Source organism: Ixodes scapularis, unplaced genomic scaffold (genome assembly GCF_016920785.2).
Source record: "Ixodes scapularis isolate PalLabHiFi unplaced genomic scaffold, ASM1692078v2 PGA_scaffold0__279_contigs__length_252992795, whole genome shotgun sequence".
In the NCBI taxonomy this organism is placed as follows: Eukaryota; Metazoa; Arthropoda; class Arachnida; order Ixodida; family Ixodidae; genus Ixodes; species Ixodes scapularis.
The window spans coordinates 142472580-142544668 of record NW_024609835.1 but is presented as its reverse complement, the minus strand read 5'-3'; positions in this window follow the sequence as shown (position 1 = coordinate 142544668).

The window sequence follows — 72089 nt, the reverse complement described above, 5'->3', positions numbered from 1 at the left end:
CTTTGTAAATTTTAAAACAAACCGCACCAAGGAAAAATTATGATGGCGGTTTGGAACCATCAGGCGCAACACCGGTACACACCGCACAAAAACCCATTGACTGCCTGATCCAAACTAAAGCATTCGTAGACTCTTTGGAGAGTTTGCGCATTACTTCTTTTGACTTTATTTTGTTAAACAGTAATCAACCGGTCAAAAGGCGTCTGAAAGGCCCTGTGAAGGTAATCGGAAAGGTCACAATAATTTATATTTCCTCAATTGTTTCCTCACCTAGTCCGAGCAAGGGATTATAAAATTAAAATAATATTCCACACGTCACTTTTTTGTGAATTTGGATCACCGGGCACACTTAGAAAATAACTGACGTTCATATGTTGGTAAACAACAGCTTGAAATAAAAAATATATATATTTTTGGTATCGTATTTTGTATTATTACACGCAGTGATCGGTGTGACGGAAACTCAGAACTACTTATTTGAGACAACATCATTTTGCTTCAACTCAGATTATTGTGATATATGTATTACAGCTTTCCCCCTTCAGCCTCCAGGTTGAATCAAAATAAACCCCAGCTTTGTAGCCTGTTTTGTTTGTCTCATCGCCCTCTTTATTCTTCGCAACAAGCTCTTTTTGGTCCTCAGCTTATTTTCTTCCATTCTCGGCGGTGAGTAGCTGTTTCCCAACAACAGCGGCACGCCAGAGGGCTTTCTAGTGCTGTTTCTTGTTCTCCGTCTGAAGAGCTAAGGCTCAAAGTCTGTTTTAAGTCGAAACCGAAGCCCTTATATTTTGTATAAAGTTAGTGAGCTTGCATCATGCATTATTAGCAAGCCGGATCCGTAGCCTTTGAATTCACTCAAGATTACCAAGTACACAAATACAAAAAACTAACCTATTTGCGTATGTATTAGCTTATCCGTAAGTCATTTTGCCACGGTACGAGCAGTTTTTCCCGGGACTTTCTACTTTCGCCTAGAGATAGATTAACAAATATCGGAACTTTTATGTGCCCTTCCACTAAACTAGCCTCGCTAGTATGCTGGCATCGGCGCGTAACCGCTTCGACATCAGGACTTCATACACAGTTTTGTGTATGAAGTCCTGGAGATATATATTTATATATATAATGGAGAGGTACCGGGTTCGATACCCGGACCAGGCGGATTTTTCCGGTCGCGCACCAGTCACCTAGCTGTGTTTGGGGATTTCTGTTTGTCATTTGTCCCTCCTGTTCTCCTTCTCCAGGTTTCCAGAATTATTTTCCTCAAACTATCGAGTCCAGACAATCATTTCGCGACTCTTAGAAAAAGATTAGGAGAAACTATTAGACATTAAATAAACTTGAAGTTGCACAATTATGGCGGAAAATGTATTTTTCTTGATATCATACAAAACTATTTATCAGCTTCTGTCTAATGTATCATTTTTGATGGAAATATATTTGATGTTGGATATATATATACCCCAGCGGTCAATGTATTCTATTGTGAACATACCACATACAGCCGAGATCGTACTCCATGTAGATGACACAAATGCATTTTTTCCGTAAGAAACAAAGATGAGTCTGAGGTATTGGTGAACGAATGGATGATATTGCCAAGTGCATGGTTAGTATGTAATGACTTAGAATTAAACATTGAAAAACAAAGCATATCATATCTAGGGTCAAAAATGAAAATAATTATCCGGCGGAACTAAGTTCACAATTTAAAAACGATGAAATTTGTCATTAAAAACCTAGACGTTTTTAGGTGTGTACTTTCAATAAACTTTGAATTGGTCTCCGTGAGATTGACCAAATACGATCCGCTAACTCTACATTAATAAAATTTATTATTAGACTAAGAAATATTTTCCTTATTTGGTTAAAGCGAAAGCTCTATTATTCGCTTGTGTACTCTAGTTTACATTAATACAGTTTAATACGTGAATCTTGCTCAAAGACCTATAAGTACAAGCTCCAAGTTCGAAAACGAGGAATAAGAACAATCGCCAATTTTTCGTGTGACGTACACTATCACCCATCCTAAATTCAGCATTATTTTCTGAAAATAGACCAATCACTCACGGAAAAAGTGGCGACATATATGTTCATCGAAATCCCCCAAATCAGGTCCTCAATACATACATCAAAACTATATTACCACAACAGCATACACATTGCGCCACGTGCAGTACAACCAATCAAGAGCACGAGAACACTACGGTACACAAAGAATGTCTCAAAATTTCACAGCTATTTAACACCCACCCACAATTAATGTGAATGAGTCATACCTCAGAAACAATTCACCCATTTATTACCATTGCAAAAACATATTTCTTTGCTTAGCATAAAATATTGAAATACATGTGTCATGTTACAACCGTATTTATATAGTTAAATATTTTAATATAAAAAAATATTTTATATATGTTAAAAATATAACGACGTTTTGCTTTTTTTCTTGTCTTGTGCTTCTAAACTGTACACAGGGATGGGGCCTAATTAGGTGATATGAGCCTTCTTTTTCTCGACCACTTAGACGTTTATCTGAATAAAACAATCGTTTTTATTTTGCACTTTACCATTGGCGAGTGCATTGATTTCAGATCAGCCGCTTTTGTAGAAAACGTTTATCATTGGATATGTGTCACCTCGATACAAAAAAAAACAACATAAAAGCAGGCACAATCATTGAAACCAATTATATTTATTTTAAATGTAAGAGAGCGTGTAAACATCGGCCTTTTTTGTCATGTAACTTGAGTGTTTAGAATGTTGTGAGGCAGTTGCATCTGTCAATTAAAAACACAGCGGGATGTTGGGTGCAACACTTAGACTTTTTTATAGATTTTTTTTTTTAAATACATGTTAAATTAAAAGTGTCGCATGGTGAGAATTCGCAGCATATTTAAAGAGAAACAGGTCTTCTAAGCCATGTTCCCTCCCCCTTAACAGTCCCTTCTCGTTCAACGCAGGCACAGTTAGCAGTGCATCTCGAGGTTTATGGAGCGCAGCAAAGCGTTACTGGTGTGTGACTCATCGCTCAAGTGTTGCCCCAAAAAAGAAAATAGTCTTGTCTGCTTCCTTCCTTGCAGTCCGCAACGGGTTCAAAAAGGGGAACTCGCATAATATGTGCTTCGCAGGGACTCGAAAAAATGGAAGCATTTGTAGCAGTCATTCCTTCCCTGCCGTCTCCCGTCTCCACCCAGTTCCTCACGCCAAGCCGTCGGCACTTCCCTTCATTCAATTTTCGAGATTTCTCCGCTCACAGCGTTCTATATTTACACGCCTGCGCGTTTCCCCGGGAAACGATCTGCCCGAAGGGACGATGAACCCTATGGATGTCCCGACAGCAAAGCGAATATCGTGATTGCGCTCCCGATTTTTTAACCCCAAGTCCCAACCGTTGCAAAAAAAAAAAAAATAATAATAAATAAAAATGCAGTTCGTGTGATTTAACTTTTTTTTTCTTTTTTCCTAGTTTTCTTCTTTTTTTTTTCTTTTTTTTTTGACGATCCCACACAAAAAAAAAAAAGAAGTCGCGGCACATAAAATGAGCGTAACACCGGGACCGAGTGCTAATGAGAAATCGGGGCAGTCGGGGCGTAGTTTCTTGTTTCACTTCCCTCTGCCTGCACAAAATGTCATAGCTCACAACATTCCAAGTTCAATTTTGCTTATGCATACGTAAAGGCAGTTAAGGGTCGTAATTTTAATAAAACACTGAAATTATAATGAAAATAAAAGTATCCTTATTATCATAGATCATGCGGCTCAAGTTTGTGTATTGCGTCAATTACTCGGGGGGGGGGGGGGGGGGGGGGGGCTTTCTTTAAATCAATATCTTTGGTCAATTTGTTTACCAACTCTAAAGATATTTTCCATAGTATTTATCTATTGCTATAACTGTTAAAACTTTTTTTGTAAAATACGTCCTGTCGCAAAAGTTAATTTTTTTTTTACAATGTTGTTTGTTGGGCGAGTTGGTGCTGAAACATTGAGAATATGGTAGCGCTTTTTGACACAGACGAGAGGAGAGAACAAGACAACACAATGCGCTAACATCAACTGTTTATTATGCAACAAAAACATCGGTATAAATACTCTGGGCCATCCCGTCCCTCATCCAACGCCCTGCCCTGCCGCTGTTCGCAAGAGCTGGGTCTTTTTGTCCGCCAGATCAATCGAAGCTACCCTGACGAACCGATCTCCGTAACTTTTTATTAGATCTACCTCAATGATTTCCCGTGCCGTTTTATCATTGGGTCTACTGATGATCGTGCATCACTTGAACTCAGGTTTGCCTCCCCACTCGTGGCAAGAGACGGGATCTTTAGGCAAATGACTATTTCGTTCTTTTGGTCCCTATCGTGCCTTTTCTATATATGAGCACGAATCATGAGTTAAGAAGCGTTTTAAGAGTGGTTTTAAAGTTTCTATAAATGCCTATTTCGGCGTTTGAGCCTAAATTTTTGTTTCCCGCCCATAAATGCCCATTTTTTACTTTTTTTTGCTTCGCTACCTCAAAATGACTTGTTCTGTTTAGTTTCAATTTCAAGCGGACTGTTTTTCATCTTGCCGCGATGCATGGCAACACGCTGCTCCTATCTCTGTGCCGAGACCCACCACAAACATGTTTTTTTTTTCTTCACGCCTGTAAGCCAAGGCGCAAACGGCGCCTTCCTTCTAGTACAAGACACTTCCCGCCCTTCCACACGCATCGTCCTTCTTTGCTTTCGCCCCCTCTCGCTTCGCCCGTGAAGAAGCGGGTTTGTTGTCTTAACATGTCTGGACAGTGTGGAGCCCGGGAACTGCCTGGAGGCTTGAAGTCTGGATCTGAATCCTGCTGTACTTCTTTTCAGCCTAAATGTGCCTTAGTGGATGCTGGGAGCGTCCCAGCCAGTCCAGCACTGGGAGAGTCTCAGTGTGTCACCCCGATCAACTGGAGTAGTACTGGATTGGCTGGGATGGTTCGTCCTATTCGCTAAGGTTCATTGGAAGATCGGGAAACGGAGCGTAATGCCCACCGAAAAGCTTTTTTTTTTTTTTCAGGGGAGCGAGCGCATGCGTCTGTGTGCGTCTGTGTATGCGCGTGTGCGTTTGCGTGCGTGCCAACCTACATGTGAGGTGAAGGAAATAGGAAGCGCGTGGTTTGCTCCTTTCGCGTGCGCGTCGGTCTCTAACGTTATTGTGTCCGGTGGTCTGTGGTTTGCTGCTCTTCGCTTTCGCTGTCTGAACCTTCTCAACAATGCCAGAAAGGAAGGTCCCAAAGAGCGTGCTGATGGGCAATGGACCCAAATTAATTATTCGAAGAAAAAAGTGAAAGCCGTTTACAACTTCCTGTAACGCCGAATTGGAGCGCAGCTCTTGAGGAGGAGGAGTGGAGCGTATATTCCTCCTCCTCCCTCGTGATCATGCCTGCTAGTCCTCCTCCCCACCTGCTCCCCCTCCCTCTCTTTTACCCCTCCCCCTGAGGTCACGTGACCCCCCCGGACCATACTAGACAATGAGGGGAGGAGGGGGAGGAGGAGGAGGGCAGAGGTCCGGGGGGTCACGTGACCTCGAGGGGACGGGATCACATGACCTTGGGCGGGCCGTCACGTGACTTCGGCGGGGGGAGGGGAGTCACCCCCCGGGGTCACGTGACCTTGGCGGGGGAGGAGGGGGGAGGAGGAGGAGCGGAGGGGGAGGAGGGGGAGGGGCGACGCCGACGCCGACGCCGCACAGGCTGGAAACGGGTCATGTGACCCCCTCCCCTCGAGGTCACGTGACCCGCCCGGACCATACTACACAATGAGGGGAGGAGGAGAAGGAGGGGGAGGAGGAGGGAGAGGAGGAGGAGGGGAGGAGGAGAAGGAGGGGCGCGGTTACGCCGACGGCGACGCCGACGCCGCTCAGGCTGGAAACGGGCCCCTAAGAGCTGCGCTCTAAAATAACTCGTCTATGCTTATTCCATAAAATGTATTACGCAAACTTTGCACTACGTGAAAGCCTCATTGCAGTTCCTTTTTATATTTCATCACTACATGATCACCAGCATAAAGTTAGAATTCCTAACTCTAATACCAATGCTCTTTATCATTCGTTTATGCCATGCACATCCCTCAACTGGAGCCATCTTCCACCCACAATTGGTTCAATTAGTGAGAATGTTTTTTTTTTTTTATGAAGGTGTTAGATGGTTTGGTGACCTGATTTTTTTCTTTGTGTCAATGTATTTCCCATTTTTGCATTCACTGCTAACATTTTTTTTTTCCCACTCACATTTGTAATGCTGATCTCTTGAGGATAAAATTAATTAAACCGAATTAAGCGGTGGTGCGTCATTGGAAGCGTGCGTGAACTCTTTCCTTCTTACATAAGAGTGAAAGTTGACGTAACGAGCGAACGAACAGATCGGAAAAGCACGGCGGGAACTGCGTCGCGGCCTCCGCGAAACCAGTCCAGTCCAGTACTATCCAAAGTAAAGATGGCCGCCCTTGACAAATTTTAGCAACATACGGAGGGGACTATAGTACTCGACTAATCTAGTACAAGAGCTCCTGATTATATTCAGCCATGCAAGGTATGTCAAATTTGTTGAAAAAATTTACGAAACGCGCTTCGTAAGAATATTTTATGTTCTATTTTGATGTTGAGCCCTCAGCAAGGTTGAAGCCTTTGAGTTGCTTTACTGATGGCATACAGTCTCATTTTCGAAGATAAGACTTAGGGATGCAGGTGTCACGAGAACAACGTTGGCGCGTTTTAGCGTTACTAGGAGAAGTTATATGCTTTGTACCTGCAACGCTAAACCGCGAAAATGTTTTGTATATGATACTTTCGTCGTAATTTACTCGTCAAACTTGTGACTCAGCAATACTGCCGAGTGCTAAGTTTTGACGCGCAAGCTAGCACCCCACTGACGCGCTTTCTATTAGAATGAGGGATATTATGGTAGCTGCATTAGCTTTGAGGGAAGTAGAGGAAAAATCGGCGATCACGTGATCCATCTGATCACCTCGTCCCCTGTCTACGCTTATGCAACCTCATTTATTATTTCCATTGTAATGGCATCCGTCGTCTATATTTTGACACCATATTTCTTCGCTAAACTTTAAGTGTTTCTTCCCCCAAGCCATTTCGCGTACCAAGGGCAGCTATCTAGAGCTAACGTTTCGACTAACATCATCCCCCGCGATCATCTCTTGTTTTCCTTTTTTAGCACGGAGCTGTTAAAGGCTAGTATCCCCAAGATCGTGTCCCTCGCAGAGAAAGGAAGACACCGAATTCTGAACACCTACCGCCATTTATGAGTGACGGCGGCAAGCCACGTATCTGGTTGCCGCCGTCGCTCATAGATGGCGGCAGCCTTTCCACTCTGGCTTGCCCACTGGCGGCCGGCCATTACTTTCCATTGTACAGCTCCGCTGGTCTTTCTTCTTCACCAGAGTAGAAAGACTGAAAGGTTTTTTCATCTCCACAGTCAATATTCGGGCAGCTTTCTTTTTTTTCATTTTAATTTGATTAGGTATGGCTGTACCTCAATGTAAAAGATACAAACGTTAGATATGAGTAAAAAACAAAAACAAAGTGATAAACATATATATCGCATTTTTGATTGATTGTAGCTTGACAAAAAAAACTGATTTTAAAACTATACAACAAATGTACATCGAATACCGTAAGAAAGAACTTGTGATCCTAAAGGTTAACACTGACATTAAAAGCGGTATTGAGTTTAATTTATTTTTAAAAAATACAAGAAATGTCCTGGCATTCGTGCATTCAAATGTTCGCTGAGACATTTGAACGGGCACCTAATCAACAAAAACAAGTATTTGAACCTTAGTAGTCGAGCCGAAACTTTCAAACAAATTAACTTCTGTTCATAGAACATATTTTGAGCCGTCATTTTAAAGCTCCGCGTATTCTTAAATATCACCAATCTCAAGATATTGAAGAACTGACTCGTTTCACTTGGTTAAAAAACTACCCGTAAACTCGAGACAGCACTTGGTGTATTCATATACCATATTGGTATCGTTTTAGTTAGCTTTCTGCGTTTCAACTATATGATTTCGATACTTCCAAAAAGTTCTAAATATTTATTGAGGTATGTGCATTGTCCTGATAGCCCGGTAAATCGGGGAGGGGGGGGGGGGGGCATGCAACTCATAATGCCTTGCAGTGAATTGGTTGCAGCTTGCAAGGAACTTTCAATGAGGCTGTACTCTAGGACGCACGGAGACAGTAGCTTTTTTTTACGAGTAGTGTGCAGTGCAAAGCAAGTCACGTTCGTGACCATGCTTATGCCACACGGTCCCTCTGCGCGAGTATTCACTTAAAGAAGGCGCTTCTTAAATCAGTCCGGTCAAACCATAACGCGCCTCCCAAAACTTACGAGATAAAGTATACACTGCACAAGAAAAAAGCGATGCTACATACAACTTTTACTCTTTCACGAATTTAGCATCTAAGACATAAACTAAAACCTGGAACTTATTTCCATAATTAGTAAAATGCAACTTCATTTTAATATCTCGAGCAGAATTTCGAGAACATGTTTTTACGTTCGAGCCGATCACTATATTAAAGTTGTCCTACCGTTTTACCCCAATTCGGTGTTACTCTTCTTTTTCCTCTCTGAAATGCCTATAGCCCTCGAGACGATTAGCTAAATAAAAAAAAACGCTATGTTCTTCGCAATTAAGTTTCTTTTCATAGACAACAGCTATATTGGCAAGCCTGCCTTTTTTATTTATGATTTATTTAAGCTGTCTCAGCGAGGCTCCGCGTATGATATATCGCTGTTATGTACATACCGACAATCTCAAGTTGCGTCCATGACACGTTCGGTTCTTTGCACGTGACATGTCATATGGTTCATATATACGTTCTCGAGAAAAGCGACCATCTTTTTTACTTTTAAAAAGAGTCCAATCGATCTCAGCAAAGAGGAACCGGCAACGCACACTGACCAGCATATGAACAGAAGTGGACAAGAGTCGTTGTTGCTCCTCCTCGTACAACGGTCTTGTCCAGCGACTGCCGATGCCGGAATAATAGTTCGGGCTACCCGGCGTTCTTTTGTCGACAAAGAAAACCTGAGTGTCAGTAGCACACTTTCAATATATCTCTTTTCTTTCCCCTTCTTTCTCTCTCTTTCTTTCTTTCTCTTTCACGCTCGCTTTCTGACGTCAACGTCACCCCGTTCTTGATGGATAATCCAAGGCAGGCACCCGGGACACTCGGGAGACGTCGGCTTTCCCACGGCTCCCTTTGTGACGGAGAGCCATTTTGTAATGCCAAAGGTCGCGTCAGTGCAGATGAAAACAAAGGACGAAACAAGAGCGCAGAACCCGTCTTAGAGAGACGTCAAGGAATATTATTCTATCAAAGGTTATTTTATAAAATTTTGAATTGTGCGCATATTCTTTCCTTTCTTTTGTGCGTTACTATAATGCATATTTTTTACTGGTAAAAACGTGGTAGATTTTGGATTTCAGTATAAAGTGCTTTTTATTACTTTTGCCAACGGCGATATTTGTAACGCGAGAAACAAACCCTATCATCTCCACACAGCCACACTCGTATTCCATTATTGTAAATCAGCGTGTATGTGTGGCGGTAATTTACTTGTGTGATATGAAATATATTTTTACTGATCTTGGCACGTCTTCGCCTTTCTTTAATAACCTGCTATATGTCATCCAAGCGCCGAATTATTTTTTTTTCGGGTTTTACTTTCATTTGCGACTGTCCCCCAAAAAAAAACATTACGGCACAAGTTAAGGTAGAGAGAATGCTGCAGCTGCAATTATACCCTGGTACTTATATCAAAAAGACTGCCTTGAATATGAGGTCGCTATTGTTGCTCTAATCATGCAGGTCCAAAGTATAATGTTTCTAATTTGTCTCCAGCTGTTGCGGAATGGCCCGTGGGAATTATGGCACGCAATCTACCACTATTAGTCCGTCCGTCTCTCCAACAACAAGCCATCTCCTGAAAATCCCACAAGGCCTCTCGTCAATCCCACCTTGCATCGCGCGGCACGGGAAATTGTGTGGTATGTGTCGAAGTACACTCGAGATTGCTCGTATGCTTCGTAGTACATCATGGAAGTGGCTTAATTTTTTCTCTTTCACTACTGCAGGTTTAGAACACAAAATAAAACAGACCTAACACACCACAAAGCCGATACGTACTCTGTCTTGTTATTGTGCTGCTGTATTGTGTTCTGAAGTCGCAAAATATTAAACTAGTTTGACACGCTGCTTCTACGAGTGTGTACTGCTTCACGCGCCGTAGATCAAATTGCCGTTGCGCGTCAAAAAGGCGATGGGAAGCGCTGCATATTTTAGGAATGGATTATTAAAAAAAACTTCGTAGTCGCCATCAAAGAGAGACGACGATGCCTATTGTTTCTTGAAGTAGAGTTACTTAAAGCCTGTATACATTCGTGCTTTGCTTTGTTTGTATCTCAAATAGTTACGCAACGTGGCTTGCTTATATTTTGTTTAAAATCACCTGACTTATTCGTGCATTCGATCTTTTATGTGCATAAATCCTCAGAAGTATCTGCAAAAAAAAAAGAAAATTGTAAGTTGGGGAAAGAGTGAACAGTCTAAAAACGTTTTCCTACCGTTGTCCTTTTCTTTTTTTCTTTTTTTACTTCAAAGTTTTTTTGTTTTTTTGTTGTTGTTGTTTTTTTTTTGTTTTTTTTTTGCACCACAGACACAGGTGTTATGTTATAATTACTGTAACACCCTTAAAGTTCGCGAGCCCTTAATTTGCGTGAATTTCATAAAATTTAGGGGCACGCGAAAAATTTCGATAATTAAGAGTTTCAATGCAGGCGTCTGGAATTCGCGAAATTTAGTAGCCGAAGTTATGCCCTCTATGACCGATTCGCGAAAAATAGGGGCCGCGATAAAGAAGGGTCTTACAGTATAAAGCAGCTCAATATAATTTATCCGCACGACGGAAACTTTATAATTATAACTTATTAAAATCCTCTTACAAGACAGGGCCACAAAGTCCGAGGACACCTAAGCACTTTTTATGAGTTGTGAATACGAAAGCATGAATGCGGTTCTTCCGCTCTCTTAGTTCGTCTGCGGCGTAGTGGCGTGGGCGGCCACGTTTCAATACTGCCGAAGTAGCGGCCGACGGTCGAGCGCTCTCTCGTGAGCCGCGCCGAGCTCGAATGTACAACCTCCTCCGAGTTCGCCCAGAATTGGTTTTGTTTACTGTTAACCAGACCTTGGGTCGCATCGCCGCACATCGCCCCGCCTGCGCTGCGCTGCGCCACCATGGAGAGGGCATCTGTGGTGGCGGTTTTTGGAACCACGCCGCACCAGAGCCAATGGGAGCATCGTTCCTTGATGACGCGGGCCAGCCAATTAGAGCATAATTCATTGCTTCGCTCCTTTTGGAACGGTGAATTTATTTGCCGTTTTGCTTGGTTTTTTAGTGGCTTCAAAGGTGGGATGCCTCAGATCGCGGCTTCACTTCGCTCCTTTGGGACAGGGGAATTTAGGAGACGTTTGGCGCGGCTGATGACGTCGGCTCGCTCCATGGGACAGTTAAGGCTTTCGCATTAAAAAAAGGCGCATATACGACAAGGCCTTGCATTCTATATTTGTCTTAAAAGCGCCCGATAGCGGCTAGAAATCGCTGTATCTGTCACCCTAAACACGTGCACTCGCAACGCGTGCTCTGGATGAACAGGCCTCGGGAATTTTATATTGTAGGAGGATTATATCTGTCGCAATACGTACGGCACCGTGAGGGGAGGGGATTTTGGGAACCTTGGTACATACCACGCGCTTTATCGTTGCGCCTCCGCGACCGCGCCCGAGTAGCGCCAGCAACCGCCAACTGCCGTCGCAGCCATCCGCCGTCCCGCCTATCCGCCGGAACGTCGTACGTCGTTGGCGGCGACGTGGCAGCGTAAACGCATCGCGACGGGTGTCACTTCTTTTAATACGTTGCTCGTCGTAACTTACCTTCCTGTCGGGCAGTGTCACCTAACCAACTTACGTTCCACCGCAAACGTGGTAGGGTTCGGCTAGCTTCGACAGAGCGTTGGTGCAGCAGACGACAGAGTCGGTACAAAGGAGAAGGATGAGATAGGGGCAGCCTCGCAAAATAGCCAACGCGATACCCTCCGTCCCATTTCCGTACGCTCCTTGCTCGTCTGACTCGGCTCTCTGCCGCTTGAACGTTGTTGCCATGGTAACCTGCGCCTGCTCGCGTATACCACGTGGTAGCGGGAGGAAGGACGATGGGTGGGCCGTACCGAGGACTCCCATTATTGGTCGCGCGGCGCGCGCAGGCTTTTGTGATTTTTGCAAAGGGTCTATGCAAACGCAACACATTTATTGACACAAAAGCACCATGAGCACAATGGCCTGTGAAGGAACAGCAAGGACTCATCTGCCTCCCACCCGCAAACAATGATTGGTCACACACTCATGTGTTACCCGCAAATAAGATTAATCACACATTCATGTGTGGCAAATCTTACCGAAGCCCGCCATTCAAGAGAGCAGGTCGCTTTTGCATTAGCGCCTACAACAAGCGCGACTTGTAGCGAAGACAAAGGGAGCATTTTTATTCCTAAGGAAATGGGGTTTATCTCATAAAAGCGATTAATACAAACCAAATAAACAAATTTTGAAAGCGGTACCGTTGTTGGTATTATCATCTGCAACGGATTCAGAAGGCGATTATAATATGTACTTGCGGATCGGTTCTCGAGCATAACATATTATATTTTGGGTCATTGTTTGATTGGCAGCAAAGCCACTTCTTTTAAGTTATGAGCGTTTGAGAAGAATGTGCGCACACTTGATTTTGTTTTGTATTGCGCTGGAATGATTTTATGTTTTAGTGTGTAATTTTATGATTGTCATACAGGTTATTTACGGAAATTAATTGACACTAAAGTAAATGAAACTATGTACCTCTTTTTGGTCACTATGTGACTATTTCCTCAGCAATCAAAGATGCTTTGTTTTAATTAGGTGAATTAAGTTTATTTGATTTAAATAAGATTTATTTTATTTAGGTTATATTAATTTGTTTGGTGTGAAATTTACTCAATTTATATCAAATTAATTTCATTTAACCCATTGCAGCCAGAAAATAGAGATTCTTCATCAGTAGATATATTTTAAACATGGCAGATTGATTGATCAATTCGTCGGATCACTGAAAATAATGCGAAAGAGTTACACTAGCCCATTGTGCAATTTAATTAGCTTTTTTTTAGTGATGTAAACCCAGCCATACCAAAACAAAAAGGCTTGATTTTTAGCTACATAATAAGATTTATTTGCTTTGTATTTGGCGTTCTGATGCTTGCAATAGGACACTACGCAAATGACAAACAAAGTGTACGGTAGAAAGAAAGCTTGGCGCTCCAGTTTACGCAGGAGAGCAATGCAGGTTACTTGTGATTAGCCTTATGTAAATCTTGCGCTCTTAATTAATTTTTAATGTAAATACAAAACAAAATGCGCATAGAGAGCATCAAATATTGTATTTTTATTTACACAAATACCTGCAGCAGGCATTATGCAGGGGGGTACATAGAAACACGTAATCAAACAACTCTTCAAAAGAACAGGCAACAATTAGTAAGTACAGTCTTTCACCCTAGAATGCCTCCCTGCAGTTCATCATAAATGACATCATTATCAATAACAGAAATCAGTTCTTCAGGAATCGCATTCCACCACCGGGTTGTTTGAAGAAACAAATTAAAAAGAAAAACAGTCAGTACGATAACGATACTCTTCCGCTGTCTTATGATGATCATGTCTTGAGTAAACAAGATGCGGTTCCAGAATTTACGAACCTTTTCAATACCTGTCTTCCGTGATATATATTAAGAAAAATATTTAGCCGCAAAAACCTTCTCCGAAATTTAAGAAGGTCCCAGCCCAGTCGGTTCTACATTTCTCTGCAACTTGAGTATGGGCTATAATCAGGTGTTGACATAGTGAACAAAGCAGCTCACAGAAAGACGAGGACAGAGAGAAGTAACATGCACAACACCAAAGCGCTTGTGTGTTTGGTATGTTCCTTCATTCTGTCCTTCTCTTTCTGTGCACTGTTCTGTTCACTATGTCACCATACCAACTCGCCCAACTTACAACACTTCTGTAATCACCTGGTACAACCTTTAATGCCTGATTTTTAATTCGCTCCAACCTCTTTGCAAGGTACGATAGAGGCGGATCCTAGATAACACAGCCATATTTTAAGATGGGTCTGATAAACGGAAAAAAATGTTTGTCTTACACTGCGTGGTGTATTCTTAAAGTTCCTCCGAATAGAGTATACCACCTTACTTGCCTTCTCTGCAGTTTTATCTATGTGGTCATATTATTTTAAATTATTCAAAAAATAAACTCCCAAATATTATGTTGATCTACCCGTTCAAGTTTTTTTTTTTTTTTGTTCTTAATTTACATGTAGACGGGCTGACAATAGATAGAGTAAAACACATGAATTTGCACTTTTTTATATTCAATCCCACTTACCAACGATCAAACCAGCCCACTAACATTCCTGAATCTCTTTGCATCAGACAGACGTCTGCATAATTTTCAACAATCCTGTACAGTACGCGGTTATCCGCAAATAATTTTATATCTAACTGTATACTTTCACAGATATCGATAATAAATATAAGAAATAACAGTAGCCCTAGTACGCACACTTCCCTGAGCCATCCCCAAGCTTACAAGTAAAGGTTAGGATTTCTGACCATTTGGTACAACTCTGTTCTCAGCAACCCAATTTGTAATAGCTTCATTCATTCCTATTAACATAAGCATGCAGTAATAAATGATGAGGCACAGGGTCAAAGGCATACAAATGTCTAGAAATATGCAATCTACACTCTCTCTTTTTTTTTCGATGGCGTTTGAAAAGAAATGGGTAAACACACGAATAACCTCGACGGAAACCATGTTAGGAGGGAGAAAACTATGTATTGAGCTGTAGACCGACACGCTGTTTACAAACAAGCCGGCGTTTGCCCACACAAGATGTGGGCACTGCGTGTGCGCAGAAACCAGATTCGCGTGAAGTGAAGCGTCTGCGCATGCACAGTGCCGACGACAGCGCCACCGCAGCTGCGTGACGTTAGGGCCGCGTGTTGGTCTACATAATATATGTCCAAAACGCTTCCATGCGACATATGTCAGACACATCAGGCGGTAATTTTCACCAAGGTTTCTTGACTCTAACATAAAATTGGAATTACATTTGCTTTTTTTTCAGTCACTGGGGATTGACCCAGTTATTAGTGATTCAGTAAAAATTCTGTGTAGGTATATTGCAATTTCCTCTCTGCAGTTGTAAAAAATTACCTGCGAAAGGTCGTCTGGTCCATGCGCTTTTAAAGTGTTTAGTTTTCTTAGCAGCGCCTTAATCCCGTCATCTTCTATTATCACTTCTGGCATAATAGTTTCTGCTATTCTATGAGACACAGAAGAAATACTGCCAAAATTGTGTGGCAAAAAAAACTGATTTAAGCTACATATTAAAACATTCCGCTCTTTCAATATCACTGTTCACTAAATTGCCATCCTTCAATAAGCCGAGAAATTCAGTATCCCCTTTTGCGTTCGCTTTAACAAAATTCCAAAATTCAGTAGGATGATTTTTTAATTTGTTTTTAAAACACTCATGAAATTTAGGTTACGTTCTTGAATATTATTTTTTTAGATTTGTTGTTACGGTAACTATTATTTTTTATTTGTTTTCCGGGTTTGCCGCGTAGGGGGCAGAGATAAAATGGAGGTGACTGACAGGGCCTCTGCCCCCTAAAGTTCAGCAGCTCAAAGTAGATACATAATAACAGATTCAATAAAACATTATACAGTTAAAATAAAACGAGAAAACCAAGTCAAAGAAACAAGAGAAAATAGACAATAGATTCATTTGCATTAAAAAACAGCCTAAACATCAGTTAGTGTTGGTCGTGAAAAACCGAAAACAATAACAACACACAGTAACAACAAACAAAAAAACAAGAATGCAATATTATATACCAACGACAAATCAGCATCAGCAAAAAGCTCACATGAAGGAATACAATGAGAACATATATCTTTGAAATTAGCTATACCTAGTGATTATTATGTTTTTTTTCACGTCAGCCAGGTTAGCAATCCTTAGAACATTTGCTTGATCATCCTTTCTCGCAAGAATTTTCCCACCCGAGGACCACACAAACTTCCAGCCAACTGTTTTTTTCTTGGCTACAGCGGCACCCAAACGTTCTTTGTTTGAACTCGTCAGATGTTCGTTGACGTAAATAGGGCTACTGTTCCAACCATAGTCAAGACTTTAAGTGGTCATTCTCTGCTTTTTGGCTTTCCGGAGAATTTTAACTCGTTTCGTGCGTTGCACGAAATGAACAATTATGTTCTTTTCAGAGGGCTTGAAGGTGGGGACGCCGTGACAATACGTCAATATCCGTGTCAAGGATCGGCTCGTTCAGGAGACTCCCAATTCTTTTAACAACGTCGGATGCGCAACCTTCCTTTGGCACTTCTTTTATTTCAAGATTGTTACATCTTTGATATTGCTCAAGTTCTTCCATTTTTTCGTTTAGCCTTTAGTTCTCGACCGTTAGTTCTTCGTTTTTTTTGTTAGTTTCTGAACATCTTTTCGGAGTACTTTCATCTCATTCTTGAGATGTAAGTTCAAGTGCTTGTTCCAAAATATCAGACATATATTTGAATAATAATAATAATAATAATAATGTTTATATTTCGTCAAAACACAAATGACGGAGGAAGAACGAGGAAAAAAGCTGCATCATGCAGCTTGACGGTCCCTCGGGCCCCCTCCTTACATATGGCAGCAGTGGCACAAGAAGTAATTGAAGAAGAAAGCCAAGAGAAAAGCTAACAATTTCAGAGATGAGAACAGGACAATATTACAAAAAAAGATGCGACTATATACGAGGCTAACAAAACAAAAGTACATAAGTACATGCAAGCACAGCATTATTCAATTTAGCAAAAATTATGGTTTTCGCAGTTTTATAAGCCCTTCGTTTAAGTTTTATTTGCTTTCGAATTGTAGCAGTTATCCACGGTTAATTATTATTTCCCTTAAGAAACCTCGGTTTAAAAAAAGCAAATGAGCATGAGAGGCCGGAGTTAAATTATAATTATGAAACTGGCATGACTCAAATCGCTGTTTAATTAGTGATTTAAACTACGATATAAATCATCTCAATGTTTTGTTTCGAACATGGTCCCAACTGGTCCTATAAATATGTTTTTCTCTTCGATTTATTTTTAGTCTTATCAGACCTGTATTTTCTTCGGAAAGGAACTGCACGCAACGCCTCCCTAATTGGCAGGTGGGCATCCTATCATCCATCTTCTTTCGTGAGCGGCCCATTACTAATACGCCGCATAAGCAGAGGCCGCCTCGCCATCAGACAGATTATGAAGTGATGCTAAGGAAACACCAGCACAGAGCCGCGGAATATATGATGGAGAAAAGTGTAAGCAAACAAATGATGCGTACGTCTCGTATTGCGATTTCCCCAGGGTCGAAATGTTTGCTGCGCACTTTCTGCCTTTTTTTTTTTCTTGCTTTATGCAATGTCAAGGGAATTATTCCCTATTCTTCCTTCCACAACAACCTATTGACTCAGTCTGTAACTTTATTTTTCTCGACTTGCCTGCTTTCATTCTTTCCTAACACTCTATCTCTGTCAGTCGCAGAAAAAACAGTGGTATTGCTAGGCTGCCTTGAAAAGCGATAGAAAGGGGAAAAGGGGGGGGGGGGGGGGGGGGAGAACGTTACAGAACTACGTAGCTATTCGGAAAAAATATATAATTTTTTAAGACTTCGGTACTGTCGAAAACTATCGCAAAAAATATACATATATGAGAGGTGCTGGGACCAAGCATGAACCAAACGAAGAATTTTAAGTTTGTTCATTGGGAATCCAGAGAAAGTAAATCTTATGAGGGTTATCCGCCGCCGTTTTTGTCGATTTTCATTAGTGCTTATTTTTCTCTTTTGTTGCCTTAAATGTTCCGACATTTTTTGAAGGCACAACTGTCACAATCATGTTTAACCTTGTAAAAATATATGCGGGGTGTCCGTTTTTATTTTAATAAATTCAAAAAAGGCGTGACCACTATGTTGATATGTCTTCACGTTTTGTTTATCAGGTTAGGCAAACATTAATGGGACGGTATTCGTCAGAATAAGATTGCTAATTAACAAACCTGTCTTAACACTTTAATTTATTAAAATTGGTAATGTCGAAAGTGCAGTCTAAGAGGTGGATTTAATTGGCTAAGACAAATGAAAGGATTTGAAAATGGTTGATCAGTTTGCGGATTTGTCACCTGATTCCGAAGCTGAATGCAGAAGAAGCGTTGAAGGCACCTTACACAATGTTGCGTACGGAAGTGACATCCGCGTGTGTCGTGCACCTCGCCATACTCTTGACAGGCTGCCACCGGCGTATCCACCAAGAACACGCTTCCCAGTTAACAACGAAGTACCCTGTTCCAATAGTGCTTTACTTTTATACGTACGCATCATTCTGGGCAGGACTTGCGGCGATTTTTCTCCATCAGTCTTTAGAGTCAGGCGACAAAATACCGAAAACTTATCGATAAAAATCTCAATGCCTTCTTTTTTCTCTTCCTAAGCCCGTTAATTGGTTTTAAGTATAATAACAATTATCTTCAGAACTTTAAAAAGTCATACATAAGAAACACTGAGTGAAGTCGGTGTCTATAAAATAGTCTCAACCATTTCATAAAAATAATTATGTTTGGATTACAAAAGAATGTCTTGTAACTTTACTAATCTCTACTATTAGATTAAACTATTGAAACTTAAGAAAAAAACGTACCTAATAACAAAAGATTCAAGCACCCCCCCCCCCCCTTTTTACGCTCGCCCCGGACTATCTTGCTCATATTAATAGAGGTCATTGCTCTGTGTCAGTTTATGCTAGCGGTATATACGTAATAGGTGGTCGTATAACATGCGCCTTGAGAATTGTCTAAAGCCTTGACGGAACCTGGAAAGTATACAATTAACTAAGGTCCACCTTAAAATCATTGAAGAACCATATGTTTGAAGGGGTTTTGGAGACTGAGACATAAAGTAATCCTTTTACATCCTTATATAAATAAATTAATTAAATAATATATTCCCTAAACAAAATGTATTATATGTGTTTGCATGGCATTATTATTATTCAACATTTGATGGACGTTCTACAAATAGTTCATACTCTGCTGCAAGCATTTGATGCCGTGAGTAATTTCTAAAGCAATTTTAGATATTTTTTTATCTCCAAAGACATCTGGAGATTTTATTAGTTTTAAAGTGTCTAATATGACGTAAGCTCTTAAGCCATGCGGTTACCTTTATGATAGGGAATGAAGCATCAAAACCACAGTTTTATTGTCTTTTATTATGTGTGTGTTTTTTTTTTTGTTTTTTTTTTCGGTTTGCACCCGGAGCAAATGCACCCACTATATACAAGAACGAATAACGTCGAGATATTGAACTAGAAAATAAAATGCTCATCGAGTAGTTGGCTGTCTTATATTCAGTTAGGTGAAACTCATGTGATGTTATCAAGGGCAACACAACTACATCTTTGAAAGATTACGTTGTGTTGTCCTTGTCTTACATGTTTATTCTTTCTTCAATCCTTACCCGCAACAACACGCTCTTCTGCAATCAATACCAGTGTTATCTAATTAATAATAAATATACTGCTGTTACAAAAAGGAGGTAAAGTTATTCACTATAACACAAACGTGGTAGCACATGTGGATGCCTAAAATAGATAAAAGCCTGGTCATTAATTTTTGTTTAGAAATGTGCGCTTTCAATGCAGCTTTTTAGTAAAATTATTTTCCTGCTTCTCCAAGCATAAGACGACCCCTTGTTTGTTTCAGGTGAGACAAAAAATTGAAGGGCCGTACAAAATCACGGGCCGTCCTTCCTGTCTTGACCTCGGGTGCCGTAAATGCACTAGTTTAACATAACCCAATCAGAGATCGGACAGGAGCCGCTCTATTGTGCGGCAAAGAAAAAATTTAGAATTGGAGGCCGTTTCCGGACGAATACTTGATTATTTATATTAGCAGATTCTCCTGGCATAAATATTTGTATTGTAACATAATAAAAATCATTCAAACTTTTTTTTTAATCAGATGACAATATATTCCGTAACCTTGACACCTTATTCCAAACATTTGTGTTGAATTCGTATAGGCTGATCTTGCAGCGACGAGGAATATAATTTCTAGGGTGTGAACCATTTCTTTCGCTATACTAAATTGAAATTTTGTACTGCAATAGTTTGACGTGTTTTTTATGTATCTGTTTTCGCAGGTGTTTTCTTAACCACAATATAAAACGGGCATAACGTTTATTCGGGCCAATGACTGGGTATTTATAGTCCTGCCGAGAGTTTATGAGATGCTATCTGCAGAAACAGAACACACATTATTTACTCATAATAAAATATTATAATAAACGTGAACATTCAAGACTAAAACCCAAAAGACGCGTTGATTTCAATACAATTTTAACGTCATGGTTACTTCCCTAATCTATGAAATCATAGGAACTCCCGTGCATAATGACGCCATAGTGTACAGCGTACCTGGTCACCTAGTTTCGTGTTTGTTTGTTTTTAGAACTAATAGTCACTTACGCATTGATACAAGTTTTCGGTCGTGTTTTGACACTGAGTTTATTGTTCCGTGCGAGCGATTATTTTTAAGGTGTCAGTGATTATGTTTCGGGAATTTAAAACAAAATCATACCTTGCGTCTCAGCTGCACCACGTGTCTGCAAATCATAGAAGTGTAAAAATAAGTTGACAAGAAGCTTAGTTCGATTTTTAGGTGTGCTTTTTTACGTTTTTCTTTTTGGTGCTTGTTCTTTTCTCTTTTTCCTTTTTTTATTTTTATTTGTTATTTACACTCACCAAGCTAGTGCTTCCCCAGGAAAGAGTATTACACTTTCTTTGCGAAGCACTAGCTTGGGAGGTATAAATCAAATTTTAAGCATTATAGGGCTTCAATAAATATCAACAAAAACTGTAACGATCCTTGTAGAAGTTTATTGAAGCTAAACTTTGCTAAGGGAATTTAATCAAAATGGTCAACAAAGATGTTAAATGAATCGAAGACGTGGCGCTTGAGGCTTCAAGGAGTGGAAGAGGGCTTCTGGTTTCTTTTATTTATATATATATATATATATATATATATATATATATATTATATATATATATGTAAAGTTGAAAATCCCAAGTCAGAGAAACAAAAACACGGAAGGTTTATTTCAACGTTTCGGCAAGAGTCTTGCCTTCGTCAGGAATGGCGACACAGTTCCTGTGTGACGCGTTTTATCCAAACGTGGAAATAAACCTTCCGTGTTTTTGTTTCTCTGACTTGGGATTTTCAACTTTGTGTACACGCCTTCGGCCAACCCTACGCGACCATGCTATATATATATATATATATATATATATATATATATATATATATATATATATATATATATATATATATATATATATATATATATATATACTTTATTTATATTTGAATATATAGAGCGAGAGCATTAGACAAACTTCTGATGTAAACTAGATTTGCCTCTATTTTAAGTACAGGGCGACCATTTTCAAAATAAATATTTTTATGTCCCAACGACATTTGCATTTCAGATATCTCCGAGGGGGATACATGAGCGATACAGCAAAAGTCATCAGGAATATATGAGGTCGGGAAATGCATCAGCAACCCGTCAGTGCATTTATCTCATAAACATTTTAAATTTCTGTTGCAGGCCTGAGGTTTCCTGTATAAAACATGGGTGCTTCAAGTATATGCCCGGCTGAAAGTAAGAGCTCCGTGTCGTCTCTGTTTCTTGTCTTTGTTTTTATTTTATTTTGTATTGTGCTTGTTTTTGTTTGTTTGAGCTCTTTTTCAAGATAGAGCAAATTTTTACTACAGACGCCGCTGAGTGTGACGACAGTGACTCAAACAAAAATGTGTGTGAGCCTAAAGTGATCTCGGTGAACACAAAAGCGTAAAAAATGTGGATTGAGACTTACAGAATTGATATTGACGCGTAAGAAGTCATCTATTTTGATTCTGCTCATAAAATTGTCTGACATACATGACAGTAGACTTCGTTTTCACTCTACTGCTTGTGCGTCCTTCCTACGTAAACGCAAATTTCATGTTTATTGCGATGTCTGTCGGTGTGGTTTGGTAGGAAAAAATAAGCATCTGTATTGTACGCATTATTTGAACTGCCTATATTTATGTCTGTAAAATATATGCATATAACTTTTTGTATTTAGAAGTCAACTTCACCCATGAAAAAAGCAACAAAATATGCGCATTTTGGAATGGCATTTGACATTCCCCGACATCAATCGTTCCGTCCCATTATCACAATTAAGTACCCAATCCTAACTGTTTTGTTTTTTTGCTATTTGTACTCAAAATAGATATGAAAAGTTGTCTATGACTCCTCAACTGAAGGAAACAACGTGGCTCAACGTTGAGCGCACTAGAGAGTTTTTCAGCCATTTTACACTAGCACTTCTGAAGAAAGACGCAACTCTACTTGTCTGTGCCATTTTGCAGTTATCAAAGTCTATCAAAACTAAAACGCATTAAACAAGCCGTTCATTAAAAAAGTCAATTACTAGTATATTACTTTTTTCATGTGTGAATATAAATCACTCAACTTCTAAAGAAACAATCTATCTAATAGGGTTATACCCAGAGAGAAAGAACAGTCATGAGAACAATACAAAATTATAATTCGTGTTTTTTGTACAACTGGCGTGCAATACGCTTTTCTTTTCGACTGTATGTGTTTCATGAGAATGTTAATTTCAGAGGCAATTGCGTAAGTTTAGATACGCCCTCATACACTGCAGCACCAAAAGACTACCTTTCAAGCCTACATAACGCATGAAGGGGAAACACTGCCAGGACAAAAGAATAAACAGACTGTAGTTCTAGGCCTGCATATATCATCCGCCGTCCGTGATACTTTATTGTTGGGTAATTAACGCCTCATTGCATCCTAAGGACGACAGAACATCGCTTACAGCAAGGATTAATCTAACCGTAAATGCGAAGACTGGAGTTAGTCTCTTTGTAGAGCCAACTGCCCCCGAAAAGTCGTTTGTTTCCCGGGACTATTCGCGGTGGTGTTAGACGACATTTCAGTCAAGTAGAAGCCGACAGCGCATTGTGGTAAAGTCAATACTCTGGGCAAGTTACGATAATGCTGATGGAAAGATTCATTATTCTCTTTTTTGCTTGCACCATCTTTGTCACGCATCAGCGCTATACATTCTTGTCTAGGAAGGTACTAATGGTCGTTCGCTTTAAGTACAGGATATATATATATATATATATAGGAACAGAACCTTGGATAAAAAACGGCACTCAGGAAAAATATGTTTACAAAATATTTCCAGATCACTTTTTTGGCTACCTTGGACGACCATCTCCTATAACGGCAAATATTTTGTAAATATATATATATATATATATTGTGACGAAGAGAAGCGGCACGAGTCTTCAGGGACGCGTTGTCCTGGGGGTAGAGGAGGAAAAAGGGGAGGCTGAGCGAGCGGCAATATATACCGGATGGTCATCTTGAATTCTATTTCCAATACCCGTGTAAATATTAAACCCCCATCGCTGCATCCGACTTCTGCCACAATCGGTAGAGGATGCGTGCTTCCCGGACTCGGACCTCACTCGCAAGTATAATTCGCATCCCTGGAACTGCGCAATCGGCGGCTACCATCAGCAATGACAGGCGAAGGAACCTCGGATGCTTCAAGATCGGCTACCTCCAACCAAGGGCCTACGACTATTCTGTGTGCCGGAGCCCTTCGCCAACATGACCCGAAGCTCCTCAGCGAGATCGGCGACGATGACGTTGATGATTGGTGGGAGTCCGTGGAAAGGGTAAGCCTACATACCAAATGGGATGATGTGCTGAAACTCAATGACGCTATTTTTTATTTGAATGACGTCGCTAAATTATGGTACACCAATCACGAGTCAGAGCTGACGACCTGGACTCTGTTTAAATCAAAAATTCAGGAAGTATTAGGGAAGCCAGCCCAGCGAAAGCTGATAGCGAAAATAACCCTGGCATCACGGGTTCTACAAAACGATGAAAGCTTCGTCAGCTACATTGAAGATGTGCTGAAATTGTACAAGCGCACTGACACACAGTTGCCGGAAGACGAAAAACTGAAAAACATAATGAAGAGAATTGCTGAAGACGCATTTCAAATTCTTGTCGTCAGAGCCCCCGCGACTGTCATTGAAGCCATCGATGTTTGCCAAAACTTTCCTGAGCTGCGCACCCAGCGTTTGCCACTCAGCCGCAAGCCGCAGCCTTCCGTGGAGCTGGCTAGCTTGAACAACGCAACGGAAAGCCATTCTGATAAATGGGGTTACCTTTGATGCCTCATTCAGGAAATCGTCCGCGACGAAGTGACTCGCCAACCAGGAAAGCTCGCCGCTTCCCCAGAGGCCTACGTCTCACCTTCCACCAGAGCGCTTATTCAAGAGCAAGTCACAGCCGCTATCCCTTGCCCTGCGATACCGCCCACCATGTCAATGCCGCTCGCGCCTACGTACGCCTAAATGGTAGTGCGTCCGCCCCCCATACCTGTCGTTCAACCCCAGCAACCATCCCCCCCTCGCTGGCAAGGACGTAGATCAGACATATGGAGGACTCCGGAAAATCGAGCAATTTGCTTTTCATGTGGTCTGGTTGGACATGTCGCTCGGTTTTGGCGACGTCGGTACACTGAAAGTTATGGTCCCCCACCACAAGCTCACTATCGACCAGGCTTCGCTGGTAGTCGTCAAAGTGATGCTTTCCAAGATTACTCTGACTACCAACGGCAGCAACGACCAAGCAGATCGTCTCCCAGGCGACGCTCGCTGTCTCTTCTCCGCCGAAGTACGACATCTCCCGCTCCGGAGGGAAACTGCTAGCAGCAGTTCCAGAGGCGAGCACTGATAATCCCCCTGCATCCTTAAAGGCCCGTTCACACTCTTGCGACCGAGTACGACCGAGAGAGACCAGACCGCTTTTTAATCCTCTTGCGATGTCTTAGGACCAGCTCCGCTGCAACGTATCCGGTCCTAAGAAGTCGCAAAAGGCTTAAAAACCGGTCTGGTCTCTCCCGGTCGTACTCGGTCACAAGAGTGTGAACGGGCCTTAAGTCATCGCCCTTTTACACGAAATATGATTGGCATTGTAATAGCACGTGCAAGTTGACAGCGGCGCTGCTGCATCAGTCATCCGGGTTGATCTTTGCGATCGCTTGAGGAAAGTCACGACCCTTTTTGTTGGACGTCCGTTTAGAACTGTTGGTGCGCAAAACATTGTTCCTACCGCTGTCTGCACAGCAGGCATTGTGATTCAAGAACTATGTAACTGTGTCGAATCTGTGGTGCTTCCTTCCTGCTCTCACGACGTGATTTTTGGCTGGGACGTTTTGGAAGCAACAAGTGCCCTTATTGACTGTGAACGTGCAGAAGTGGACTTCGCTGAAATTCGGCTTCCTGAAGAAAATGACGCTGTCGACAAAATCAAAATATTTCTAATTCCTCCATTTTCTTCTGCCGATTCAGTCATATAAACTCGAAGTGCTAGTCCTAATGGCATCTCCATCTCCAGTTTTTTTGTGTTTTTTTCGCAAGACAGGTATCCTTGTTTCTTTTTCCTTGCTCAACCTTGAAAACGGCCACGGATTTATTATGGCTCTCAATATGTCTTATCTCCCAATAATGCTTCCTGCCGGTGAAATAGTTCCTCCCGGCCGAGATTTGCCGCATTTTATGGTTTAGTTCACCGTGAGTAATGTAAGTAAATTCATATTTAATATTTATATAACTATAATTTTCTTTCAAATTTGAGCTTTAAGTGAGAAAGATGCTCGACACGCGCCCCTGCAGATCGCTCCCTCTTGAGGACGCTATTCGCTTCTGTGGAAAATGAAAGGCACGGCTCTGTTAACTGAAGTACGAGTCCAAATAATTATTCCTATGTTCTTGTGCAATATCTCAAGGACATAGGAATATAACCATGCCCGCAAAATAATTTTTATAAATATATAACAAAATTAATTAATCCTTTATAGGTTTACTCTAGTAAGAGTAAACCTATAAATCTGTTATACGCTTTCTTTAGTAAGCTTCAACGTTACTAAAACACTCAGTTGGGAAACTCGCCGTCGAAACCTGGGCCGCTGGCGTCCACCGAGACCGAGCTAAATGCGACAACAGCGCCACTCTTTATCGTTTGTCTGTACTGTAATCACCTTGAGCTTTTTGAAAGCCTGTTTTTGCGTAAAAACAAATAAAAAAAGACTCTTTTTGTATTAAATTTATTGGAGTTTAGTTCCAAATGATGGGCGCGTGATGTTTTTTTCATCTTTAGTTCGCAAGGTTTTGCGGAACAGTTAATATTGTTTTTACACAACCATGCCTCAGCGGGCCTTTCAGGTAGCGCGTCCCGACCTAGGTGCATTTTAACTTCGGTAGTTCGACGCGGAGCGTCCGCCGGGGAGACGGGGGTTCACCCCTGTCAAAGCCAAAAATAGAAGTCACGTGCAGTTTCTCGAGTGGCCGCTGCGGGAGAAATGGTGGCGTTGTGTTCGTTATTAGCTCGATGCTCGGAGACAGATTGGGGCCATATTTTTAGGGCTGTCTCTATGGGAGTTTCCCAACTGAGTGGTTTAGTAACGTTGGTAAGCTTCTACAAAAAAAAAACAAAAAAACACCGCAATAAATATGACAGCTTGGAGGTATCAGGGAGAATTCCCTGAAAATAAAAAAAACTATTCATCTCATAAAGTCAAAAAGACACCAAAATACTCGTTTTTGATGTTCGGGAGGTTAAATCTTTAAAAGGGATAACCTCTGTCTGGTTTCTTGATATAAGATAGAAGTAAGCTCGCATTCGAGGCTATCGTCTCTTTTAAAATGATATCCCAATATAAAAAGCAGGAATGTTACGCTGGCAACAAGAGCATAGATACGTATTTCAGAGTTCTGTCGATTCACTTTTTTTCTAATTTTTACATTTACCTTTATGTCTACTGCAATGAAAAAACGGACAAATATTCAGGAGTCACAGTAGTGATCAAAAGAGCGTTGACAGAACTAACACTGGTTGACACTAGCGCTGTCTTTGTGAAATTTTATTTATATTGTTGCCCATTTCACAATACAGAAAACAGCCCTCAGCCTAGATTAGCAATCCCAGACATAAAATAAGTCAGATAGTTTAAATCTAATTTACGCAATTTTGAGCTACGCAAGCCGATTTTAGATTGTATACTTTCAACTGCCAACCTTACTTGATATCATATTTTCCTTTTGGTATTATATTTATTCAAGTACTTAACGCGGAGCTGCGTTCTTTTAACTTAAAGGGGTCATGAAACGCTTCTCCAACTTTTTCCAGTTCAGCTTTCCTCCTCAACTCATAAATCGCGCATTCCACCAAACAGTTAAAGAAGACGAAAAGGGGGAGCCCCCTCTTGCTCGCACCCTCGTTTGTGTAATCCGGACACATCCATTCTCCCCCTAGAAGATTAGCCCGTCGCTCAAAATTCAGACAAAAGTTGCTTTCCCCACCCCGTTCATTCCGAAGCTGACAGTGCTGTTGAAGCTATGTGCTCGTTGGGCCAGCCACATTTGCCACGTGAGCGTGGCAAATGTGACTGCAGAGAATGAAGTCAGGCGATGAAAGGGAGGCGGCTGATTGGTCCGGCAAGCGCGTAGCTTCCACCACAATGTCAGCGTAGGGGTGAAGGGAATAAGTGAGGTCCGGTTGCGTGTGACGTCAGTTTGGACCCGACGACGCGCTTTTGGGACCGCGGATGTATCACGGTGAAAAGGCAGAGAGGTTGCGAAGGGGAGGAGGTACGAAATAGTCCGCTCTGTATTCAAATTTTCGCACTGAAAGTCACGCTTTTGACTTTCTACTTTTTTTCTTTTGGTTCACTGAACGATGTGCTATTAGTAAAATCCCAATCTAAAATGATTTATCCCAACCCAAAAATCGTTTCATGGGCCCTTTAACTCCCTGCAGTATCGCTTCACCTCATTTTAGCACTGAATCTTTTGGAATATTTTTTTTTTTTTTTTTGTTTTAACAGAAACAACATCAAAAACGTTTGAAGGCTTTGAATAAAATAACTATCTGGAGAGTTGATGCATCCTCGCAGATTAGTCGTGAAACAACAAAACGCAAAATTAATATTTTTTTTAACTGTATCAAGGGTGCTATAAAATCAGTATTATTGGAAATGTTCCGTTAGCTTGAAAGTCGTGATTGTGATACTTTTTAGGATCAATACTCATAATTTGAAATACTATCCGCCTCCTTTCCAATAACTTTGTCGATCCAGTCGCATGATGTTGTCCCTCGTTATTATGTTAGTTCCTTCTTGTGCTGCAATCTAGTAATATCTCCTGCAATAAAGGGACATTGGAGACACGTGGAACTCTGAGGCTCACTTCGGACAGAAGGCTGGGAGAGTTAATCAAGCCGTGCAGGGTCTTAAACAAAAACAACAAATCTGCCTTCACCCGACGCTGCTGCAGGATCAATAAGTTGACAAGTTGCGAGTTACACACACCGTTCAGACAAGGATCACCTTTCTCAAGGTAACGATATTTAAAGATAGAAGTAAATTTGTTTTGGACTCGCTCGACAGATAAACTGTTAGTTTTGGAAATGCTGTTCCAAACAACCGAGGCGTACTCTAGCTGGGATCTAACTAAGGAACAATACAGCCTAAAAAAAGCGGACGGGCTTTTGAATTCCTTCGTTATGCGAGACACGGCACCTAACGTGCGCAAGGCCGATTGAACCAATCTGATAACGTGAGTGTCAAATCTCAGGGTTGAATCAAAGACAACTCCTAGGTCCCTCAGTTCACTTACACGTGACAGCAGTTCGCCATGATAACTATATAGAAAGAATATATCATGGGTCTTGCGAGAATATGTCATTACTTTTGTTTTAGAATGATTCAAACGGAGGTCATTGTCTAAACACCAACGACCGAAGGAATATGCGTTATTCTGAAGCGCGATGCAATCCTCTAAGGTCGATATTTTTTTGTGAAGTTTTATATCATCAGCGTACTGCAGAAATGAAGAATTTAATATAACTCGAGCGACATCATTTACAAAAATATTAAAAAGGAGGGGGCCCGAGACAGATCCCTGAGGCACTCCAGAGCTTGCCTTGCACAAGGACGAGGTAGTATGGTTGACGCGGACTATTTGCCTATCAGACAAATAGCTTTTTAACAAATTGTATACCGAACCACATACTCCGTAAGAGGGAAGCTTGTATAGGAGGATGTTGTGGTTGACTACGTCGAATGCCTTACTCAGGTCGAAATAAAAAACGTCAAGCTGACCTCTATTACAAACTACTTCAGAGGCAGCAGACGTAAAAGATACGAGATTGGTGGATGTCGATCTGCCGGACATGAAACCATGCTGATTAGGAATGACTATACTACGAAACTTGAAGGAGAGGAATTGATAGATTACCATTTCACAGAGTTTGGAAAAAGACGAGAGAAGAGAAATCGGTCTGTAATTAAGAACATCACCACTATTTTCAGATTTCAGGACCGGAACAACCACTGTCAGTTTCCAGTCGTCAGGGAATATCCCTGACGTCAAGGAGTTATTGAAAATTGTGCACAGTATAGGCGTAAGTAATTCATGATAACCCTTAACAATTGCAGCGGGTATCCCGTCATGACCTGCAGACAATGTGGGGTTCATTTTCTTAATACATAGCCTAACACATTCCTCATCGACAACCACAGAACCTAATGAATCACCAAGTACGCCCGAGTGAGGCAAAAGAGTTGAGGAGCAGTTATTATTATTAATGTAAACTGACGCAAAGTGATCCGCAAACAATTCAGACATGCCCTTCGCACTGTCGCTATGCTGATTCAAGGTGATTTCGGACTCAATACTCTTCCCCAAGTGCGATTTAGCGTACCTTCAAAATTTCTTGGGATTTTTAACAAGATCTGATTCTACCGAGTCAGAATGCGCCTGGCGATCACGGTTTAAAATTTTCTTACATCGCTTTCTGCCAATTTTAAATTCAACTTCCCACTTTGGAAGACCACTTTTCTTAAACCTCCTGTACAAAAAAATCTTTCCGTTTTAAAAGCGTTCTGAGTTCACGAGAGAACCAGATAGGGAAGCGAGATTTTTTAGACGTTTTAAGAGGGATATATATGTCCATAGCGTCCTGAACAACAGTTGTGAGGAGATATACTTGGTCGTTGATATCAGACGACTCCAAGATAGAAGCCCAGTCAACGCCCGAAAGATGGTGATACGTTCCAGTGTAGTCCCCCGCTGAATACTTATACGATGTGTGTGGGGAAGGAGCATTAGAGGGACTGAGGATCGGAGGATCAAAAACAGAAAGAACTACATCAAGAGCAGGGTGATAGCTATCCTCAGGAACCATAGAAAGTTCACTTCGAGCCACATATATACCGTCCGTGTTTGAAAAGCATAAATCTAAAGCATTACCTTGGTCGTTTAGAATGTTATTGTGCTATCTAAGATCTAAAAAGGAAGTGAAGTTGAGGAGATAGTTGCACTTTTGTTTACAATAAAAGTTGCCAGTAAGGACATTGAACTGTGTCCAGTTAATACCTGGAGCGTTAAAATCCCCCAAGATTAAGATATTGCTCCCCTGTGAGTCATTAATTGTACTTTCAATGTCAGCGAGACACCTTTGGAAATCATTTGGTGTCGTCTGAGGAGGAAGGTAGAACAGACCTATTAAAATACGTTCTGTCCTAGAACACTCAATTTCCACCCACAAAGACTCGGGAAATCTCTCCAGATCCTCACGTCTTCGTGAACTATATTGTTTGTTAACCGCGACCAATACACCGCCTCCTACTCGGCCCCGGGAAGAGAAATCACGATCGTGACGGTAGACATCAAAACAAGGCGGAAAGTGGTCGGAGGAACTAACACTAGGACATAACCAAGTTTCCGTTAAGCAAACAATTGAGTAATTAGAGAGAGTTATGTTGGGAAAGAAACATTCAGCTCTCGTCCGCAGGCCACGGACATTCTGGTAAAACAAATCGACGTTACTCATCTTTGTATTTAGTGTTGGGCCTGTGGGCTCCTTCAGACGAGTGAAGGAGTTCTTGACGAAGAGCGCCTCTGAAAGGTTTAAAAAGACAATCCTTCGGCCACAAAGCAGGGTCACAGAGTTTCTCAAAATCTTCGGCAGCTACAGAGACGTGAAAAGAGGCGTAGGTATTGTAGCGAGTCTTCAGTCGGTGGCACTTCAAGTTTTCCACATCGAGTGAACACAAATGCCCAACGATGTCAGCAGTGGTGGTGACCGGATCCAGCTTGGTCACAAACAATGCCCTCCGGCGGGAAGATGAAGGGGCAACGCTCAGCTTGCACGCCACGGACGCTCCGGCTTGCGCGGGGACTCGAGTCTTCGGGCTGATCGGATTGGGCTTAACAGGCTGTGGATCATCTTCCGGCGCCACGCTCACCAGCGCAGAGACCGGTGTCTGCGGGCTCATGGGGTTCAGCTTACCAGGCAGCGCATCATCTTTCGTCGTCCTGTTCGCTGGTGCACCTGCAGACTTTACAGAGAGAGCCGAGGAGGGAAAAAAGCGCAGGGCCGCAGCAAATGTTTTTCCTCCACTGGGCCCTGCCTGAACTTCAGCTTCAACTCTTGCACGCTTATTAAGCACGTCGCGTAAGCTGCGAACTTCCGCCCGCAGGCAGGCGATGGAGCCTGCTTGGAGTTCCGCCTGCTGTCTCTGCTCACGACAGAGACGCGCGTTGTCCTCACCGAGGGAAGCAACCTCCTCGGTGAGGAAAGAAATTCCTTCCAGCGCGTCGAGGAGAAGGGACGGAAGGGAGTGAAGGCTGGCGTCCCCGCGTGCGTCGAGGCCATCGGGAGAGGAGGCAGGCAGCGTCACCGGACGAGTGGGGGAGGCCGATGGCGGAGGAGGAGGAGAGCGGGCGAACTGGTCGTCGGGATCACCGGAGACCACGCCGCTGACGTTAGGCCTAGCTCCACCGTTGATCTTGGCACAGCTTTGGCAGAAAAATGAGCTCACCTCACGCTGAAGAAATGTGCTGTTCGGTCTCCGGAAGCATACGCACTTCAAATGTGCGCGAAGTTGGCACTCAGTGCAGCGAAGAAATTTTTGTCGTCCGTAAAAGCAGCGAGAGCAAATCAGACATGCATCCTTACTGGGCGGCATCTCCGCCCAGTAAGGATGCAATAATAATAATAATAATAATAATAATAATAAATAAATCAATAAATCAATCAATGTTTATTAGAGTGTCCAGGAACAACCTCGCGGTTTTGGTGCTGGCACACTTATAACTACAAATTAACAAAAACACAAGAAACACAATTTTATACAAGACCCAACAAATGCAGAAGGGTAACAAAGATAGGAATTCTGCTGGTGAGAATTATCTGTTCGAAGGAAAGTTAAAGCGGGCAAAGTTAATGCGAAGCAGCGAGACATCTGCAACGCACACATATTGGAAAAAGAATAAATTTCACACAGTCGGATATTCAGCACTTTTCAGTCCTGCTCAAGCATGAACACCTTAACAATACATTGATTGAAAGCCGAGTAGCACGAGTCAAATATATCAAGTACTTCCGAGTGACGATTATAACAATCAGCCAACCCGAGGATTGGGACTAGTTGATTGAAAGCTCGAGAGGTATAAAAAGATGACTGAGGACGTGTGCGTACGCGTGGAACTCTAAGACTTACTTGAGACAAGAGGTATGGTGAATCAATTAGGCCGTGCGTGACCTTAAACAGAAACAACAAATCAGCTTTCTCCAGACGCCGGTGCAGGCTAAGAAATTTAAAAAGTTTTAGCGCATCTTCATAATTCTTACCAGGTACATCCCCTTTAAGATAGCGATGCTTTATGCGGATAATAAGAATAATAAAAATAATGATAATAATAATAATAATAATACCTTTATTCAGACCTTGCGTCTAGGCTGAGGAAGCAAAAGGCGACCTAACGCCGCCTGACGAGGCTCCCCCAACCGTACGCATCACTCAGCTTCTTCATTTAAATTGTTGGCCAGCAGCGGATAGAACAGAGATCAGAATAAGCGTGACTTCCGTTTAAAATCCTCGGACGGCACTTAAATGCGCGCCTGTGGTGCCGTCGCTCGACGCTTCAACGCCTTCCAAGAGTGCCGTCGGACGGCAAAAAAAAAAATACGTCGTGTTAAAATAATTTGCGTTGACTAACGAGAACATTAGTGCCCCTACGTATATGCAAAATAATTGGGGGATGTTGTGCAAAACTTGTCAGCACTGTAGCTGGTCCTCCAACTTTTTGACTGCCTACACAGATGAAGACTGGAGCTGCCGCACATGTAAATTCGCCTGCTTTACTTGTCCTAGTCAATCGCAAGGTTCCTCACGTGGCACAAAGTGCAGTCCTCAAACCCTCAGCTTGTGCGAAACTTTTCTATTGAGATTGTGCCGGCGTATCCGTCGGAGCCATTCATGACGCCGGCGAACCAGCCGAATGCTCGAGCGTCGCGTTGTCCTGGTTCCTAATTATTGCCGGAATTGAAAAAAAACAAAAACAATACTGCTGGCCGTGGCTCTTTTTTCGCCGACGTCTACGGCTGAACAAATTAATTACGGCGCAACCAACCAACTGACCAAACTACAGCGTGAACACAGGTCGAAATCACACAAAACCGAGCATGGCGGCGATGAATTCTTCCAGCATAGATTCCGACGGGTTCCGGCCAGGTTTCCGATCCCGAAGTAGTGTTGCATCATGGTCTCGTGCAAGAACCAGGGCACATTAATTTGCATATTTGAAAGCGGTCGAGGATGCGTATAGAGTAATTAAAACCTTTTGAAGGGCCACTTTGAAACATTACTGCATCACGTTGATTTACTACACAATAAGATTTTTTCTTTAAGTATCACAAGTAAATTTTGCATGTTCTCATTTACAACGCTCATCATTATATTGACAAGGGTCGGGCAAAAGACTAACGGCTAAATATATTATTGCACCGCCGTATGTCAGTCATTGGGCTGATAAGAAGCAAACCTGCTTTAAGACGATTTTTGTAGTATAAAATTCTTAAAATTAATCCATGTTTGCGAGTAACACACAGGGCCTAAATTTTAATACAATTAAAAATGTGCTAAGAAGAACAGTGTCCCTCAAATCTTCTGAAGGGTACTTAAAGTAGCGGACTCAGTTTCTGGGAGGAAAATAAGGGCTCGTTTTTACAGAGCTGAGAGTCGTTTCGAATTAACGGCTTTAATTAATTCCATATGACGCCCGATCAATGTCAAGAGCGACGAGCGTAGGGTGGCTGCTCTTTCTTTTTCTTTTTTTCTGTCTCCACCGATGGCAGACACCTTGGGCATTTAACGTTTTATAGTTTACTGCTCCAACACCCCCAATAGCGCAAGTTTGATTAAATTAACTTGTTCAACGGGACCGCTAAATCTATCTTGTACAAAAACTCCTGGCCCCATTGATATCGTCATATGCACAGATATGACTTGTATCTTGTAATGCTATTAGCGTTCTTTATTTTTTGTAAGGGGATTAAGACAATCCCTAGTTCTATTTCTTTTTTTTTTTAACATATACAAGGCATAAAAGGTTCTTGGTGCTGTGCGCCATGTCTATTTATGTATATCACTAACTATAGATTTATTAAAAAGAGGTCGAAAAAATGAAGGATGTTTACAATTCTCTGTATTGCTGAATTAGAGTGCAGCTCTTGAGGAGGAGGAGAAGAGGGTACGGAGGAAAGTGTAGGCCCCTCCTTCCCCTCCTTCCCCTCCCCTCCTCCTCTCCAGCTCCCCTCCCATTTAGCGGTAAATTTTCGCTGAATGTCCCGCTAAATTTTGCAGAAATATTTACCCGCTAAATTAAGCGGAGAACTTTCCTCGCTAAATTTAGCGAAATATTTTCCCCGCTAAGTTTAGAGGGGAAATTTTCCCATAATGCAACCCGCAGTCAAGCACGGTTGCATTATTCCCATAATGCAACTCGCGCGGCTACGCCGACGCCGACGTCGGCGTCGCTGAAGCCGTAAACGGGAGCCTTTGAGCTGCGCTCGAAGAAACAGTTATTTATGAACCATCTGACAGGAAAAGTGTCGTACCTAGACAACCGTGGCCAAACATCAAAATGACATGGGCATGTCATATGGTTACGTCACAGGTATTGTATTATGTGATATGGCTCGCATAAGTGCATATCATTTTCTTTTTTTCTTTTTTTTTTTTTTTTTTCACTAAATGGGAAAAGTTCTGCTGATATTCTAGTCTCAAATTTTTGAGTGCTGAATTGTTGCGTTTTCGAGTTAGCGCAAGTATACATATTTTAATAGAAAAAATAACTGTCCAACAAGTACTATGGTTATGTTCTATTATATTTTATTTTTTGTGTATATGTTAAAACACAGTGTCCGGATGAAAGACGCGCAAACATTCACCCAGACCGTATGCAGAATGTCACAATACGCCTTCCACACTAACACGCGTTCAGAGAGACAAAAAACGCTGGAGCGTGGCGTTTTATTCGTTCCTAGACTCGTTTAAGGGCCCATTCCGCACGACTTAATAATCAGCAGACAGATTATATAAGTGACAAAACGTACGCAGATCGTCTCTCTCCCACGCACATTCACATGGACGACACGACGAGCAGACGACAGCGTGGATAAACCGAACCTGTTCGCGCCCCTAGAGTGCTCCGAAAGGCCATCATCGCACTGTGACACCCTTGTCCAAGAGCGTGAGCCACGTTTACCGCGACGGTCGTGGCGGTACCCAGAAAAGAATCGTTGTATGCAGCTGTCATGTACCGAGCCATAGAGAACATAGGCACAATCTTAGCGCGAAGCGTCACTAGATTTACTAACTTAATGCATGACACAAGTGTGGCCCTGCTGAAGAGAGTTTCGACGTAAAGGCGACAAAGTCCTGGCGTGGTTTGAATCAACGACTTAGTTTAGACAGTGTGAAAGAAAGCCTGCCCAGCCTGGGGCACCCGAGAGCTTAAGACTCGGCTTGACGTGCCAGTCCTCTCGTGCGTTAGCTTCAGCAGTGCTTTCTTTCACAGACCCTTAGCTGGGACGCTGCTTTTAGCAATCCGACCGGGACGTTGAGTATCGTAGCGGCGTGCGGTCGTGTATCACTACTGCGTGGTGCATGTTAATGACCCCAGGCTAGCAGTCGTACTGCACTGGCTAAATTGCTTATCTACAGTGGTAACGATGTCGCAATGTTCTGGCAGACTAAACTCGTGCTGTATAAACAACAAACGACTAAATTGTTTGGTTGATTTTTTTTTGCCGGGACGTTTTAAAATGCCTTCATGCACCGCGCGCTCACGTGCAACACTTCAGCACACCACAGTCGTAAGAAAAGTCTCGCTGAATAAAGGGCTGGGTGGCCGTACACATAGAAACTAAATAAGCTACTCTTCAGAGTATCGACTCTTGCAAATCTTGGAGCTTAAAATAATAGTTACTAGATATGTAAAGTTTTTTTGTTTATCTTTTTTAATCGCAAGAAATGCTTTTTCGTCTTGCACAAATGTTTAAAGGACCGCGAAATTAAATTTCGGCTAGGATAAATTGGAATTTTAGAAATCGTATATCGTTTAGTGCGCTAAAAGAAAAAAAAAACTAGTGCACGAACGCAGAGCCTGTTATTGGTACGAAAATGTAAAATATAATGGACAAATTCTTACCTCCTTTCCATCGAAACTTTTTCGCCTTTTTACTGTGATGCATCTGCGGTGCCCAAGCACGTCAGCCGAAACCAGCTCATTCTGGACGTGAGCACTGCGTAACGTGGATGTATGCGCTCGTCAACAATCAATCTGTCAACGAATATTTGAATTCGCGTTTGTGACCGATGAGTAGTAACAGATGGGCCAGTTGGTACATGATTCCTTTGACAAAATGCGCCGCAAGACAGGGGCAAAGTAAGGCAGACAACACGAAGCGAGAAGGACCGGAACCTGTGGCGCGTCAGCGGGGCAAAGGTTTCTGCAGCTTTTTTCACGCGTGGACTCAAGAATCGTGCGTCGAAACGAATTAGCCAACAGACAAAGCTCAGTGATGCGCCATCATTGTTTAGCTCGTCTGAAAAAAAAAACCGTTGCGCTGAGTCTAGACTAATCTCTTTTTAAGAGAATTGCCCGCCGAAAGTCCGCGAGCGAAAAGGCGTTCGGCTATTCGCGACTCCAGGAAAACGGACGGCACCTAGCGGAAAAACACTGAACTGGCCGGAACAGGTCCTTTCGCGATATCCGCTCCTCTCTTGTGGCTTCCGTGATTACATGTTGACGGGGGTTTGCGCGAAAGAGAAATTGCCCCGGTGGCTCTGTCGTAACTGTAGTATTAGCTTGTTACCGGGTTGCTCAGCACGCAACCTAAGGAACCGCGTGAATCACACCCTCCGCGCTTACCATCGTTCATCAGCACCGTGGAAGGACAGTGGGCAGTTCTTTAATCGTTTCTCTCGAAAAAAGTCAAGCCTCAGGAAGCTCGCTTACGCCAACAAATCGCCGCAGGTTCGAACCGTGGATGATAAAAAGCGGGCCAAACTATTTTGAGTCCAATGCTTGCTTGTTGATACCCCAGCGTTGTGCGTTCAGCTGGCGCATGGCACGGCACGACCTGTATTAGACCGCCATGTTTGCCCGACAGTAGCGCCCCCTACAGGTCGCTGGAGTCGCGCCTCAGTTCGCGCGTCCGCGGACGAGACGCGGATCGCAGGATTCGGGGACGTGATGTTCACGTGATGCACCGTCTCTGGACGAAAATTTCGATTCGGTCCGTTCTGTGAATCTGCCATAACCGGCAAACCAACAGTATTGTGAACCTAAGAAAAGAAAAACGCTTCGTACACCTAAAAAAAAGCGCTTTCAAAATACAAATTTGCGCTACTAAATTTAGTCTTATAGAGACAAGTTTTTTTTATTATAGCTATTAAATATATTGAGATATGGCGCAAGCTATCGCTAGAATGGAAAAAAGCGCAAAAGTTGTCGTTCTCTTGCGTTCTCCGTGTCGACCGCATTCTGGTAGCTGTGGGAAGATTTTCTGTCGGGTGAGCAAATTAATATTTTGCAACCATATATAACTTGCCATTTTGGTGCCCAGCTTCCATTTTATATTATTGCAATACAACTGACCTGTGTCTCTACAATTTATAACATGGGCCTCTTTTATCTGGTCTACGTTTCGATAAAAAAATCTGGTATTTATTTTGGTATGGTATTTATCTAACATAACGAAGAAATAAAAAAAAAAATACTACGCTCTCTGCTTTTTATCTTGCCAGTTAAATGTCTATTTAACCTATCAGCTCAAATAAATCCTTCATGAAATTTGTGGCGCCCACATCCTTTGTTTGACGCATTTTGAAGTTCTAATGTACGCAACGTGAGCTTTTCCAGGAATTAGAAAGGTGACGTTGATTTAGCAGTATGTCATCTAAGAACGCAGAGAATGCAGAAGCAAAGTACAACAGATTATGTGACTAATTTCCTTTGTTTTCGTTTTACGTTTTTCTTTGCGTGGCGAGCTCATAATGACAAAAGAAAATTGATTGTACCGCTTTCAGGATATATGAAGTGTTCGAGTCGGCAGAAGCGTAGAACGAAACAACCCAACAATTGCCCTCGCTGCGAGTTCTGGGATTTTTCGGAAACATCTCTTGGCAGCTGCAACAACCTGATGAACGAACGGAAATTAAAAAAAACAAAAACGTCCCTACTTACCTCTATTTCCTTTCTACTCCCTCCCCTGTCCCCAGCCTCTAATTCAGGGTGTCAAGTTTGGCAGCTTAACTTAATAATACCACAATCGCTTTTTCTCCTTTTTTGCACTCGGTTTTGTGGTGAAACGGAAAACAGCACGTTGCCAAATTTAGATTATGCGGCAACCACTTTCAGAATGTTTGGCCGCATCTCTTCTAAAGACTAAACATAAATAATTTAAAACCAGACCTCCTTTAACCATATAGTCATACCGCTTGTAGATATTATTGTTATACCGCCTGTTATAGCTTAGAAAACTATGTATCGCACAGGAAACCGATTGGTGTCCTATCAGCCATTCTCGAGGGGCGCCAATGTAACGGAGTACACTTCGCGACACTGTTTGAGCGCGAAAACCATCTCCAGTTTTTAGCATCTTACTTCGAAACAGTTTTGATGGGCATCAAAATTCCACACTTAAGTTAGTACCCTAAATGAGCACAGAACCCTCGCCCCTACAAAAAGAAGTTTACAACTCATTGCATTCTTTGATCCGACCTGCCGGCATAAGAGAAATAATTTAATTTCCTCTCCGCCCTCCCCCTAGCCCTTCCCTTGGCCCAACGGGACAGTCTTAGGACCAGAGGTCTCGACATAACAATAAAGACGTTTTCACCGTCCTTATTACAGTAGCGTTGACGGCAGCCTTTTTATATTGAGAGAAAAAGTAACATTTTGCGATGGCTTGTTCGCGCTAAAATTGTCAACGATTGTGCATACCGTTTAGTGTAATCAAGCTTTTTAATTCGTTTTTTTTTATAATTACCTTGTTGATTAGTAAAAATAAGCATATGTTTAAAAATAACGACTTGCTGAGAGTCCTCGAAAACAACTAAATTAATCATATTTAAGACTGTATTTGATCACGTGCGTAGCGTGATGGTGCGTAAGGATTTCTGCGCATGTGCTAGAAACAGAAAGCTTCCAAAGCGAAAATTCGATTGATCAGAAACGCAATAGATGCAGAAAAAATGGAAGGTTGGGTGAATTTTCGAGACCCAGAAATATCAAATCACGCTTTTTAAATCTTCCTAAAAATTGTTGGAGTTTGACATTTTCCATTTTATAGAGCAAGTTTCTAAGTGGAATTGTATGTAAATTTTGACTCACTGACCAGTTAATTAAACATAACTACTTAAAATTTGAATTATATTTAACGGTGGTATACACCTCAAGAAATATCTATTTTGAGAACGACATATACAGTAGCCGTTCATTTATGTGCAATGCGTACGCTACCCGCTACTATTTTAACGGATAATTGGTTAACCACCCCCTATCACGTGGCATTTCAAAATGCAATAATAAATTGTACACAGTGATATTATGTTAAATAATATTGATGTCATTATAGCTGATAATAACAAGTGACTGCAAAGTAATACGGAAACAACCTTATGATCCAATCACTGCGGGATTCAGGGTTATCTGTCTCTGCCTTAGACCTGAATCAAAATATCTTAATACATTGCAATGATACTAGATTCAGATAAGTCTAGGAAGTTGTAGTTTACTGCGACAATCAATAGAAATGCTTTGCAAACATTTTTGTTTCCGTAATCTTTTATGATTTCCCGAAACTAATGCCAAAGCAGCGCTAGTCCTCTTATAAAGTGCACAAAGTGAAAATTTAAATTAAAACCTAGTGAAATCCTCTGTAATATTAACAGAACTGATTTTAACTGCAGTAATATTATCGAAACGTTTATGTTTCTTATATTTATCTTCACAACAAAATAAAAAAAATTATTTTTTACAGCCAATATTGTTTTGATTTTCTACGGTTCTGTACAGGTAATAATCTCATGTAAATTCCTGTTTGTACGCCATCTTGTTTTTATTTTATTAAGTAGGGTGGCACTAACGAAAAATTTTGTAAGGCAGTTAGCGTTTTTCCAAAAAAAAAATTATTCGAAAATATTTTATGATTACATATAATTTAGGTGAAGTCGCCAGGTGGATAAGTTCTACGTAAGAATAAATTAAATTTCACCTGAAATAGAGCGCAGCCCGCGCTCTTTAGGCGACTGGCGGCCGCTTAAAAAATCTGTCTATTCCAGGTATCGAACACGTACTTTGGAGGCAATCAGAGTTTTGTAAAGCGTAAAAGTTTTGAGCAGAATACTGAGTGAGAAAGTTCTTACATGAAGTCAAATCTTTATTAATACACTAGGCAAGTTATGAATTGATTGCCTTGCCCCAAACTTCGCCTATTTCAGTTCTTCTCTTTAAATTATTGCATGTTTCTTCAAATGTTTTGTTAAACAAAGCAGCCCAGGCAGTCCCGTGACCCGCAGATGAATCTTGTTATCACCTTCAGTTCTGCAGATATTTCAAACTTATTAACCAAAATTTTGTATCATTTAAGCTTTTCCGGAATAATCTGTAGTCGACCTGTTGTGCTTTATTGTTACGTTTTCAAGAGAACGTAAACTTAACCCCTTACGCAGTGTAAAATACATTCATGCGTAGTATTAATGTACTAATCCGTTGCTCTATTTGTCTTTCTTCATCGCAGGTATGTAACCGGAGTTTCAACATTGCGGATGCTTATTGAATTCAACATCAACACTTGAAGTGACCAGAGCTTCATGATTACATTTTATTGATGTCATCAACACGTAAGCGCCTTCTTACCAACCATTCCGACGAGCTCATAGGCGATGCTAGCGTTCCTTATAATTACTACTGAGGTTGAATTTCGTGACGATTAGCAAACGAACCTTCGAATTTTTCAGATGGTAAAAAGTGCAAATATATTTCAAGGCACGTCTTTGTTGACGTATATGTGTTCTCACATCGTCATTTACATATGCCCAATTTGCGAAACAACTCTGATCAGTTATCAACATCCCATATAGTTCCCTAATACGATGCAGTAGAATTGTCCATGAGATTAGAGCTACAAAAATGACGAATCCCGGATTTGAGATCAACAATTTCTTCTTGCTCGATTGAGTTTTCAAGCGACTCGCTACTTCTCAATGTTACTATTAGAAGTGGCTTAATTTGCTCTCAAAATTGACATAAAAACGTTAAAAAAAAAAATTTTCTTTCTACGCCGATTAGGAAATTTTTTGTTTTATTCACGCCTCCCAACAGAAGTCAGGAAATTCTCTCTGACATCGTCTACTCCCGTCCCTCTCAATCTTGGAGCTAGAGGTCTTCCTCGTCATGGAATAAACGGGTTGTTTGTCAAGCAAACCAGCGAAGGCGTCACATATTTACGCCGTCGCATGAAATGTGGAGCGGTCACTGAAGGCTCTATTCTCCACTTGCCCTCCCATGAGCATTGTCTTACTCAAAACCCACGCAAGAGTTTCACCAAAGTTCTCTTCCAGTTGTTGTTGTTGTTTTTTTTTGTTTTTCTTTTTGCGAACGTTCTTTCAAATTCGTAGTTACCAAATTCACCGTCCATGCCGGCTGTATGCTGTAAAGTGACGACGCGGTAGCTAGCAATCGAGAAAAAAATGTAAAAAGGATTGGACAGATAAAATAAACTAACTAAACAATCAATCAATCGATCCGAGCTTTATTGTTTCCCAAGCAGCTTTAGGGCTTTATGAGGGTGATAGCTGCACCAAATGAGACAGCACTAAAATTTACTTACAACAAAGCAATCATTTCGAGTATACTGCTCTCAAACTTTTCAAAATAAGTGAAAAAGTCCACGTCAGGGTTAAAACACTTGTCGCACATGAGCATCATCTCTGTCAGCGGAGGACTGGATTAAACGCGCACGCGTGATTAAAAAGTGGTCAGAGTTTCCAATTGCGTGATGACTAAAATTTAAAAATAATGCCACCGCAGCGCTCCTTTTGTGACGAATCTTTCTAGGGACTACAAGACTTAATTAATATTTTATATTTGTTACTCTAATTCAACGTGGTAAAACTCTAACCCACATTAATAAACCTATGATGCTAAAAGAATTAGAAAACGAAAAAGCAATAGCGTTGTATTTATAATCAAACATCAACTCGACACTGTCGAAAACTATAACTCTCTCGGTGTAAAGCGGAGTTTTGTTATGCAGGAAGGCAACGTTCCAGCGTTACGATAAGACCGATAAAGTCGGGAGCAGAAAACAGTACTTGTGTTCCGAAGCCTGGCCGTACGCAGACGCATGACACTTTTCTTTTTCTTATCCTTGCGCTTCAGAATCGTCGCTTAAATAACATCATTATTATAACGGGAGCGTACCTGTGTCGGCGGAGCCCATTATTCATGGGGACGAACGAATATCCACTTCTGCCAAAATTCGACTTTGTTTTCTTATTGAAACTTTCCAACCTTTAAAATTTCGATGATACGCAGGGAGTTATATCGGTCTGGTAAACCCAGCTGTGGCGCCAACAAAAGTTTTGATCTACTCACATCATATTAAATACTGCATGCGATCACTCTGCTTGTTTTGTGACGAATCCTCTGGTTACCGGGGAAGCATTCCTTTTAATATATTCGTTTCTACGCCAACAATTCTAAAAATTACTATTAAATGGAAAATAAAAAATACCTTGTTTTGCGTTTTAAATTACTTTTATATTTTAATTCGTAGATTGTTACCAAAAATGTAAACAAGTTTGGTTAAACATTCCATGATTCGTTTTGGTATTAGAGACTAAAGCACCGTCCTATACGCTATAGACGCATAACGAAATATTATTTCGCTATTTCACGTGTTATTTGTTCTTATAGTGTTTATATTTATTTTATTCAGTAAATTTGCTGTGTTCTGGAGCTGTTTGTGAAGACTTTTTTCGTTTTTTTTGTTAAATTGTGTGACTGAGTCCTTGCTATCCACTTTGACACGAGCGCAATGCTTCTTAAGGACACCGTTGGTTTCTTGAAATGAAAAAAGCACGCGGTTAATTTTATTATTCGCGTATTTCCTGAAACTACATAAGACGTACAAATTCTTATGCACGCCTGTGCGCCTCGCAAATATTTATTTATTAAATAATTTGACTTTTAATAAATTTCGTTAGTTTTCTTATAATATTCATTTAACACTTTTTTTTTAATTCGATTAGCCCTCGGGTGTTCACAAAATTCTATATTGGTGTTCCTGGTCCTTACGTTGACTAATTTCTTCAAATTATAATCTGTGGCATGTATCACAAAACGTTAAAGATCTCGCCATTTCTATTTAGACCCGGCCCTTGCTAATGGCATTGCTAATAAAAATAGCCCAAAACATTTTATATAAAGGTTAGTTTTTTTAGTGAACACAAAAAAGAGGGCAAGAAAAATAAAAAAAAATTGTTAGAAAGAAAAAAACAATATTCAGATTGACTAAATACAACAAACTTCCGAATGGCATGGTCACACATCCCAAAAATTATTTCACGCACCACCGCCCGCATAACGTTCGTTAGTCTTCGTCAAGCATTATCACATGCCTGCTCATAAACAAACAGCACACATACACACACATACACAAACGCTCACACGCGCACGCACACGCACACACTGTCATTAGCTGAAGCTATGCCTGGTAAATCTTTCCGCATCAATAATTTTCAGCATAATCCACGTCTCCATCGGCGATTAACTAAAATGAGGCATCATTTCTTTTTCTTTCAACGTCAGTATCTCCGCCTCCGAGAAGCAACTTAGCCTGACAAACGGATATCGAACATTAGTTTTGTCCTACTCCTCGTTTTTCTTCCTTGCCCATCACGAACACCGAACGCCAGGTTATTAGGCAGACGACCGTCACCACTAGCGGAACCCATATAACGTCGGCAAAACGCTGCGCTACGCCAAGCCATTGCCGGGTGCGCTGGGTACAGACAGCCACGATGCAAGATCCCCAATGGGGAAGCATCACTACATTATCTAACTAAAAATGGAGGAACGACAGACACCGTAGAAGTAGATAGGCAAAAGAATAGGAAGCAAATAAAAAGGGACGAAATCAGCTGGACTTTTGTAGGCTATTAGGAGAGCGGCGCTCGGCTTCCTTCATCGTTATGTGTCGTACCTCACTTACCGCACGAGCTTTTATACAGGGCAGTGCGTACTCCGCTACCGGAAAAAGCAACTATCGTTAGGGGTAGCTTGTCATGTTGGGTACCGCCAGCTGCACTTTCTCTCTGTTCTTGGCTGGCTTATATAGTTACTCTTTTCCGTATGATTTAAGCGCTAACTCAAAACTATAATTTGGAAACAACTTTTTTTTCACCACAGCTTTTTAGTGCTATTTTATCTGCGTTACCAAAACACATTTTTTTATCCGCAAGGTGTTTCCTCTTTAGGCTTCGCCGTTGTGTTTTTTTTTTTTTTTAAAGAAAAGCCGCGAATGTTAGGGTGGAGAATAGAAATCAAGATGATTTAAATCATAATTTAAATTGTGACTTAAATCAGACCAGGTTTACTATGGTGATTTAAATTAAACCTTTCCCGCAAAATATTTCAAAAATTAGTTTTTTTTTGCTTACCGTTTGTCAATCATTTGATCCTTTCTATATGCATTTTGGTTTGTACTCAAATCGAAGGATCATCATGAAACAATGGTTTCCATCAGGCTCAACACGAGCAAAACCTTTTGATCTTTTGAGCAGATGGGATCACTGAACTTTCTTTCAACCTTCCACTTCGTTCATCTGTCAAGTAACGTCCTATTGCAAAGAAATCAGAACGTGACAGAAACATCCACAAACGAGAAAAAGTAATGCCTTATTGGAAGCAAACCAGAGCGCGAAAAAGCCAACTAAAAATCAAGCCACTTTTGTTCTAGTACGGCTGGGGTTACATAAAAGGTAATTAAATGAATTGCATTTTAAATTTACGATGCTTATTTTTTCTCTGCATTGTTATCCGAGATTGGGTGGATTGATTAATCAATGACATGACATGTTAAAAAATTTATCCAGGAATAAAGGGTCACTATTTTCAAGCTACAGTGATTCGAATCAACTTATTCTGAATAAAATAAAATATATACGATTTAAATCAATTAAATTTGATTTATATAATTTCTATCAACGTCTTTTCTTTTCTTTTTTTGACGAAGAAAACGTTAACGTTGTCTGCGTTGTCTGTGGGGATAGGTTATACAGCCGGGGGACAAAATATATAGGACTATACGACGTTATAAGACAAAGAATAAAAATTAAAATTTGTAAATTCAATTTCTAATTAGTAAAAATAAACTAATGGTTTTAGCTACAAACTTGTTTAGTGTATTAGTAAGCTACAAAATCATTTTTAAAAATGCTGGGGGTGTGGAAAGCCCGGTAGTGCGCTAATGCTACCACTCGCGCAAGCCTCAAAGCTGGTGGTACGAGAACACAGATGACAGAAGAAGAAAAAACCGCGCAGGCGCGTTTTTACACCGCCAGCCTCGCGGCTGATGGACGCGTGGACATTTTAACAAGTGACAAATCGATAAAATAGCGCTCTGCGTGTCGAATTTCAATTAAACTTGCAGTAGCCTAAACTTTTCAGTGTTTTTTTTTTCCAGTTGTCTTCTTTTATTTGTCAAAACTCATACAGTGAACTAAATCCCTTAAATTTAATCGCATCGAAAAGCAATCTTTCATTTCTTGTTCTACGTGTAAAGCCATCATTTAATGTATTAAGAGGACTCTACAGACACTTCAATGTACAAAATCTTATTATCGAGATATAAAACAAACGACGTTACAAGGCCTAGCATGAGCGTATTGCCGGTGTATGAAACATTCGTTGCTCGTCTCAGATCTCGGTAAGTCAATTTAGAATAAATCTGTTTTTTTAAACCAACGTGGGCAATTGAAGCCGTACCGGCCACGAGAGAAACCATCCTAGAAGACCCAGAGGGATGCAATCCGTGACTCAACTACCGATTCCGGAAAAGAGGGCCCGCCGCGGCCCCCGTCCCCCGCTCTCCCCGTCCTCCCCGTCCTCCCAGCAAGGCGCATCAAATCCGGACTGATGTCCGAACCAGGCTGCCCGAGGCTGCGCTTCCCGCCAAATCGCTGGTCCGCTTCGGCGAGCGCGTCCGGACGTGAACGCACTGCTGACTCACGTTGTCCCACGCCTAACCCGTAGGGCAACGTCGTTGTTTTTAACACGCTTCGGCCAGTTTGCATAGAAAAGTGTAACGTTCAAGTCTAACGAAAAAAGTGTCACACGCAGGCCAGGTGATAGCATAAAGGATACATAGCCCGTTGCATGCAACGTATAATTAGTCATACAACTGTATGCCTAATCATATCAAGAAATATGTAGGCGAAATCAGGGAGGCTCAGCAAGGACCTCAGTGTGAATCGAAGTACGGACCATGATATTCGTAGTCCGACATCTTTGCTCGGCGCCAAAAGTAGGAGACGAACAAGAGTGTAAGCAAACGGACTAAGTGTGACTTCCCGCAGACGGTCGTTTGCGGTAGCACGAGACTGTCCGTGGCGACTGATGCTAAGTTCAGCATACTTGATTCGGCATATGCTTAGACCGCAGGCGACCATCGGAGACGAATTATACTTCGTCCATGCATTCTGAGGACGCAGACGACCGTTGGCGGCGAGTCATATTTAGTCCCGCATACCTCATTCACGGAGTATACAGTTGCTATCGAGTTTACGATGAGCGCCGTGACAATGCACTTTTGGCACTGCCTGATTGGCTCTTCCCGATCGTAGCGTCGGATGCAGTCGGACTTCAAGGGCTACTGAAATGAAAATTGAAATATACCTCTCACGTTCAGAAATGAGTTAAACGTTATCAACCCAAACAGATAATGTCAATTGCACGTTTGTCGTTTGAAACGATGGCTATATTTTTCGTTTCAAACGGCCGATTTTAGCGAGCATTCGAAGAGCAGCCATCGGAGATCGCGGCGCGTCTCGGAAGATCTCGCGCCCCCAGCGCGTTCCCGACGTTACGTTTTCCTTCACGGGCAAAGCTACAGGGAAGCTGGCGTAGTTGTGAGCTTCGCCACTTGGGAGCGCCAAAGCATTACACAAGCCAGAGCCTTGTATAGAGAGAGTCTGGTCAATGGGAGGAGCCGGCGAAAGCCGGGGTGCAGCGGCGAAAGCGGCGGCGCCGCCAGCACACAGACTCTCCCCGTGATGAGCTTGCGAAGTATGAATGCACTGGAATGATCTTTTAGGGTTCGCGTAGCGCGGCGCAGGTATTTTTTGTTTCCGGCGGAGCCTGAAAGTATATGAATGTATAATTGGAAGAGATTGGTGGAAATGGAGAGTTCCAAGGTGCTGAGTGCATTTACTGAGCCAGCAAATGTAACATTGACGAGAAAAATTTTCTGAATCATGAGGGTCTTATGTTTCAGAAGATGAGGCGACACTGCGAGTATGGGGTGCGCGTTCGTCGTTTGGGTCAAAACTTCCACGGAGCCGAGTTTGGCCGGCGCTGCCGTGGTCTTGGGCATTGTACCGATCCCCCAGTGCCTGAGTGGGCGACGCCGCGAAAAGTGTGACCGATGAGCAAAAAGGAAAAGTGGGAAGTAGAAAGGGAAGGACAAGAATGGAGAGGGTTGTAGAGGAGTCTGTACGCAATCTTCCAGGCGTTATTTTTTGCGCCTAGATGGTGCAAGTTGTACTGTCGCGTCCTAGGCGGCCGGTTTGCCGCCGCTTGCTTGGCACCTCCCCCCCCCCCCTCCCCCTTTGCCTCCTCATTTACACTCTTATATCTATTTATCTTCGACTTTCCTTCCGTCTTCGGAGGCTATTATTCTTCTTCTTTTTCTATAAATCAGCATAGAACAACTTTAGAAAAGCTTATTCTTATTGTGGGTAGTAGGCAAGGAGTACACATATGCTTTTCATGCATACTTTATTATTTACACAGATCTCGCACATAAAGTTGAAGATATATACACATAATAAAGTTGAGGAAACAATAAATGAATAGCACGGGAAACACGTGCTATCCATCACAGGAGCACAATATGCTCCTCGCCGTCAAAGAACACTAAGAATCCGAGACCCGAGGCGCACTCATTAAAGAAGCAGAACCCATGGAAGATATATCATTAAAGGTTAAACTTGCTCGTGACAGACTCCACTCATTAAGAAATTTAAAACTGTTTATATCATTCTGATGGACTTGGAGATTACAAGAGTGTATCGTGTGTGCAGCACATCTGAAACCACCCAAAGCTGACTGCAACCATGCATAGCAAGTCGTAACTTTCAACTGCGAACCTCATTAAAACAATGTGACGTTCCCGTATTACGCACAATACACGCATGACATGTTCTGTGCCCTTCGAGGTTATCAAAATAATCAAAGCAAGATTTTTTTTTCACACGTGGATTTGACGCACTTTTTTTTACTGCATCCATTTGTCTTTCGGTGTGTGTTTGTGGGTGGCGGTAGGGGGGGAGGGGCGGGGCATGGGGAGTCGTTGCTGTGGTGCAACGTAAAAATCCCAGACAAGTTTTATTTTTATGTGCCATCACAATTAGCACTAGTTCCTTAGGACAATTTTTTTTTGTCTGGGTTTACAACGCTGAATCCAATGAGGCCAATACATAACCAGACTTGATATTTCTTGGCCAGAGCCAGAGTATTTTTGTCCCGAATTGCCAAACAAGTTCCTGAGTTAGGCTTCAATATTTGGATGTTCGATTGTAGTCTGGCGTCTAAGAAAGACATTTCCCCAAAAAAATTTAAGATTAGGCTTTACATCTGTGTTTTTAGCTTTCTCGTGGCAACTTTGGGCATATATTGCTCCAAAAAAGTACCATAATCAGGCGCCACTGTTGGTTGTTCAGCTAATAAATCGCACCTTTGACTCTTGCCTGCCACTTTGACAACTATGGGGCCAACCAGGAAAAGCCATAGAAAATCCAAGGAAACGTATTTTGGCACTGATTATACCGCCATTAAGCAAAACCTTATTAGGACGAAGTTAGGTTCCTAGGTCTGCCAAACTAGGGCCAAGCTAGGCGTTCCTCTCTCATGCGGCCAGAAATGGATATTATTATACCCCTTGTGAAACCCGCAAACTTGGAAAATTCGTTGGCTTTACATACGGGGAAGCAAAGGTCGATATATGACGTCAGTCTTTACACCGCGAACTTCAGCAGAAAAACATGGTATACTTTGTCCTGACTGTGTCCCAATGAAGTGTAATTCTATATTTAGAAATCATTATCAAGGTCAGTATTCAACATTTAATAATTTCTATTATGACCAATTCTTAAGTACTATATTGTGTATGTCAGCTACCCATTTATTATTCTCCGTACTTGTACCGTGATCGAAGCCAACCGGAACGTCGTTGCACTGTCAAGCTACTTAGACTCAATTTTGTTCCAAGTAATTCGGTTCACAATTTGCACTGGCAGTGAAGACTAAGCATCCTTTAATATAATATTGCTGTATAGCGCAGTGCTCCTGTGCGTCCGAAGCTTTTTGTTTAAAATAAACACTGACATGAGCGGTTCCCTTGCTGTTTAGCGATGCAGAACACAAGAACAAACTATGAGCCTCTTTCAGACTTCTTACTACTTTATTTACTCGACCCTACTACTGTAGAAAAACACTATTTCTGCTTCGACAATACTGGAGTTGATCTGTTCATTCGTCAGTTCATACGTCGCATCTGAGTTATTAGAAATTGTAACTTTTCGAAGTTTTTTTTTCATAAATAAACAAGATGAAAGACGTTTACAACTCCATGTAACGCCGAATTAGAGCGCAGCTCTTGAGGAGGAGGAGGGGAGGGCACTGAGGGGAGGGTATGCCCTTCCTTCTTGTTCGTACACTCTCCTCCTCCTCTCCTTCTCTCGTGCTCCTCCCCTCGTCCTCTGCTCCTCCTCCTCCCCTCCTTTCCTCTCCCTACTCCTCCTCTCTTGAGGTATTTTGATTTTGCGATATACCGTGCGAGACAATCTGAGAAAGATATATATATATATATATTTTCTGGTATTCCCGCTCACCACTTGTTCGGAGAAAGGAAAGGTAGCTCTCACATCTGGAAGCTCCACTCTGTCTAAGTTCTGCCAGTGCCAGGAAACAGGACAGCAGGATCAAGGCGGGAGAACAAGACAGCGTTGAAGTCAATACTTTGACGAAGCAGGTGATACTGTTGATATCATCCTACTTCCTGTCGGCTCTGTGAAAGACTCCTCGGCTTTTTTTATTTCCTCAGCATTAGTCTTGAGCGTGCTCCCCCGATATGGCACAGCAGAACAGCGAGTGCACGTACCTCGGGGCCAATGGGTTCTTTTCCTGCATGACTGGTATGAAGTTCTTTTTCTTGCACGACCTATTTGGTGAGTGCCGTAGACGAGAGATACAGAGCAACAACGAGCAAGCCGTTGTCGACCTTGGCGGCACACAATTCACCAACTTCGTCTGACGTGCGACAGAGATCGATGGGTACAGCACAGATCCATACCCATGTAGATGGCCACTTGGATAACGAGTCCACCACATTTTCATACGCAACTCTGTGATTTATGAATGTTGATATCACTCGCCTGCACAACGGGTAACTGGCATCTCCCCTCTTCCTCCTCCTCCCTCCTCATCTCCTTCTCCTCCCGCCTCCTCCTCTTTTTCACATCTTCCTACCCCCTCCCGTATTCCTCCTCCCTCCTCCTCCCCTTCTCCTCCTCACGTCCCATGATGCAACGCGCGGGTCACGAGTGAGACCCGCGCGTTGCATCATGAGACGTTTCCCATACTGTAACGCGAGGGGCCCTCGTGACGTCACTCGTGGCCCACGTAACATCACGTGTGACGTCATTATGTGAAACGTCCCATGATGCAGCGCGCGGGTCACAAATGAGATCCTCGGGTTGCATCATGGGACTTTTCTAATAATGCAACGCGGAGAACACTCGTGACGTCACGTGTGGCGTCATTATGGGAAACGTCCCATAATGCACCGCGCGGTTACGCGCAGGAAACAAGCGCCTAAGAGCTGCGCTCTAAAAACAGGCGCATAAAAGGAACACCGGCATTTCAAGAGCCACGTTCTCACGCATTTCAATATTCCTCTCAGAAACGTGCTTTTCTTATCACGCTTAAAACGTATGTTCAATTTCGACAAAGGAGCGCATCCACAGAAATCTGTAGAAGTATCCTCAGCATTGCGCTAACACATAAAGAAATAACTTATTAAAACCAGGGGTCATGAAAAATTAAAACTGAAAGCCAGAAAATAATTCAAAAACGGAAATAGCTATTCCGAGGCTTCTGCCCAGCTTAGCGACTGAAATTACCAGCAGGAGAGATGAGCAGATTGAGATCAATTACGGTAGACCGACTCGTGTTTATAACGGTTCCCCAATTTTTACTGTTTTCTTCTTTTTTTCTCTTTCTGTTTAATGACTTTATCGTTATTCCGTCTGGGAACGAATTTCGGTTTTTCTATTTTTACAACGGCGTGAGATTAAAGATCAAGAATGCTAAAACATCGGGCTCAGTGGGTGCGGCACTGTCGATTAGTTGGAGAATAAATTACCCAACACAGTATCCTTGGAATGTGAAAACGACACATAAAAAACTCTACAAAGTTCACCATCCATACTTGAGCACATTTGCTTAGAATCTGCTAAAACCCATATAGATTCAAATAATAAGTCATTATGTGTGCTCTATAAGAAAAATATAAGAAAAATCTTCAGGGAGGCAGCAATTGCGTATCCTTTTCTGCCTGATTGCTATTTAGGCCATCACGGTTTGTTAACTGAAAGTTAACCAACTGGCGTCCTCGTTACTTTCTGGGAAAAACAGCGACACACAAACGTTCCGTGACTCAATGCATTATCACAAACTTACTGACAATATATTGTCTCTCGAAAGAAAAAATTGGTGGGCTAATATTGTCATTTAAGTTGAACTCACCTCTCATATAACCGTTGAAATGTACTGTCGCGTACAATATGAGCTGAAACAGTCCTTCGTGTTTTTGACATTTTAACCTACCTGCATTTTTTTTTTTAGAGTTGTGGTTTTAGTTAGGAAAGGGATCCCAAGCTGAGGATTCCGTACTCCAAACTCTTTAATAGACAGGAAGAAAATAGAAGTTGAGTGGAGCGCAGACGCCGAAAAATTTCTGATCTGGCCGTTAAGGTCCTATTTATAGTGATGGTACATTCAATGTACCGAAATACAGTCGGTTGACATTTTAACAACGGCTTCACGTCTTATATATGAGCGAATAAAACATGAACTGCTTTTAAACGAACCCCCCCCCCCCCCCCCACCCCAAGCCTCCACATCCCAAATATTTGTCCGTTCGCCTGTCCGTCCGTGTATTTCCCCTTAAAATTAGCAGAAGAAATCTACCTCACATTTCTTAAACACCAATTCTGTTTCCCGTTAAATTTAGCAGGAAAATTAACTGCACGCGACCTGCCACGAACACTATATGCCAATTCAGTTTCACCGCTGTATTTAGCCGGAAAATTGAAGTTAGGTGACCTCACGTCATCTGTCTGTTCACTAATTCGGTTTCCCCTCAGAACATCTAAGGGAAATTGATGTCACGTGACGTATGTACCAAGTCAGGCTCTCTCGTTTAATTTATAAGATATGAGTTATTCACCCCTCGAGACGACTGTGTAATGTCTCATAAAAAAAATTAACCGATATATTTTTAAATGTGGCCCTTCATGCAATATATAACTTAAAAAAACAAAAGTCGTTTTCAGATTTTTGTATCGCAGACAAAAACAATTGTTACAAAACTTAGCTTCCACATACGAAATGCATCTAGATTTGAAAAGATTGCATACAACGGGAGGCCAAGAGCGTGAGCGTTGTCCCATTCAAAGTGGCCCCTGAGATGGCGGTTCCTTCTTTCCTCATCACCTACATCAAGCTAAACGACGCAACCTCCAGCACCAACAGCAAAACACAACTTTCATAATGTCCGCAGCACCATTTCACCGAACACCATTCCCAGGAGACGTAAAAGTATAAATGATGCTAACCACGTGCACCTCATAAGAAAAACGAAAGAACGAGTTCGGAGAATACAAAAATATCAAGAAAACCAAATATACTCACTGAGCCAAACCCAAGTTAGAAACGAGAGAAAACAAAAGAAAATTATATACCCTTACTGCTTTAAGAAGGAAAAAGATATTCACCGATAGTGGGAAAAATATAATTCCGCAGACCAAATGCAGTCTCGAATGCAGGGCACGTTGGTCGTTCTCTTCCCGATGCACCCATTCGTAATTTCGTCGCCGGTTTTGCTGTTCCGTTTTATATATCAGTTGTTGTTGTTGTTGTTTTGTTTTTTGTTTTGTTTTTTTTACTGTGTTTCGCCAGTACAGTTTCGATTGCTAGGTCTGTCGAAAAGAAGCAAGACGTATTGAAATAGAAAAACAGGGCACGAACGGAACAAAAATCGCACTATCGTCCCCAAGAGGCTTCCAACACCGGGAAACGGATAACGGAGTATTTGCTGGCGCTCTTGCCTCTTGCTCTGCAGCCGCGCCTTAAGAACCGGGGCTTGCGTCTATTTGACTTGTCGTATCGTATTGTGCATCGTTCGCGCTCCTTTACCTGCCTTTTATTTCGCGATATCTTGGTGCTTGTTTCAGGTAGCTCAGGTGCGGTACAATGTTTATGCCACCTCCTTCACTAACTCATGTTTGGAGCAGCAAGTTCTACTCAGCGGATGGAATAGTAAACATTTTGGTGAGGGCGGTTAACTATATATTTTGGCGTATTAGTTATATCTTGTGTGGCAATCAACAATCAGGAGTGACACTTGTGCAATGCCGAGCAGTCTGTAAATTCCAGACAATTACAGTCCTATATGATTAGGACAGACATATTGGCTCTAGTAAAGCTTACCCTCAGTTTTCTCACACCGGCTTTCGTTAGCCGCAGGTTTCATGTATTTATGTTTGTCAAAGTTCCACCTGTGACGCGGTGTTATCAAACTATTCATAAAGCAAGTAAAGGTGTTTCGTGTTCCTTCTTTTATTTTTCTTTGGCCCTACTGGAATGGCAAAACAAGTTGGCTGTTGCTCCGACTTCCACCTGACTCTGGCGTGAAAAGATTGCGAAGTGCTACCCCCGCCGGCCGGCAAAAACCCCTCTTTTAATTCTTAGGCTTCAAAGCAACTACGAAGAGGTAATGCTAGTTTGTGAAAACGTGCCATGGTGATAGCGGAATGCTTCAAAAAAGAATGCTATAAGTGATGCTACGGGTATGTTGTAGGTATGTGCTATAGCTAACAGATATAAGAACACGTAAGCATCGCTTTTATATTGAATAAATCTTTACCTTTATCGCAACGACCCCTAACCCCGTTTCCCAGATTAACACCTTAAATGACTTTTTGCATTTAAAGGGACGTCGGCTATTTTTAGGTCTAGCCTGTATATTTCTCGTTAAGCAAAAAACAGTATTATTCCGCAATTACAATCATGTTCCCTATCGAGATACAACAATATGTTCTTCGATGCCTAATTATTTAATAATATTGAATTTTTATAATTCGTTTGTTCGTCGACCTTTTTATTGCATTAAAACGAATTTCAAAACTACTATACCAGTTTTATCTAAACTATATTGCTCTGTAAAACACAAAACCCTTCGCAGTAAATGACAAAATTTCTAGCGCGTTCGCTCTATAAATAACAAGAGATAGACTGAGAATTGACAGCAATCAGGTTGATACAAAAGAATAACCAGGAACAATAGGTTAGCTAACTTATATCTAGAATATAATTTCGTTGTGACAAATCAAACAAATTAATTTCTATCAGATGTTTAAGTGCCCAGTAGGATTGACATACACCTGAGAACTGGCAGCGTTTTTTATAATAAAAGGACTTATGCGTGCCCTTTTCTTTTATTCAAAGCTCAAAAATATCTTCTTTTTTTTATAGTTCATACAGTATTCTCAAGTCCATGAAATGACCCCGGAACTTTATTTTCCTGTACCCGATTCGACTTTCATAAGTCATTGTCTTGCATCTTATGAAGATACTTATCCTCCAAGCCCTGTTTATAAGGTTTCCATTACGGTGATAAGATAGCCTTTTCGAAATACATAAGACCGCTTGATTTATTAAGCAATATAAACTGAACGGGCATTGAACAAGCTTCAATGACAGGCTCCCCTTTAATTTTCTTTCCGTTTAGCGGTTTCTTTGACGGTCGTGTCTGCACCGCAGCGGCGTCATATAATAGCAACGAGGTCATGAGGTCATGGTTTGTTAAATGGCCCCGGAAACGAAACTAATAATTGTATCAAGGCTTTCTCAAACGTTCAGTAAGGGTATAGGTTGGAGAATGAGGTCATTAGAGAGGTAAAATGCAATCACAAAGCCGTCACACATCAGCATGCTTCCCCGATCTTTACTTGAAAGCATTAACTTCATCTTTAAACAGGATAGGCGCCTTAGCTTCTAGAATATTGTTTATAAATTAATCTTTGTGTGCAAAAGACGTAAATGGTGGAAGTATTTTATTTACATAAATACCCAGAGTGCCGTTAGGCATCATGCAGGGGGGTACAGGAAAGATCATGCAAAAACAATACATATTCATACAATAGATCAACAGAAACAGCAATGAAACATACATTTTTAATCGCGAATACAGATGTGCAGTTTGTCATAAAAACAGTAACCGATCATACACACTGGAAGCGGATCCGCATTCGCAAAGCGGTCGCGAACGCGGTTCTGTAAAGATTCAGTGCAATTGCACGCGCACTTGATGTCATCGAGTGGGCGTGCAATTGTACTGGATCTTTATACAACCGCGTTCGCAACCGCTTTGCAAACGCTGATTTGCTTCCAGTGTGAATGAGCGGTAATAGATGCAATTTCTTCCGTAAGTGTATTCCACCCTGTAATGGTTTGAGCAAAAAATGGAAATGAAAAACAGACAGTATTGTAACAAAATTCCTCGTTTTTTTATCTTTCTTTTTAAATTATCCCGTTTTGCAGTAAGTCCGTCTTTGAATAAATCCGAACCTACTTTGTTTTTCATTTATACAACTTTTATTAGGGTTGTAGTCACCTGTAACGAACCATAACGCCTGGTTTTGAACCCGTTCAAACTTTTGTTCAAGGTAACTTTGGGGGGGGGGGGGGCGGAGGGGGGTTCAGATGACACAAGCATATTCTGAAATTGGTCTAATGAAAAAAAATATAACGTTTTTTTACACTGCAAGATGTATTTTTTAAATTGCTGCGAAGAAAATGCAACCTTTTACTAGCCCTAGCAGCAGTGTTCTTCATATGATCACTCCACTCCAAACTGAACGACAAATGAACTTCCAGGTATCTATAAATTTCTACATTGTAAAGTATCACATTTTTCAGTTTATATTCGGTCGGGGAATATGTACAACGAGGAAAACGCATGTGTTTACACTTGGCGATATTTAAGCTAATTTCCCAACGGTCACACCAGTCTTCGACCACTTTTACATCGTCTTTAAGCACACTGGCGTCGTCGCCACTTTCAGTAATTCTATATACTATGCAGTCGCCCGTGAATAACTTAATATGAGTCTGTGTTTTCACAAATACTCTTAATGAATATAAGAATTAGGAAGAGCCCTGTGGTACCCCGGAGGTTACAATTACTGATGAAGATATTTTAAAATCATGTGCCGCAGTTTGCTTGCGATCGGAAAGAGAGTCAGCAATCCAGCTGATGATTTTATCGTTGATTCCCAGAGATACAATTTTTTTTAACAATAGATGATGATGCACGGTGTCAAAGGCTTTGCGGAAGTCCAAGAATTTATGGTCAACACTCTGTCTGCTGTGTATGGAACTTGAAACGAGAACGGTAAATTCTGCAAGTTTTGTGACACATGAATAACCTCGGCGACGCAACAAAGACGGCGGAATGCGTCAAACAGTATGGAAATATAACTGTTTTGCGATACATTCTGGAGCCAAATATAAGCCTTTAAAAGTGGAACAGCTCACAAAACTGTTCCAATTCATTCTTCATATTTCGAAGACGTCACTTATTATAATTTGTACTTTTGTCAATGTTAAAAAGGCTGGATATTTTTAGTTTGTTTATTAGTGCCCCAAGTTTGTAAACTATGCGCTCGTTGTCCTCCAGAGATGGACGTCACACGGTTGATCGTGGCGATGGCGATGTGTACCCTGGCGAAACGGCAATGAGCACTTAAGGTTCGCGTAATGCACTTTACAACCTTCCGCTTTCTGTGGAGCCAAAATTTATCTTTATATTATTTTTTGTTTTATTGTCCACTCCCCTTTGTAATGTCGTATGATATTTAGGGTAATTAACTAAATAAATAAAAACGACACAAACACAGTTATTCATCATATAAAGTAAAAAGTAATAAAAATACTTTTGTTCGAACAGTCAGGTTCTCTCACACATGGGGGCACGCTTTCGCTTACTCAGTTTAATCACCTCTTTTTGTTATTTTGTAGATCATTTTTTGTTGCTGTTCTTTTTTTTCGTTAATTATTTTTTTGTGAATGTGTGCGTGCTTGTGTGTGCCTGCGGACGTCTACCAGCTCTTCCACCTCAGAAAAATTTGGAGTGTGAGGAATAAACAAAAAGCAACGGTATCAATACCCACATAATGCAGGTAAATGCTTTAAAAGTATCCGTCAAGCTTTTTTTTAAAACACCACCTATTTTGCCCACTTACCATTGTGCCCATGGTAATGTTCCAAAACTTTAAAAAGCTGTCGACATTCTTAAGCTTAGACCAGTGTGTTAAAGAGCGCCCTAACTGATTAAAACCCTTCACGTTTTCAAGAACATCGTGCAGCAACCAGCACAGATCACAAGCTCAAGCCCCATGGTTACTAACCCAAACCGTAACTGCGTCTGATCCATTTAGAAGAACCCTCCTCCCCCTGTTTCTTCACCACCTCTTCATCCTCCCTCTTCTTCCTCCGCGTTTCACTCTATTTTCCTAATCTTTCCCATATGCTAATGCAGACGTTTCCCTCTCTTCTTCTTTCATTGTTCCCTCCCGTCTTGATCCCCTCGCAGCCAATTTCGTTAGCAGTCTGTGCGGCTGGTAAAAGTGGCCATTCCCATTAATACGGGTGCCTCGCGAACAGCGCTCCAAAGTTTCCCCTTCCGGTAATGAAATGCAGCACAAAGCTTTGAGCAACACCCGTGGAGAACCCGTGTGAGAGTTCCGAACAGTAAGCTTTAGTTCGGGCTCGTAGTCTTGCACGTCATTGTGACCGCTGCTTGCCGACGTGATCCTTTTATTCTCCTCCCTCGTTCACCATGCTCGCCCGATATCAATTCTTCGCTCCCTTGTTTCATTAATATCAGTTATAAAACTACCAACATTTTCGTTTACTGGCATCGATTTGCCCATATCAATTACTCTGGAAAACGCTCGCATAATTATATATATATATATATATATATATATATATATATATAGGGTGTTTTTTTTTATTTTTAAACATCTGTTTAAAAAATCCATGAAACCTACACTTATGCGGTTTGTGCGAGTGAGTTATACGCCCAGGGGGACACAGTATAGGGGGCTAATCGTAACGATCAGTCGGTTAATTAGGTAAAATTCGTTAATTAACTTTTTAATTAGTGAAAATAGTCACATGGTTTTAATTATAAATTTGCTGAACGTCGTTCAAAACTCTTAAATCAGTAATTTTTTACAAAGACTTTGAGCGCGTGAAAAGCGCAACAGTGCGCTGAAGTTCCCACTCGTGGAGAAAGTACAAGGCTGGGGCTAGATAAAAGACGGTAAAATCGCGCGGGCGCCTTAACGCGACCGCTAGCCTTGTACGTGCTCCACGAGTGGTAACTTTAATGCACTACTATACTTCTCACGCGCTGAAAGCATTTTTTTTAAATGAGTGATTTAGTGATTTTCGATAACGTTATATAATATAGGAGCCATGTCGTTAGATTTCTTGCTGTGGTTAAAGGTATTGGTTGAGATTAAAAACTTTTCGTCACCGCTATAATTAAAATTCTACAGGGAAATTTAATTGGTCTTAATTTAGCAGCCATAGCTGCCGATCATACATACCAAAAATAAATTACGTTAGGCATATAATCCATTCGGTGTTTAGAAGGCAAGCTCCAGCGTTAGTGTTCTTATGATACTTAAAATACACGCATTGTCGCTTTTTACAAAAATAGAATGCCAATTATTTACTGGTTCAGGTGTTAACATATTGAAACATAAAATTAAAATAAGAGGGGTTGAGCGGGGTCGGTGGTCTGTTCGAATGCGTGGGAGAAATATTAGACGTCCGGCTCGGAGCTTTGTCAAAAGGCATTCGTTCTTTTATTCTCGCGTCTCCAGGAATCAAGTGCTAGCATGAGCTGACAGGCTCACCACGCTCGGCGCAACGGAGCTTCGGTTTTTTTTTTTTTTTTAAGATTTGGGTTAAGAGGTTAATGCACGTAGGCGAAGGAGAAAGGTAGTCCATGAAAGACTCCGTGGATCAACCTCTGAAAGGTTTGCGTGAAGTCGCGTAACCCGAAGGGTATACGGATATACTCAAAGAGACCGAAAGGTCTGGTGATTGCTGTCTTGGGTATATCCGCAGGTTCAATTGAGATGTGGTTATACGCATTAACCAAGTCTATCTTGCTGTAAAAAAGAAGTTCCAGCCAGGTGTTGCGTGGAGTCGTGGATATGAGGCAATGGGTACCGATATGGCTGTTTGGATGTTCAGCGCTCGGTACTCCCCACAAGGCCTCCAGTCTCCCAGATCTTTCTTGAGGACAATGTGGAGGGGTGTGGCCCAGGAAAATTTTTCATGGTCGAGGGACGACGAGTTTCAGCATATGCTTGAACTCTGGTCTGGTTAAGCGGAGGCGTTCACCCAATGGACGACGAGGGCGAGCAAACGTGGGAGGGCCCGAAGTGGCAATGTGATGTTTTCCGCTGTGGTGTCGTAGCTATGACACATAGACGCCCTTGTGATTGCTGCAGACTATTTTATTATGTTAGAAAAACTGGAAGCAGGCAGGATGTTTTGAATGAAAAATTAAGCTACGTTAGTAAACGCTTCATTGACAACAAGGCGAGTTCTGTATTCAATCAGGCGACGGTGGTGCAGGCTACCATCCAAATTCATGTGTGAAAGGAAGTCAAAACCCAAGAGTGGGTAGGTCAAAGCGGCTATGAGAAAAATTCCTCAAAAGACACAACGTAATCGCAAGTCTAGTGTCACCGAGAGTATTTCTGATGTTGGAATGCTGGATCCGTTTGCCGCGACGAGGTGGGATCCGGGCGGTGGTGTCGTCTTTCTGCTAGTGTTAGTGGAAAGGCAGACATTACCACTCTGGCATCGACCAAGAAGCGGCGGTTTGAAATTCGTTTTTTGATAAAAAGCAGACGGCTTGTTCTTCGTCCTCGGTCACTTGCCGCCTCAAGGGACGGACCTGAGCGTTAAGAGTTAAATAAGTTATGGTAGTGTTTTGTGAGGATTCTCTCTACCATCGCCTGTCAGCCACCAGACGCCGGCGCCTCAAGACGGCGCGAGGACGAGCTATCGGCATCTTTGCAGGCTGAGCGCCTCGTGTTAAAATAAACTGGAGTCGCTGGCGGTGGTTGAAGCAGACATCCGCGGCCCCCTTCCATACAGCCCCAGCCCCAAGGCTCTGTACGTGCGTGGGAAGTCCACCGGGACCGCATCGTCCGGAACTGTTGCAGACGCGATGCCGAGGAACAATGAGTGCGGCGGGAAGACCGGTGACGCGCGCGGGAGTCGTGCTCTCAGGTTGAGAGTCGTCAAATGGAGTGTGCAGTGTGCGTAGGTTAGGAGACGAGCCATACGACCAAACGGGAGATTGTGATTTAAAATAATTAAATACAACTTCCTCCTTCACAAAAGGTCTAACCAGCCAATTGGTTACTGTACTTTGTCTTGTTAGTATTTTTTAACTGCTGTTTCTTGTTATTGTTAGCACCTCTTTTTCTGTTTGTGTTTCCACTTTTCACTAACACAACCAAAGCAGTCAACACGTATCCTGAAGAACTACGAGTTGGTTTTAAAAACAATTAAAGCGTTGTAATACAGAAACATAATAGTGTTCCTTATTTATTCTTAACACCTTAATAACTACCTGAAACAGAAGAATGTCGCAAGATCATCGACGAGCCGAAACTTAAAGAGAACATAAAAACAGAGAAACTGTAAGCTAGTAACAGGTAGTTCGTCACTCATAGTATGGCCCAGCACCTTAAAATAATAATTAACATTGGAAATTGTTAAGCATTAATGGCGACCGCCAGAAGGTTGATCTTGTCTCATTCCCTAGGCATTATTTTAGCGACGTTTCGCGGGAACTTCGCTCCCAGACGGATGACTCTGCCACATTTATAGTGTCCCAGAGGGGAAGCAAAGTCTCCAGGATAACGGTGCTTAATAACTTTATGCCTGTTTACAAAGTTAAACATACTTGCACTTGTTTTACTTATCTTTAGCCACAACTGTCAAATACCTCATAGTAATACCCCATATCCAAATATAAATAGTACCTAAGGAATCGGTTTGAGCTTCATTGTGAGTTCGTATTGTGTGTTTGACGGTATTAAATGGTCGCAGTCTATAAAAGTGTAACAAAAAGCAAACACATTGGTATTGGTCGTGAGATAAAGCGAATGGTTTTAAAATTATTCATTTGAAACCTTTCGACATAACATTACAGATCTCAAAAAAAATTACATTACTTTCTCAGTAGTGACGCTCCTATCAATTAGCACTTTTATTTCTCTTAAAAGAATAATCGAAGTATTTGATACTACCCAAGTTCGAAACCTAACGATGAAACTATATATGTTACTACAAAAAGTTACACAACAAAAAAAATACTGGTTTTCCTTTTGAACTACCACGTTACGGCCAGGCAAGATAAAAGACGATTATTTTAATATAATCGGAGATGATAATTTAGAAACAAGTGAAAGTCCACATTATTGTTGGCACCTCGCAATACATTACGTACTAGTTTTCATAGATGTTAAAGCGCTGTGTGTGCCCACAAGTAAATATGTAAGGATTTCACCAACGTGGCAGAAACACGTTTTAGAGAAAGAGCAAGAAGGCTTACAAAAGAGGAAATACTAAACCATATATAATACCCAGAGGCCAGATAATCACCATTAGTTTGAGAAAAACCTAAGCAAAAGTATCTTGTCATTTTCGCAACTTTTTTATCGGTTTATCGACGCAAATATTGTGCCTAGTTGTTAAAATTATGTTGTTTCGCATGTTGAGCGCGCCTTTAAATAAACGCATCAGAGTAGGCGTACAGCATCATAAGTATTTGTTTAACCGAATCCGTATACGAAATTGGTGTGTTAAAATTATTTTTTTTTCCAAATAACTTTTCATCTATCTAAATTCCGATTTAACAAAACTTTGCGGCCATAAATAAAATAACAGTTTTAACAATTCAGAAATGCTGTAGTACAAAAATGCAAGGCTCACATTATACAACAGCATTTATTGACTTTTAAAAAATGCCCTAAATGCCCCCAGATTTTTGTTTAACCTTGCCCGCACTGGGCATGTATGCGACAATATAAATTTTTCCTAAAAATAATTTTATGGCGCAGTATTTACGTCCCGATTCTCTATCTGACTACTCCCGTCGTGCTGATATGTTGTGCTTCCATTTCGCGTCGACATGCCAAATGAAGTTCGTATTTCAAAATTTCTCCGTACCTAACATGAGCCATACGTCCTACATATGATGCTGAAGTTTTTTGATTTTCGGGGAACGTTAATTTTGTGACAGGTGTTTGCAACCCAGGCGCAAAAGCTTCGTTTTGGAAGGTTAGGATCGATTACAATTTTCAATTGACCTGTTGACATAAACACCTGTTTCGGTATCGCCCTTATCTCAAAATTTGTTTCACAGGGTAAATATTGCTATATTTTCTTTAAATTTGATCGCAGACTCGGAAGGCAAAACGCGATAACGTCTTCAGGTGTTCAGTTTTCCTTTGAGATAGGCATATTGCGTAATTTGTTACTTTATCTTAAGGCTTTTGGACAAATTTTCTTTTCCCAGGTTGTTCCCGTCAATCACATATAAAAGTAACAATAACATTGTATTCCACGCTTTAATTAGAAAACCAACACACTCTCCCGTGTCCCGTTTTTCTTTTCCCCTTTTACCAGCTGTTTTTAAACGAAGCCGCAGGCAAAAGCTATTTCTGTTCTCACGCCGCATCCAAAAAAGTAGCCCTATCATTTTTTGAACACTTCTGAACTAAATATTATTGATATTTAGTGTTAATTTTTATTTTTCTTGTTCTAACGTTCTTTCATGTAAGAAGATATTGTTTTTGTTGTCTTTCGCTTTCCGCCCCTCTGGGAAGACTCTGCTTGATGTCGTCTAATGCGTCTCTTAAATATCAACAACATAAAGAAAAATCTCTTGGCGGTGGATGTCAATCATCTCTCTACTTTTGATTAGCTTCATCTTCGACGATCACGTCGCTCGTTTTGTTTCACGCGGGAAGCAATTTTTCTGCTACATTCAGAGGAACATTGATGCCGCATAACCTCACTTGACGACAGGTCAAATGACGTTAATTATGGGTGAAATTTGTTTCTATTTCGTGTACAACTGTTAATGCTTTCTAAACGCATTTAGATTATTGCTTATTAAATAGTTATTTCTATGCATTATAAGCGTTTGGAGATATATTTAACAGACAATATTTTGTTTCTATTTCGTGTACGACTGTTAATGCTTTCTAAACGCATTTAAATTATTGCTTATTAAATACTACTTTCCATGCATTATAAGCGTTTGAAGATATATTTAACAGACCATATTTTGGCTAATTGTTTTATGGCATTCAATATATAAGGTTAATATGATGTACGCAATATAAGAAGAAAACGGGGTTTGTGTATATATCCATCAAACGGTTTTCCAATTTTTTAGCCTCATTTCAAGACAAAACTCAAATAAAGCTTTTCATTACACGTAGAAGTGTGACGTAGTCGTTTCGGGCAGCTCGTCGCTACCTCAGCAGCTTATCTTTGGTGACCGCTTTGTCGACATGCAGCCGATATAGTAACAGGTTCTAGTACTGCGTATGAGAAAACGCAAGCGCTGTGTGTTTCCGTTGCGTGCTCCACGCTGCGTCTGCGTGTCGTCGCCATTGGCCTATTCAAGACCGCAGTTTGGACTCCGCACAGCGAAGAACACGCAACGCTAATGCAAACCTACAGTGCTTTCGTTCAATCGTATACGTAATACTATAAGTCACTAGTGACTAGACGTTCAAAACGAGAACATCAGTCTTCTACGCATTATGCTTGACAGGGGTCGGGCATATTTTTCTACATTCAGTTTTCAAAGTCAAGCCCCCAAAACTGAAGAAGTGATCATTGAATAACTGAAAACACATTCCAGTTTTGCAAAATATTTAAATTGGTTTATTTTCTTATACTAAAAACCGCTTAAGCTCCAATTGCAACGAGGCGTATATAAACAGTATTAGAATATTGCCAACATATTTTTAATAATTAGCATACTGATCGTGGCAGTTATTTCCCATTTTATTGGCCGCCTTTGCCAAATAAACTGTCATCAGGCATGCACCTAACGATGACTTTTTTACCTGTTCGGTTTCAATATAAATATTTTGTATATGTTTTACTGATTTAATGAACCGATACTGTAATGGGTCATTTATTTTTATGTGTCTTAAACATGAACACAACTGTATGTCCTTTTCTGCCACCTCAAGTGTCTTCTGCATCGCTTTTCCTATTCCTCTATTGAATTCAATGTCATTCTCTCCAGTACTGGTCTCGAAAAAAAATTTGACTACACTCCTCTTTCATCCTTCATGACGACGTAAAAAATGCAAGACGAGAAATATTTGGTTCTAAGTGGCATTATTTACGAGTTACATCTAGCAAGGGCTAAAAAGATGGCAGATTTTAGATTGAACATTATTTTCTCCGAGTTATCATTATTTATTTATTACTTTTTGACCGCAGTTTATTTTTATTGACGTGTGAAGGCGTTTTATTATGCTAACCGATGTCGCTTACTTAAACCGGTGTTTTTCTTTCTCTTTTTTTGCAAGTATTCCGTAACATTTTACGTTTAAACGAAGAAGCGTATATGTGTACGTATTTACTTTACCTCTTTCTCTCGGAACCATAAAGCATCACAGATACGTTACATTTTTCCTTTAAAAATAGCAAATAGTAACCGGGGAAAAAGGATGCATAAGACTCCACGAGTCTTTGGCCTCCAGTCTCTCCCCGCAGGTGGTCTGCGTCATTTGGGTGTTTTTCTCGGAAAATGGACACGAATCTGTTAAAATGTCTTTGAGTCGTGTCTTGGCACCAGGTTCTAACGCTTAAAATGTATTTCTACTGTATCAAAATGTTTAAAAAAACAACTCTGGGTGGTATACTTCAAGGGCTAGTCACAATTCGCTTAATTTTAACAAAAAGGCCGTGAGATCACAAACCAGTTGGTGGAAGTTAATCCCTTTCCATTTATTTTCATTTCAACTCTAAGGCTCTTCATTGCTTTTATTGCCAGACAATGCTTTTTTTTAGCTAAGAATTATTTTACGAGAAACGTAATATATAACATGAACATGCGCCATTTTAGCAAATGTCTTCAACGCAGTCATCTCTGTCAACGGGGTGTGGAATATTTTCCAGGGCCGCACGATAGTTTTGGAAAAAAGTGTATGCCGCGTGTTCGTGCATATACCAGGGATTAAAATAATTGCAGTAAACAGGTTAATAGATCTGACCGCTACTAAATACGAAATACGTTTGACTTATTTTACTCTAAATTAAATACAAATTACTAAAGCATCTAACATTTTAAAAGGTTACAATGAGCGTAAAGCGCTTGAACTAGAACGTGACAAACACATTTGACATAAAGTGTACGAACGGGTGCGCGCACAAGAATTTTTACCATTTGTGGTCGCCACCTAAAACCGCCTTACTGACCTTCACAACAAGATGGCAAGGAGAGCCTAAATTCAAAAAAAAAGTTAAAGCATATTGATCTTTTGTAAATGTGCTGAGACATAAGCTTACGCACCAACATAACCGGCAAATTTGCCCATTTGGTGCCTGCAAAACTGCAAACGCAGCTTTTTTGTTTCTTCAGTGGAGGTGAGGGAAAACAAAAAGTAAGTTTCAACGATGGAGCCCTTGGAAGGGCGCTTCGCGGTTGTTCTCCCGATTCGGCGCGCTGGATAAACTCATTACTGCAATCAAACACAATAAAGCAACGGTCAGCTCTCTTCGAGCGGCAAATCAGCTTCGGTAGTAGAATGTTCGCCAAAGTTCGCCGCCCCACCTTTCATCTAATGAGGAGAGCGAGGCGGAGGGAGCCCCAGAAAACAGGCTGTAAAGAAAAGCCAAAGCTCCAAATTGGTACTAAAGAAAGACCTGAGGCGCCATTTTTGGAGCAATCCCATCAGTACGGTGGTGGCTAGCCACTGCGCCAATTCGTCATTCTTTTACCGCCATCGGAAAAAAAACGCATTAAAAGCTTTCTTTGCACCGAAGCTACCATCATTGATCTTGGGTTTCCGAGCCGCTTATTCAGAGGCACGGCTAAAATAGTAGGGTTTTCCATTAAAGCAGTTATAAAAAAAGAAAGCTACCTAGAGAGTTTGTTCCACATTCTTTTTTTTTCTGAAACAAATAATAACCAACATAAAGCGCACTAAAAAAATTATACGTATGATTTTTGTGTAATTAAACACATAAGGATGGAGTTGATTACTGTATAGTTTATTACTGACTTGCTCGTCAGAAATAATTCATGCAACAAGCAAATCTTAATTTCAATATTTTCAACACAGTCTTCGGAGCTTCAATTTAAAAATATATTTATACCGATAGACACTGGCGTAGTTATACTCGTATAGTCTAACAAAAGCAATGGAATTACTCTAGGTCAAATCGCTCCATCAATACGATATTTCATTTGTCTGCACAAGCAAGCAAAAATAAATAAAAACTGAAATTGTATAAGTTTTATATTTTTGGGTTACAACTCTTCCAAGAGTAAAACTTCTCTTGTTAAACTTAACAAAAATAAAAGTTTTTTTTTTTTTTTTATGGAAACATTGTTTTATTTTAGAAAAAAATTCGAGTGAGATTACTTGATGTACGTATTTTCTCTAGCGCGGACGAAATAAACAAAAAACTTCAAAGCTTGCGGCCTGTACTTTGTTACCTTAGTTACAGTTAGTTAAATTGGTTCGTGGTGCGTATTTAAGGTCTGCCTGACTCATTCCCTAAAGCTTCTTCCTCAAAGTGCGGCGTGTCCCGGCTCCCCTTCACGCGAGCATCAATTACGACGGTGCAAGAGGGTGACTTGCGAAAACAAAATCAATTTGTGGGTGCTATAAAAAAACGTTCTGCATCAATATTGGTGCTTCCTTGCTTTTCTCGCCTTCTTTTCCAACTAGACGCCTTCTGTATCTCGCTTTTTGTCGGCGCCCTTTGGTTTTTATTTATATTAGTGATGTTATTTCTTGTTCTTTAATTTTTTCTCCCTTTCAAAGTGTCACATGATATTTTTTAGACGTTTCTTAATTTAATAATCTCGATTACCCTGCGCGTCAACATTCTTATATTTAAACGACAAAAAACCCGGTCACAAGACAGAAATATACAGTGCAGAGCAAATAAGGTACGTGCGTTGGCAGGCTTTTGTGGAAAAAAAAAAAAGAAACCGCCCGAGGAAACGCGAGAAATTGACCAAAGTGAAAGAAAAACGTGGGTAAGACGTTCTGCTGTTCTGGAAAAGGGCATTGCTACAAGAAGAAAAAAAGACAAAACATGTGAATGGAGACACCGGCTTATTCAAAAAATGTTTTTAAAAAAAGTCCTGCGATGTTAACTGAACAGTTGCTTGCTTTTAAAGTTAGCGCGACAAGCAAGCTTCTTTGGCCTCAAAAAAAATTATATAACAAAGAAAGTTTTAAAGAAAACTTACTTGGGCAATATCCCTCTAAAACAAAAATACAAGGCGAAGCGTGGGTTGCATTTTCAATGGTCCAACGCGGGGTTAAATGGAGTTGACATTCCACTCCACTTGTCTAGTGTGGAAATGCGGGCCGCGGAATTGCATTTGGAAGATTTTCTTTGTTTGACATCTATTTTCAGCTTTTATTTGCCTTGTTTATTTTGACTTTGCATCCACCCCCCTTTTTTGCGCTCTTATTTGTTGAAATCGTTATTCAAGTAAAGCTGGCCACTATGCAGGCCAATAGAGCGTGAGAATATGTCGTCAGACGTTTTTATGCAAGGTTTATTTTGTATTAAAAAGATTAAGCATTTCAAAACTTTGTGATTTCAATTTCATACACTTATGGAGACATTTTGTGTTGCAATTCGTGTTTTCACTTTTTTTTCTCACTTCCGTTTGATTCATTTTACTTGTAAAGATGTATGTAAATATTTTCCAACTTTTTTACATGGTAGTGCATATATGTGCTACTTTTTTGTAGCTCGCCAATTGGCCAGCTTTAACAAATTCAACAAGTGGCTGCCATTGCTTTTCGCTTATGTAACATTATTTGGAACTCTTGAAGTAGCACAATACTCAAATGTCAAGTCTCAAAAAGACGCATGCAGTTTCGGCGACGTAAGAAAAGTTTAATCAGGGGTGATGCACTGCAAGTAGTCAATGCTATTTTGGGAATGAGCCACGGGCAGACCTTAGTGCGCCTGAAAGATAGCAGATGAGTAGGATTAGTGTCTTCACGCTAAAGACTGCCGTGGTTCAGTTATTCACTTTGAAACATTCCCATTCATTTATTTTCAAGCAGATAATTTGGAGATACCATTATTGCAATGTAAGCGAAGATTTGTCCGAAGGACTAAATCAAAACTTCATTTTCGCAAAAAAACTAAAGAGGCAATTATACCAAGTGTAGGGTTTGCGTGTGTGATGCCTCATGCTGGGTAACACAAAGCAGATTTTACTTTTCAGTTGAAATATTTCAGTGGCCTTGACATTTATGACTTACTTCTTCAAATGGCCGTGATTTATTTTACGAGGGTTCCGCGGGAAGTCGGGCGCGTGGCCATTTATTGAAGAGTGTAAACTAAAGCAGGTTGTCAGCCCCGGGATTCGTCTCGCCTTTAGGATATCCTATGGAGCAGTGGTTCTCAAATGGGGGTCCGCGGACCTTTTGGGGTTTGCGAAGGCGTTCTAGGGGTCCGCGAAGCCCTGCCTCATAAGTCAAGCCCGGCAATAAAAATTGTCTTTTTTTCAAATCGAGAAGAAATTATCCAGTTCCGGGCGAGTTTTCTCCCGTGTATGTCAATAAGAGAGGTCTACTTCACACTAGCCCTTAGTTATATGCATTTATTATATCATTATTATTTTTAACCAATATCTTTCCCCTCCCTTCACCACGAACGGGGTCCTCCATCATCTCAGCCGATCCACAAGGGGTCCGCGAAACATTGATGGTTCAGAAACACTGCTATGAAGTATACGTAGTGCGGAAGCCGACCCAACGTGTTATCGCGTCGATTTGCGCAAATACTGAGAAGCTGCAGTGTCGTCAACCGCTAAGGTGACAGTGCGGTGCAAGCTACGTGCTCGTTAAAATCAGTCACACGTTTATCTTTCTCCGCGTTCAGGCGCTCCCACCCATACCCACGCGCACAAAGCGGAGTCGGGCGACGGAAGGGAGGGGATTGATTAGTCTGGCGAGCGTATAGTTGCCACCATACTATCGGTCTAGAAGTGAGCTAAGTTTAGTAAACTCAATATCTTTTTAGATTTCAGACTATAGGTCACCTTTTACAGGAACTGTCGGTATTCCAAACCGATCTATGGTCTATTGCAACTACACCAAAATTCCGGTGGTAAAATTTTTAATGTCCTTGTACAAATATCAAACATTATGAACGCAGCGGGATTGTTTTTCGTGCAATTGAAACCCTCCAATTTTACAACACCATGTCTCATATCGTATATTTTTATAAACTCTGGTACGCACTAAAATCCGGGTGTGTACAGTAACCTGTATAATTTCATGCTTGTCTCTTCCGTGCTTATTTTACAAGGTTTCTGTGAAACAAGTCTTAAAGCAATAAAAAAAATACAACAAAATTAAAGACGGAACAATACTCACAGGATTTTTCCTAGCCCACAACATGTAAACAATTCTGAAGACTTTTCAAGTTGCGTACTTGAAACGTCCACGGAGATTTGTCATTCTTTAATAGAACAAACATAAAGGGAATTTTTTTTTTCGGAGGAAACATTTTAACACTAGTTTCGACGCATGGTTTTGCATACGTAATTTTTCTATTAGAACGTTGTTTTGTAGACGTTTTAAGAATAATTAGGTGTAAGCGACTCACACGGGTAGCAGCCCGCCCGACGTGTTATCGCGTCGATTCGCGCAAAAACTGAGAAGCTGCAGTGTCGTCAAAAAACAATGCAACCTCCCCGCCCCGCGCAACCTCCAAGCCACTTTCGGCTTGTCTTTCCGCGCCAATAGGCCGCTCACAAAAGCATGCTAATGACCTCATTAGGCTAGCCGCGTTTTAATTAACAAAAGACGACCTCGTGTTGTTTTTTTGTTTTTGTTTTTGTTGTTTGTTTTGTTGTTTTGTTTTTTTTTGCTTTTGTTGTTGTTGTATTTTGTGAGGGTAACAAAGGGGTCTCCCGCCGTGACCCCTCGCTATCAAAGTGCCGATAGCAGGGACGTGATCGCCGTATCGGCGCCGGGAAGTGCGTAACCAGAATAAATAGCGTTTTTTTGCATTAGTGTTTGACTGCTTCCTGCAATCCAATAATCAGAAATACCATAATTCGTAAGCCCTAGTTTATGAGAGCCTAAAAGTAACGAGTGTGTTGGTTTATGACAAGTTGTGTATGTGCCTAGTTCAGTTCTAGGTGACCGTTTGATACGCAAAACCGAAACTCAATAATGTATACTTGTCCAACAATTGCTTCCTACTTACAATGATCTCGATCGTAATAAATACGAGAATAAAAAATACATTTTTTTTGTATGCTTCAACTTCAATAGAGCGACATAAGATGAACGTTTTTGCCTATGTGTGCTACACTATCCAGCCTAAGTAAAGTTTTGCGGAATGCTCTCAGAACGCGGATTTACAAAGCCACAACAGTTTTCTATGCCTTTGCAGCAAAATAAACC